Source organism: Schistocerca americana, chromosome 3 (assembly GCF_021461395.2).
Source record: "Schistocerca americana isolate TAMUIC-IGC-003095 chromosome 3, iqSchAmer2.1, whole genome shotgun sequence".
NCBI classification, from domain to species: Eukaryota; Metazoa; Arthropoda; class Insecta; order Orthoptera; family Acrididae; genus Schistocerca; species Schistocerca americana.
In genome coordinates this window covers 793,140,323-793,212,411 of record NC_060121.1, presented here as the reverse complement: position 1 = coordinate 793,212,411, position 72,089 = coordinate 793,140,323, and the positions used below count along the sequence as shown (strand labels likewise).

General features: G+C 38.0%; 1 protein-coding gene across 1 annotated transcript; it reads right to left on the bottom strand.

Moving 5' to 3' along the window:
- Positions 1 to 15,352: 15,352 nt before the first annotated feature.
- LOC124605653 (anamorsin homolog) lies at positions 15,353 to 56,310 on the bottom strand. Its single transcript, XM_047137478.1, has 5 exons — positions 56,077 to 56,310; positions 32,097 to 32,434; positions 20,317 to 20,509; positions 15,868 to 15,989; positions 15,353 to 15,775 (listed from the first exon to the last, which is right to left on the bottom strand). Exons 1-5 carry the CDS (start codon positions 56,228 to 56,230, stop codon positions 15,662 to 15,664), a joined length of 921 nt encoding a protein of 306 aa, XP_046993434.1. The 5' UTR covers positions 56,231 to 56,310; the 3' UTR covers positions 15,353 to 15,661.
- Between the last annotated feature and the right edge of the window lie 15,779 nt (positions 56,311 to 72,089).

Sequence of the window (72,089 nt, the reverse complement as noted above, 5' to 3'; positions counted from 1 at the left end):
CAGTGTTTCCCAAACAAATTACTAAAGCATAGCCTATGTGAGATTGGCAGCATGGGGACTGATGTTATCCTGTAAAAGGATGATTCTGCTCAACAGCTTTCTGACAGCAAACAGCAATGCTAACAATGGAAGAAACATCCCACATACCCTCTACCAAAGAAATCCAGAGCTGGGCGCATGTTCTGGTAAGGTCACAATGGCCTTTTTGTTTGACTGCACAGACCTTCTGCTTGTCAAGTTCCTTGAGCGTGGAACCACAGTCAATGCATAATCAGAAACAGAGTGAATATCAGTCTAATGTGTGAACTGCATACTTCAGAAATCAGGGTATTGATGTTAAATCAGTGATAACGAGATTCAGTAATTCCTGCTGTAGTTCTGCAAGTATGAAGACTCTGAGAACTGTGGCACTGGGGTCACTTCATACTTGTTCTCTCTTACTGAGGCATGCAGCAGTGTAAAGCTAGTTGTGACTTGTTGTTAGTAAAGGAAGCTGAGGACCCGATCTTGCTGCTGTAAAGTAGCACTGATGAGGTAAAATGACTGACTGTTAGGATTAGATGGCCTTTAATGAAGCTGTGTTTTGTGAGACTGTGGAGCTGTAAGATGAAAATTAAATGATGCAAAGTACACAAGTGCAAATGTGTTGCATTAGAGGAGGACTGTCATCTGGAACAAGTGTCATGCTGTATCCATGTTTCAGACAAAAAATGTACAAATTTCATCCAGTTCAAACAAAATGGTTGCATTCTTGTTTATTTCATCTTCATCATTGGAAAACATATGTGCTGCATCAAATGAAAACTGGGCACAGAGCAACATCAGTGCTATATCCCCTGCAACAAAAAAATTGCACTATTTCTGTATTCATTTGGACATGGCAACTTGTGTTTATGGGCTAACAGTGAGTTGTGTAGCTTATCATTCACTGCTGTAATTTATTTTTATAATTAACCACTATTTAGATATTGCAATTCTTCTGCACATCAAGTTTTCCGGTACTGCAGTTACAGACTCGGTAATGTCCTGAAAGTTTGTAATTGTTACACATTCTCTGAACAGATATTAAATATTAAAATTTAAATTAAAGCAGTCTTCAAAAAATTTGTATCTATATAGATGTAAGCAATGTATAAACAGAATAATATTCACTGCTAACCATCAGTCATTATATTGGTACATAATAACCATCATGCTCAAAGGTTTCTCCTTCAGTCATTTAAGAAATGGGACACTTGAACATGAGAATGGCTATGAAACTGAAATCGTGACTGTGTGAACAAAACGAATAGTACTTTACAATTTAGTCACTGAAATGTCTTTCAAAACAATGGCATATGTAGTGGGAATGTCGCAAGTCCACAGTTACAGCTGCGAACTCATGTACTCGCTCTCCTTCCTGAGAGAGTCAAGTCCGCTTGTACTTCACAACAGACTCTAGTTACAAATGGGCTGCAGCAGAGACTATTGAGTCGAGTCTAAGGGCACATGGAGGTGGCGAGTTCAGGACATGCTGGCGAGTTCAGGACATGCTGGCGAGTTTAAATCGAGTACACAGAGCTCATTTCTGATTGGTAATGCGCAGCACTATGACAACACTGCACAAACTGCGATGCACTGTCAATTCAAAATGCCCAGCTATACTGTCAGACAGAATCATCCTGTTATACGATAGTGCCCCATCTCATGTTACCAACTGGACAAAGGCTACATTTCAGTGATTCGGCTGGGAAACACTGTAACATCCTCCGTACAGCCCAGATCTTTCACCATATAATTTTCAAATCTTTGGCGAGCTCAAGAAAGACATGCATAGAGATTGGTTTCAGTCTGACGTGGTAGGGGAAGAATGGATGTCAGGTCCCAGCTGCATTCTTTGCTAAGGCACTGATCATCTTGTCTCCCAGTGGGATAGAAGTCTTAGGCTGTGTGGTGATTACTTTTGAATGGAATCATTCCATGGCCCTGTTGTGGTGGGTGTTCAGTTTTCACTTGACCCTGAAAAATAGAGAAACAAAGCCAATGCTCACAAGGCTATCACTTCTTCGGCCTAAATTCATGTAATTGGAGACTTAAAGTGGGGGTTTACCACCACAAGAATTGAGTGTGTCTTCAAATTATTTTGTCAGCGAATATGTAGGAGCTCTGCTGTCGCTGACAATAGGGCATATTGGCACGTCCTCTTAGTGTACTATAGGGAGTCCACAAAGTCTTTGCAGTACAGATCCTTGTAACAGTTTGTTGATAACGGTAAATCCGTGCCCTTGACAAGTGACATGCTCTTTTTCTCTACCTTTAGTGGGGTCAGCAGTCCTCATTTAGTTGGCCTTGCGTCTTCTCAGTCTATATGTTGCTTAGGAGAACTGTTGCGTTAGCTTTGTCAGCAAACTATAATCTCAGGCACTCGCTCAGGTACCAAAAATCTGCTCTCTTTCCACTGGTGATGTTTGACATTAAAGGTTTAGCTGTTGTCAGAGTGGGACAGTTTTCACAACATACTTCTTCAGCTGCTTCAGGCAGGAGTCAAACCGTCACCTATTCAACTTTGCCTGTAATGTCAGCAATCTGTGGAAGAAAAGTTAGGGTCTCTCTCCAGAAGTGAAACATCACTCAGCTGGGTGTTAGTAAGATGGATGGAAGTCTTGTAGGGGGGCTTGCATGGATAGTTTGTCAGCGAGACACAAATGTTAGTAATTTTCGAGATACAGACCATTCATGCCTGCCCTGTTTCACCATTATCTTTGGCCATGTTTCATCTCTGTCTTGTTCCACCACCATCTATTGTCATGCTGTGTAGTATGTAAAAAGTCCTCCTTGTGTATTATGAATATATGCAGTTACACTTGTAAAAATGTAGGGTGATGACAGCTCATTCTACGAGCCACCAATAATATAGCATCAGATTGAAATGCCAACACCCTTTACATATTTTAGATGTGGAGAAACCATTGTAAAGCTTGACAAGCAACATAGAAAAAATTCTGAAGTTCACATATGTAACTTGAGAGTCCATTGTGTCGTGCACCAAGCATTGGCCTACAAAATGGAATTCATTGCATTCTTCCACTAGCTGGCAGTAATTCAGATTGCCTATTTGTATGCATCTCACCTGCTTAACATAATATTTTAGTCAACACGTTTTCTGCAGCTATAAGCTTGAATAGAATTGGAGAGAAGAGGTCTTTGTGGCACAACCTGACTAAAAGAAGCGATTGGTTGGTGAGACACGTTCTGAGGCATCAAGGGATCACCAATTTAGTATTGGAGGGAAGCGTGGAGGGTAAAAAGCATAGAGGGAGACCAAGAGGTGAATATACTGAGCAGATTCACAAGGATGTAGGTTGCAGTAGTTACTCGGAGATGAAAAGGGTTACACACTCTATGTACAATGACTGACATTGTGGTTGGCTGTTTTATTTTAATGGCTACTAAAATACTACGCTATGATTGGCTGTTTCATTATACTATTGTGTTCTTATTTGATGGAGAGGGGAGGGGTCAGGGTGCAGCATGTTATGTGGCTACAGTGATATATTGCTTACCATCATCTAGGAACATGATCGTACTGCCTCTGTATGCAGGCAACCCGCACAAACACTTGCCGTCAGTGGTATCGCAAGGGTCAATACCACATTTAAGTGCAATGTGGATTAGAGCCACTACCAATATAATACTCATGTTGTTAGTATAACTGCAATGGCTGTCCAATAACAAAACATTTTTATATTTATTTTGTCATATTGTAAAGCAATAAATAAATAAATAAATAAAGTTGTAATCAAACTGAAGGCTGGTTTGAACACTGCGCGACTAGACACACTCCGAAACATTGTGTAACTTGATTTTGCATTTTTCACATCATTAAAACTGAAAGAAGCAGTAAGTGAAAGGAAAAATTGTAGGAGTTATGGCAGTGGTCGTCAAACGTTTCTACTTAAGAGTCAATACTGACAATGTGGGTCGACACTTCGGCCGCATATGTACCAAACTTATTACACTCCTGGAAATGGAAAAAAGAACACATTGACACCGGTGTGTCAGACCCACCATACTTGCTCCGGACACTGCGAGAGGGCTGTACAAGCACTGATCACACGCACGGCACAGCGGACACACCAGGAACCGCGGTGTTGGCCGTCGAATGGCGCTAGCTGCACAGCATTTGTGCACCGCCGCCGTCAGTGTCAGCCAGTTTGCCGTGGCATACGGAGCTCCATCGCAGTCTTTAACACTGGTAGCATGCCGCGACAGCATGGACGTGAACCGTATGTGCAGTTGACGGACTTTGAGCGAGGGCGTATAGTGGGCATGCGGGAGGCCGGGTGGACGTACCGCCGAATTGCTCAACACGTGGGGCGTGAGGTCTCCACAGTACATCGATGTTGTCGCCAGTGGTCGGCGGAAGGTGCACGTGCCCGTCGACCTGGGACCGGACCACAGCGACGCACGGATGCACGCCAAGACCGTAGGATCCTACGCAGTGCCGTAGGGGACCGCACCGCCACTTCCCAGCAAATTAGGGACACTGTTGCTCCTGGGGTATCGGCGAGGACCATTCGCAACCGTCTCCATGAAGCTGGGCTACGGTCCCGCACACCGTTAGGCCGTCTTCTGCTCACGCCCCAACATCGTGCAGCCCGCCTCCAGTGGTGTCGCGACAGGCGTGAATGGAGGGACGAATGGAGACGTGTCGTCTTCAGCGATGAGAGTCGCTTCTGCCTTGGTGCCAATGATGGTCGTATGCGTGTTTGGCGCCGTGCAGGTGAGCGCCACAATCAGGACTGCATACGACCGAGGCACACAGGGCCAACACGGTGTGGGGAGCGATCTCCTACACTGGCCGTACACCACTGGTGAGCGTCGAGGGGACACTGAATAGTGCACGGTACATCCAAACCGTCATCGAATCCATCGTTCTACCATTCCTAGACCCGCAAGGGAACTTGCTGTTCCAACAGGACAATGCACGTCTGCATGTATCCCGTGCCACCCAACGTGCTCTAGAAGGTGTAAGTCAACTACCCTGGCCAGCAAGATCTCCGGATCTGTCCCCCATTGAGCATGTTTGGGACTGGATGAAGCGTCGTCTCACGCGGTCTGCACGTCCAGCACGAACGCTGGTCCAACTGAGGCGCCAGGTGGAAATGGCATGGCAAGCCGTTCCACAGGACTACATCCAGCATCTCTACGATCGTCTCCATGGGAGAATAGCAGCCTGCATTGCTGCGAAAGGTGGATATACACTGTACTAGTGCCGACATTGTGCATGCTCTGTTGCCTGTGTCTATGTGCCTGTGGTTTTGTCAGTGTGATCATGTGATGTATCTGACCCCAGGAATGTGTCAATAAAGTTTCCCCTTCCTGGGACAATGAATTCACGGTGTTCTTATTTCAATTTCCAGGAGTGTATTAACTGGTGACCTATATAAATTAGTATATTAAGAGCTCCCAATTGACTAGTTATAGTACAGATGAGATAAGTTGTCTGCTGGCCCCCAAGTACTGATCAGTAAAAGCTGACAGCATGTGGAACACTTTGTGTCAAGTGTTCTATTTCAGATTGTTGCCACTCTCAGTGATCATGAAACTGACTCTGTAACGGCCTAACAGAGTGTTGTGTCCTCTGTGTGAGCAAAAACTGGCTCTGAGCACTATGTGACTTAACATCTGAGGTCATCAGTCCCCTAGAACTTAGAACTACTTAAACCTAACTAACCTAAGGACATCACACACATCCATGCCTGAGGCAGGATTCAAACCTGCGACCGTAGCGGTCGTGCAGCTCCAGACCGAAGCGCCTAGAACCGCTTGGACACTCCGGCCGGCTCTGCGTGAGCAGATGATTACTTCATTAATAACAGCTATTGCATTTAAATGCATTTTTATACTAATGAGAGTGATGTATTAAAATGGTCTTAATTTCATTTGATATTCTTTGACACAAATATGTACCACATTTGAAGATTACTACGACTGTAATGCCCAACCACAAACCCATGTTAAAATTTATATCATAGCAGCTGATCGACACAAGTTGCGCTCATCCACGAGTTGTTAATACCGGAAGACAAACAATAAAACATTACCTCTCTCACATCCTCTAATCCCGCAGCAGTCACATTGCTTATCTCTCTGTCCTTGACTTATGTGTTTGACTTTACCTGTCTCAGGGCTCACCAGCATAAATTAAAATAAGAACTTCTTAAAATATGGCTGTCACAGTAAGTATTTTTTGTTTGTAAGTGTGAATGAATAGGAAATATGGTCTTAGGAAGTTACATGCAGTATCCGAGTTTGGATTCAGTTGTTAGTTGCCAGAGGCATGTTACATCCAAGACATAAAAAGTGCTCTCTTGAGTAAATCATACAATTTTTCTTCAATTGTAACCATTTGTTTGTCTGTACATGTACATCACATCTATCCATTTCTGTTCCATTCATATAATTCCTTCATGGTGTGCCTTTTTTTCTGTCTTAGCGTGTACCTATATCATAAAATACAACTGAGAACTGTGAGCCACATGAATACTTGATTCAGGGCCTACCACTGACCTACGGGGATCAAACAAAGACATTTATCTTTGTAGTCTGGAATGTAACATACCTTCAGCTTTTCCTTTGGCATTGTTTGGATTAAAAGCCATATATGTTCTTGAATGTAATTTCTATTTTAAAACCAGTCTCTTTGACACCAGATTTTACACAGTTGTTTTATTTAAAAAAGTTGGCATAGCTTTCCTCGTAATTTTTTGTCTGGCATAACTTGTGGTAATGTGGTGTGAGAAGTCTTCTCTACTTTTACTTTCTACTGTAGAATATAAGGTATAGTATACCTTTCAGCCCAATCAAGGATTTCTTTTCACATTAGGATAATTTTTGGCACATTAGAAAGTCTGCCAGGTTATTGCAGATGGTTCAGTTCTGTTAATGTCTGTTAACATTTATCTTGCAGTCGCTCATATTTCTTTGACATTTTTACAAATGAACTTGTTTCATAAGTATCTATCAGCATGCACTTCATACACAGTAAAGATTTTTTCGTGCAATGTTGAGTCTGTTGGTAATTTGTGTTTGACTGCAAAATACTGTAACACTTTCACCTGTGATGGCATATCTTCGCACTGAATGTTTTCCCATATCATCTGCCAATAGTTATTTTTGTGTTTTAGTTCAGTAATTTTTGTCTCATTAATTTTTGGTATCTCTCTCAATTTTGTCATTTCCTTTGCAGATGTATTTATTTTTAAATAATTATATTCTATTGAGAAATGTTTTATTTAGTAAAGGTAATTGGGGAAACAAACTCACCGGGGTTATTTCATTTAATAGGTGTTATGTTAAATTATTAGGGTGTTCCGCAGTCTCTCACTCTGCAGCAGTGTGTCCACTAATTTGAAACTTCCTAACAGATTAAAACTGTGTACCAGACGAAGATTCGAACCTGGGACATTTATCTTTTGCAGCGAATTGATCTACCGAGTTATTTGCAGCTACCCAAGCACAACTCACGATCCATAGCTTTCCTTCTGCCAGTAGCTCATCCCCTATCTTCCTAACTTAGAAGAAGTTGGAAACAACCCCACAGTTAAGTGCCTATGCAATGTCTCTGCAATATCCTTCTTCCACAAGGTATGCAAAACTTCTGTGAAGTTGGAAAGGTAGATGAGGTACTGACGGAAGGTGAAGCAGTGAGGGCGAGTCATGCTTGTGTAGCTAAATTGGTAAAGCACTTGATCGCAAAAGGCAAAGGTTTCTGATTGAGTCTTGCTCCAGCACACAGTATTAATCTGCCAGGAAGTTTCAAATCACACACACTCCGTTGCAGAGGGAAAATTCATTCTGGAAACATATCCTCCAGGCTGAGACTATGCCATGTCTCCAAGATATCCTTTTCTCTGGGAGTTGTAGTCATGTAAGCTATGCAGCAGAACTTCTGTGAAGTTCGGAAGGTAGATGAAGTACTGGTGTAAGCTGCTCACATATAAAGATTTTGATCTATTAATGATGTCCACGAGACCAGGCCCGCCATTTTCTGCAGCAAGTGTCAGTGTGCCATATTTGACTTTAAATATATTACTACGACTTACGAAAGAGCCTAGTGCCAACACTATTCTTTTGGCTAGGTCTTGAGGTTTTGGAAGAATTTGTGTTAAATAATTCAAATTGGAAATGATAAATAGTTTAAAAAGTTTTAGTTTTGGAAGTTTGTCTAATTGTCTTTTGCTATGCCCCTGCACACATTCACATGTCCTCGTTAATACATTTTTTAAGTTCGTAGTGATAGTTTGCTGTATATTCAGTCGGTAATCGATGCCTAGCCATTCCATCCTTGAGCTCATATTTAGTTGTCCTTTTTTCTGAATGCTTATTTCTTGACTCATATTCATGATTCCTGGAGAACTTTTCTTGATTATGCTTTAGATGCGAGCCTACATTGGTGTTTGATTTGTAGAGCTTCTTCTATTTTGCATTCACTCTTACAATGAAGCTTACATCACCTGCCTAAGCACTACATTTTATTTTCTAGCCATTTATGTTTAATCCTTATAGCTGCTGGGTCATGGTAGCAAGTAATGGCTCAATAGTAATAGCTCAGTCAACCAAGACCAACCAAGGCTGGATAGGGGGGTAAGACTGTAGTCACAAACTTAGTACTGCAGTAAGAGTGCCATTAACATACTAAAAATGCTGAGCAGTGGGGTGTGAGTGTGGAGGTGCATTTAAAGTTCAGTGTGTTAAGTTTTCTTAAATAACTGAAAAACTACAGTTTCTAGCAAAAATGTTGCCCCATAACAAAATAAAACTACATTAAATATCCTACAATAAAAGTCCCATTGATTTTTTTTTCTCCAAGACAAGTAGTTTTTGGATTGCAGGGGGTGGAAAAATGACAGGTTATTAAAAATAGTGTTTTAAAGGTATAAAATTACTGTTTGCTGTTGACCTTTTTACTGGATTTTCCTACAGTACTATGGATGTCCGAGTGCATCCTGACCAGCCAACCTCTTGCTGCTGCAAAAGAACTACCATGAATAAAAAAGTTTCGAGTATTTCTCATAGAACATATGTGCCTCATGCATGCTATCAGTTGCAAAAAAAGACACGTTTTGATATCTTGGATCATTTATGATATATGATGATTGTGACCACATGATTTGCAATTTTGAAAGGACATGAATGGGCACATCATGCACACTTGTCCTTTGAATATAAAACTCAGTAACTTGAATGTATGAGCTAAATCAACCGCACACCACATTTCAGAAATGCTTTGTATGTGTGCAAAATCTTTATAATTTTGTGCAATGTTTTACTTAATTTTTTGCAGTCCAGTCAGTATGACAGATAATGGTGAAGATATCAGACTGTAAGATGCGCAGAAACCATTTTTTTTTCCCCCACCTAATAGTTTTCAAAAAATCAGATGATAAGTATAACTGCTGAAAAATTACACCTATTTTGAGGTTTCCAATTCACTCAAGGTTAACTGTTGCAGCAGTGCATATGGAGTACATGAAATGATCATATTTGCCGATCAATAGCACGAGTAGTGGTTTTGAGGTACCAGGTACTGAGCAATGATGAAACACCCATTTTAGTATGTGGTGAAGTCTCCGTGGGCAGTAATGCAGGCACTGTCTCCGGCATCCAGTTGATTGTACAGATGACAAATACTGTCCTGGGATACATTATGCCAGGCCTGCACAGCCTGTGCATGTGATTCTGTAAGATCTATTTGTCAACGAATTGCATGAGTCACTTGTCGTCCCATCATATCCCACACGTGCTCGACTGGAGACAAGTACCACTTCATTCAGAAAAGTTGACCGTGTGGTGCAGGTTGATGGCTCTTTTATTGTAGGGCTATAGTTTTTCAAGATGAGCACTGCTGGTCCTCTTACCCGTACTGTCACTGGTAAATGTCACAGGAGTCATTCTAACTCTTCAAGTTTGTGTGGCTTTTGACCTCAGAATAATTTAAAACCAATACTTCTCATCCAGTGTGGTACAACCTTGCCATGGTGGATGGGCTTACCTACCTAACAGTGCCACAGCTGTTGACTGCTGAAATTTTGAAGAGTACAGATGGTGTAAAGTGCAAACACAGGATACAGAAAATATTAATAAATTACTCAAAAGATGAAAATAGTGGTACAAGAAAATATCTGAATTTTATTTTTGTTGCCCATGAGAATTAAACGGCTTTGATACCTTTGTAATACAAAATCATGAACATATCAAAATAATAAAATCCCAGATTTTAAGCTTGAAAATGAATCTCACAGAAGGCCATAAAATTAGATAAAGAGTACAGAATACAATAAGCAATAAATAAACTTTTATTTATCTCATTATATTCAAAAGAGAAAGCAAACAGAGAAAAAAAGTAGAAAGTATCCTGGTTGAGTGACTATTAAAAGACAAGAGTCATGTCAAAGAAGCCATAAATCACCAGGGCGAGATGGCAGTCCAGTGGAATATTACCAGATATGTAACACATTGATTGCTACATGCATAGTGCGACATCCACGTGGTATCAGGTTTATGGCTCTGCTGTGACTGCCAGTGGCCACATGGCACTCAATTTTTCAAACAGGTGATAAGTAAGCTACAGTACATGTTCAAAACTAATGGAGCCAAATGTATACAGTTAAACTGCAACGGGAATTCCACTGTTAATTGCAGAGAAGAGAACAAGTAGGAGGAAAGAGAATATTGAAGGTCTCTACAAGGGAGAAGACTTGTCTGATGCCTTGATAGATGAAGAAACAGGAGGCGATGGGGAAGAGGTAGAGGATCCAGTATTAGAGTCTGACTTTAAAAGAGCTTTGGATGATTTAAGATCAAATAAGGCAGAAGGGATAGATACCATTCCATTGGAATTTCTAAAATCATTGGGTAAGTGTCAACAAAACTTCATGTTGATGTGTAGAATGTATGAGACTGGTGGAAGAGCATCTGACATTGGGAAAACACCATCCAAACAATTCTGAAGGAAGCAAGAGCCGACATTTGCGAGAATGATCGCATAATCAGCTTAACAGCGCATGCATCCAAGTTGCTGCCAAGAATAAAATACAGAAGGATAGAAAACTGTGGATCTGACAGGGAACAGAAAGACTAGAAGACCAAGAATGAAGTGCTCGGATTAGAAAGGGTGTAAGGCATGGGTGTTTTCTTTTACCCCTGCTGTTCATCTATAAATTGAAGAAGCTGTGATGGAAAGAAACTAAAAGTTCAAGAGTGGGATTAAAATTCAGAGTGAAAGAATATCAGTGATAAGATTTGCTGAGGACACCACTGTCAGTGAAAGTGAAGAAGAATCACAAGATGTTTTGAATGGAATGAACAGAATAATTAATATAGACTATGGATTGAGAGAAAATTGAGGAAAACAAAAGTAACGGAAAGTCACAGAAATGATAATACTGAGAAACTTAATATCAGAATTCGGGATCATGGATTAGACGAAGTTAAGGAATTCTGCTGTCTAGGCAGCAAAATAACCCATTACAGATGGAGCAAGGACATAGAAAGCCGACTAGCTCCGGCAAAAGGGCATTCCTGAGCAAGAGAAGTCTGCTGATATCAAACATAGGTCTTAATTTGAAGAGGAAAGTTCTGAGAATGTACGTTTGGAGCACAGCATTGTATGTTAGTGAGATGTGGACTGTGGGAAAACTGGAACAGAAGAAAATTGAAGCCTTTGAGATGTGATACTACAGAAGATTGTTGAAAATTAGGTGGACTGATAAGATAAGGAATGAGTAGGTTCTCAACAGAATCAGTGAGGAAAGGAACATATGGTAACACTGCTGACAAGAAGAAGGGTCAGGGCACGAGGACATCTGTTAAGACATCAGGTAGTAACTTTCCTGGTTCTAGTGGGAGCTTTAGAGGGCGCAAACTGTAGAGGAAGACGGACACTGGAATATATCCAGCAAATGATTGAGGTTACTACTCTGAGAAGATGAGGTTGGTACAGCAGAGGAATTCGTGGTGGGTTGCATCAAACCAGTCACAATACTGATCTCTCTCTCTCTCTCTCTCTCTCTCTCTCTCTCTCTCTCTCTCTCACACACACACACACACACACACACACACACACACACACACACACACACACAAAACTTGTTTCCTGCCCAGATTTAGAGATACCCAAAGAACTTCTAGAACAAATTATGGTTTTAAAATCCCAAATACGAAATCGGTCGAAAATCCAAGTCCAGTAACATTTCTCAATAGTAACTACAAGATATTTGTGTGCATTGTAGCAAACAGGTTGAAATGATCATGAGAATGGTAATAGGTCATCACCTAACAAACATCGGCAAAGGTAGGTCACTTTTCCAGACTGTGTGAGTACAGACATTATATCAACAGAAAAAGCATGCAAAATAAAATGTCCAGTAGTCCCACATGTCTTCGAAAATGCTTTTGACAGTTATTCATCAGTTCTTACTTCACAGAGTGCAAAAAATGGATTTCCCAGAGTGGTTTACTGGTACTGTCCGCAAAACATTAAGGAATAATAACTAGTTCTGTAAGGCAAGGATGTCATATGTCAACTGCCCTTTTTGTCACAATAGCTCAGTCAACAAATGAAAATTAGGGAGAAAAATCATGTAATCACAAAATTTTCTACAGTGGGAGAAGGGAGTGTCATGAACAACATACTAAAAATCACTGCCATTAGAGAGTGATCATTGGGGTTGGGAAGGGGGCATTTATAGATCCTCTTTTTATGTTTTCTTGAATAACTCAAGAACTGCTGCTTCTAGTGATTATGTTTCCCAGTACAAAATTAAACTGACTTAAATTTCCTACACTACAGGTCCCATTCATTTCTCTCCGACACAGGTAGTTTCCACACTGCAGGGGATTGAAAAACCACAGGTTATTAAAAATAGTGTTTTAATGGTACAAGTTACTGCTTGCTGTTAAATGAATACCACATCTAAGTGCAGTAAAGCTGTATTAAGGGATAAATTGTGTTCTGGGAGTGCAACAGGGTAAAGGGGTGGGTGTGGAGGGTATAAGGTGAGGGAATGTTGGTTGCCAGATTGTAGTTATGTACGTCTCTTCTTCATAGCTCTGCAAAGTGAACAGCGAGCAGGAGGTTCCCCACTATCTACCCCATTATGTCACAAGAAGCGACAACAAGATGTTTCACAAAGTTATACCGATCTTCTGCAGCACGCCTTTGAATCACTGGTGATGCAGTGCATTAGCACACCTGAGGGAGGTGTTTGTTTTCCAAAAAGTTGATTAATACTGGTACTACATGGAAAACAGATACGACTTACTAACAATACTAACGCAAGAAATATATGACTAGAATCTACGTAAATTTCTTCACACTCTTCTACGCTTCTAGAGGGGAAATTGATTCTTAATCATCCCGTACAACAGCTGTAGCATGTTACTGGGAAAGGCAGCTTCCCCCATCATGAGCACTCCTTGCTTTTCAGTTTACAGGCAGACTACACCTCCCCAGCATTTCCTGTCCAGTTTTGTTGTGTGAACAAGTTGTGTTATTGTTTCCTGAGTCAGTACAAATTTTCAGATGTTAAGTGAGCCTTTATGGAAGATATGTTCCTGTAAACAATGGTTGAGAAATGTTTAATTTGTAAGCATTATGTTGTCAATGTCCTATCATAGTGTTGGTGGGAAAGGTATTGGGCTGGTAAATGAGGCACCTTGATGCTGTTGGTCGTCGAGAGCGTATTGTACAGTTGTATAACTGTGTTGTAGTTTCTTGGTGATGAATTAACAAATAACCAGAAAGTTACAGCACTTCAGTCACCATTAAATGTATGGCACACAGTTTTAATCTGCCAGGAAGTTTCACATCAGCGAACACACAGCTATAGAGTGAAAAATATCTTTCTGGTAATAACATTATGAAAAGGAAAGTTCCTACTCCCCACACAGCAGAGATGCTGAGCCGCAGATAGGCACTTTCGGTCAACAAGGCCTTCGTCGGAAATAGACAAAAACACACACACACACACACACACACACACACACACACACGAATGGAACTCTAACAACCACAGTGACGTGTGTGTGTGTGTGTGTGTGTGTGTGTGTGTGTGTGTGTGTGTGTGTGTGGGGTCTATTTCTGACGAAGGTCTTGTTGGCAGAAAGCTCACTTTCTGACAGTCTTTTCGTTGTGCCTATTTGCAACGCAGTTTCTCTGCTGTAAGATGAGTAGCAGCTATCCTTTCCACATAATATTGTCACATTCCATCCTGGACTTCCCATTATTTCATTCTGGTAACAATTATTTGTATTTGCAGGGAGAAAGAATCCCCTTATTCATGAATAATTTATTCACAAATAAATGTGTTTCAATGATCTATTTATTCAAATAATTATCTAGACAGAAATTTATTAGAATAATGCCCATCCTGGTTCCTGGGTGGTGGTCTGCAGATGAGTAGTTACCTTTACACCTTTAATTAAGAAAATCCATTATTTCAGTAAGATCACCTTCAAGACAAATCAAACAAAAAAATTCAACATTGAATGTTGTTGTCACTGGAGCAGGCAGTTATCTACTAAGTGGAGGGACACAAATTTCTTGCAATGACTTTACCTAATGGCCACAAGTACTTAATATAATGTTCTTTTCTGGAAAAATAAATCCTGTTACTGCATCTACTACATCTCGCTCAAAATACTGTGTGTATCATACCTGTTAGTTGGACCTTCATAATGCTGAGGGACTCGATAATGATGTTAAAATTAGATGAGAATAAAACTGTGTTGTACAATTTTATTACAAATGACATGTCCAACCTATACTGTAGAACATATACATAACTTAAATGTTGTAAAACTACTTACTCTACTAAATTGTTCATATCACTCTGCTTGTCCCAAACAAATAAAAATTTAAAAACTATCTAGAGACATGTAACATTTATTTTCTATTCAAAAAAGTAGCTGCACACACATGTAGAGAAGCAATATATGCCCACTATGAACACTGTATTCACAACATGAACGAAAACCGAGTTCAAAGTCTCAGTGTTTGTGCTTCTCTTTGTTTTTGGAAAATGGAGTTACCTCAAACAAATCTGAGTGATGCTGCAAATATTACAAAGAAACTGAATCTTATTACAGACACCATGACATAACTATATCAATTAAGTAAAAAAATGGATAAAGTATTATATGCAGGTGATTATACTCTTATGTATTTTGTGCTATGGCCATCTCTCTCTTTGCACAGAGTAATGGTAGAAGAAAAGCAATAGTAAATAAATGACTGTGTAAGGAAACACAACTTGTAATTTTTTTTTAAAATTGAAATTTCTTATACCAAATGAGGAGGTACAAAACAATCTTGACACAGTTGGCTTTATTGTAGCAATACTTCATTAGATGACAGGAAGTACAGATATCAGTTAAGTTCTATGTAAATCATAATTTGCTGTTCTGTTCCAAATACTCTTCATATTTACTGTGCAACTTCATTCAATGAACAAGAGTTGTTTTCTAATATCTTAACTGCATTTCTACCCTATTACCTATAGCAATAGACAATTAATACAATTCAATGTAAAATTATACGCAATATACTGCTATATTACCCAAATAAATATTATCACAAATTTTGTTTGTCGTGACCTTCACATAATTCATAATAATTTCATACATCAGCCTTTAATTGAAAATCAGATAGTTGAATCTTCTCTCCAGGTTTGAAAGCAGGCATCCCAAGGTAAGGACACGAGGCACAGCGAAAAGCATCTCCAAGATAACACTGACAATAAAAAGAAATATATCAGAAAGTTCACAAACACAACTGTATAAGGTTCGTATATTAGAATAATTTGTGATTACTGTATTGTTTACATTTCCACAGGACGACGTTTTTGGAGCAGTAGCAGCTTTTGTTGCACTTTCAGCAGCAAGTTCTTCTGCTAGACCACATGAACAATTCTTACAAGCTTTCCTTTTGCCAGTAGTCCCACATACTGCAATAATGAGCATATTGGCATATTAATTATTGAATAAATTTAAGAAAGGAAGACAGAAAATATTATGGTCAAGCAAATGAATACCACTCAAATTTTAAGACATGAGAAAGAGATGACTTAATACATGCTAAGAGCAAATTGAATAACAAAAATTAAAACTACTATCACAACTGAATTTTTCCATTTTTTCCAAAAATGGTTCCATGGTAAGACGAGAGTTACAAGTTAGTGCCATGGCATGAGACATACATGAATTTCAGAAATACTAAATCCCAACAGTTCTTTTCCAATGTGACATTATGTGCCGATATTTCTTCCGGTGATCAGCACATCCGGACTCATGCACTACGATACATGGCAAAAGACATTAGCATTACGAAACTGTCTGTACTCCTGTGTTGGTTTACTTGTGTTCTACCTGTTTCATGTCACAAGGAGGCAGACTCAAGGGTGATGGTGCTGCAAGCTGAGAAGCTGGTCATCACTGTCACCGAACCAACAACCGTGCACCAGGAAAAGACGCTGTCTGCATTGTGGCCATCTCTTGCAATGATTAGTCAAATACAAATTGATCTTCTTTTTATTTAATTAGAAAATTTTATGTAGGTTTTATTGAAGCCCGTTCATATCCGTACTTTGACTTGGATACAGCAATTATTTCACAGGCAATAACACATGACTGATATGCAATAAAGTGTTGGAGAGTTGTTATTGAGAAATTGGGAATTATTTTCAAGCTCGTGTATAACTAAATTACTGAATTCTTCTATGGAAGCAGTTTGCCTGAAATGAAAGCTTGAATGATAATTTGACAGAAGTAAACTATAATTAAATATGTCATATTTTGAAAATGATAGCTACATGAACTGAAAGTTTATGTGCAATATTGTGCTGCTTGTGAAGATTTTTGACACACAATCTTTGAATACTTAATGAAAAATTTTAGTGGCAAATACTCTCCTCATTCAGACAAAATGTGTTTGAAAGTATTCTCAAGTTACGTATTAACCAAGAGTTTACAATAACAGTTGCGTTCTCAATCAAGTTTGCCATTTGGTGTAGTCTATGGACAGCCTAACAAACAATAACACTGAAGTGATATTACGTAAAATTCACATGAGGCACTAACAGAATATTTCTCATTTAACAGAATATTTCTCATTAATGGTATTAGATCGGTTTGCGCCCTTGATCCATGTAGTACTTACAGAGTTAAAATTTCTTGAGGAAAGATAGAAGCTGTTATGCTCAAGGATTGAAGGGTTACATGCTATAACGCAAGTTGATGTGTTCAAATTACACATAGAAAATATTACTGATACAGAGCAATCTCGATATACATTTGGACTGACTGAATGAAACTTTGTGGAATTATCTGGTCCAGGTAACTACTACGAATCATAAACAAGTAGTTACACAAATACAAAGAATGTAACCAGAGGAATTGTGAACGGTTGTCACACACGGTCCGATAGATGCTCTACTATGTGCAATTGTCTCACAATATTCCCAATAATAAACTATAATCAATATCAAAATTTTTCTGATGTAAACTTTGTTTTCTGTTACGACTTATTTTAGAAAAACACTTTTAAAAACTGAGTAATGCTGCTTCAAGATCTGTAGTTCATATACTACAAGACCCTCTTAACATACAGTCTGCTTCAGATTATACATTTCAGTACAACATCATTTGAGCTGAATGTTCCATTTTTAAAACCTTACATTTCCAATGGACACTGTTATAGTTGGTGGAGTGCATCCACTTGTAAGAAGAAAACTGTGGTCCACTTTTGTTGGTACACTCTTTCAAAACTTATTCCATTTTTATTACTAATACTCCCATTATTTTCAGAGATCTTACAGATTTTATACTTCTGGATGACTTAATTTATGCAGTTTGGCATCCATGGGTCAGTTGGGCACTTGCTTCAAGTATTGCACTACAGACAGTCTTTCAACATCTATAACACTGCATTTAATTGTCAACAAAGAGAGCAATCAGCCAGATGACTTCACAAAAACCACAATAATACAAAGACTATTGTGGGACTGAAGATGTAATATAGCACACAAACAATCCAGGAAGAAACTACCAGCAGACTGCCTATAGTAGTCAGTAAAATAAATTGGCAATTGCGAATATCGAGAATGGACACAAAACTTGAGAAACATTCACCAGTGTAGTGAACTAAAATATCCCTATATGGATTTCTTACAATTCCACCCCTTCCCCCTGTGTAGAGAGGCTTTCCATTAGCATTAGTTTGATTGATAACACTGGTCAACAATGGATTTTGCTCCTAAATGGAAGTAATGGCTATTAACTAAATTCGGCCCGCTGATTTTAAAACTACCAATAAAAATCACCAATTGGTTCTAGTTTCTGAGATATCGTGTTAGGTTAGGTCACTTACTCTCATAATGAGACCTCAATTTTCTTTTATATTATTTAAATAGAACTTTTTTCCAGGTTTGTGTCATTCACTGTGAGCCAGTGATTAGGTCTACAATAAAATGCTAAGCTCGTGTGTGAGCAATAGTGACAATTTCTGTTACACTTGTGACGAGTTCACATTTACAACACAGAAGAGGAAGCTCAAGCCTGTTGTTTGCAAAGCTTATGAATTGTACTCTGGATGCAAGGTGAGTGGCCAGGAGAAAGGGGGGCTTCTCATTTCTGCTGTAATGCCTGTGCTGTGCATCACAGGGAGTGGCTGAATGGGAAGTTAACATCCATGCGATTTGCGTTTCTCATGATTTGGTTATGCCTTGAAGGTGAGTCTGAAATGTGTGCTTCTCCAATACAGGCATGAGAAAAGCTCCATTCCTGCCATGCATGCTGCACAACATATAATCAATATCAATTTTTTTTCTGATTGTAACCCACGTTATACTGTTAAATGAATTATTTTAGAAAAGTGCTCTTCAAATTTGAGTAATGCTGCTTCAAGATTTGTAGTTCATAAACTACAAGATCCTCTTAACACATGGTACAATTTGCTGAAGCATATTTTACAATGTATACAATACCCTATCTATAAGTAGAACATCTGTGCTGATCTGAAGGTTAAAGCGCTCCTCCTAGGTATGTAGTTACAATACCTCAAGTTCTCTAGTTTCATTTGTGTTTTGGACAGCCGTGAAACTGACATACATTACACTGTGAAAGAGTGAGCAAAGTGAAGCAGAATGTTCAGTGTAATCATCTTGTTGATAGGGAACAGATTATGCTGCCTCCACTCCACATTAAGCGATGTCTTATGAAGACTTTCGTAAAGGACCCGAATAGGGAGGATGCAAACTTTGGGTGCCTTCAGATATGTTTCCTCACATGACAGATGCTAAACTCCACGAAGGTGTATTTATTGGCCCATAAATTAGGTTATGAAGAGCGGTAATTTCACTGAACTACTGGACAAAAAGGAAAAAAACAGCATGATGCTTTTTTTAATATGTAACCATTAATTTCCTAGGAAACAAGAAAGCAGAAAATTATGTGGAACTGGTAGAGAATATTGTGACATCTTTCCGAAACATGGGGTGTCACGTCTCTTAAGTTCACTACTCACACTCCTACTTAAACTTCTTTCCAGAGTCTCTCGGTGTTGTTAGTGATGAACATAAGGAGAGTTTCCATCAATAGATGGCTACTATGGAGAAGAGTTAACAAGGAAAAATGGAATCTCAGTATGTTACCAGACTACTGCTGAACAATCAACAGGAAGATTTCAGAAACTATCTACATTCTTAAACGTGCATGGATATATATGGCATTGTTGTTTGTAATAATTGATATACAAATATACTGAAATTACTTGTATATGTATGGAAATGCCTTAAACGAAAACAAAGAGAATAGTTAGTATTACGTATATACAGTACGTGTATACAGCTACAAGAAAAAGTCTATATCACAAAAATAAAAACCAACTAAATAGTTTTAGTATTGTTTTCATATTCACTGAAAAACAACACATCAAATAAGTTTGTTTTATTCAGTAACCTGACAAAAAGTTTTTGTTTGTCAATCAGTGAATTCAAAAATATATAGCAGAACAAAAATAAAATGCACTTTCTATTAGTGCTAACTAAGAGTCATGCAGTAAGCTTTCTATCTGTCTGAAAATTGCCTAAATAAATAAGTTGGCTTTAAACAAATAATTGAGAGCATAAATAACAGAAAGATTAATTTTGCATTTGCTATTTAGGAGAAACTGTATGGTAATTCGTAACTTCATAATTATTACCATACATCTGTACCTTTATTATGTCACAGTTTCACATAATGGTCAGGGATATTATTGCAATATATGCTACCTACCTCGTAATTTGCTAGGATCAGGTTTCTGGAGATCCTCTTCAGCTAGCAACTGGTCAGCATCAATTGTCTCTACACTGTCATCAACTGTATCATCAAGTTTCCAGACTGCAGCTACATCCACTGGTGGCTTGATATCATTCTCAGCAGATATTTTCAAACTGCCACCAAATGATAATTTTACAGAAGATCCTACCTGTAAAGTAAGAAATATGCATATCTGTAAGAATCAAAGTTAGTTACATTCTACACTGACAAAGAAACAAATGACTACACAAATAACTACATAAAAAAAGTACAATTGCGTAACAATTGCTGTTTTGTGGTGACTGATTGATTAAAGAGGAAAAGACAAAATGACTACGATAACACAGTCAGGAATCAGGAGCTGGTTAATGGAATAAATTTAGACAGGTGTACAGATCAGAATAATCTTTTACATATATTAAGCTTTCTACATTCATCACCTGCTTCTTCTGGAAGTTCCCCAGTCCCCTATTACTACAAATGTGTGTCCTGTCTTTTCTGCCTTATCCTCTCTTTCATGCTACCATTTATCTCTCTTATTACAACCTTATCCATCAGTATACTATTTGCGTCCAAATTTACCTAAAACGTGCACCAGCCCCTTCTCTACTACATGATATTAACCATTTACCTCATTCTCCTTCTCGTGCACTGCTGCAGCTTTCCAACATTTTGCAGTAATTTGTTGACCAAGACAAGTCTGTGACCATATAATGACAATGAGGCACCAATTTCTGGTATGTTGGTTGAAGTAATGAAAGAGACCTGATAGAGCTGCAGCTTACACACATACAAAGCACATCTCTTCTACAGGTGCATTGAAATGGCTACATAATACATCATTTTATCAATGTCTATAGGACTGTGGACTTGTGGAAAGGTGAAAATTTATGATGCTTGGACTTTGACATCTCTGCTTTCCAGAAGCTAACTTAATATATGTTTAAAATAATAAATTATTGTAAAAAGGAAGCAATTTAAATACCTGTTAAGCTAACAGTCAGCTATAAATTTGTATAGGAAAATTGACAGATATATGATAAAACCATTGCAAGATATACAAGAGAGGTAAAATATCCTTAGACTTCAAGAACAATGTAATAATTTTCAGTTCTAAAAGAGGCAGGTATTAACAGGTTTGAATATATTACCAAATTGTTGATGTAATAAGCCTGTCAAAGTCAAAGCTGTTTAATGCACACTTGTGAGGAGGCATTCAATTCGGGATAAGCTGATTTGAATCCTGATGGTGGATGACATTTTCATTGCCAATATATGGCCAGCAAGGAGAAGAGAGGCTGTGGCGTAAGGTTCCTGATCACCAGTCTTTGTGCCAATGTTCTGGATTAAATTCCAAACCTCTCTGCAGTGCCTCATGAACTGAGGACATGTGACACAGTTGATGGTGATCCATCAGTCCGATAGGGACACTAACATCGGCAACTCCCATGGTGTTACTTGAGAGGACTAGGTCATGTGCCGGCACCAGGTTTCACTCCATTCCCTTCTCTCATCATCATCATCATCATCATCATCATCATCCAACACAAATACAACACTAAACTATACATCCTTCTATAATAATCACCTCCACTCAACAAATACACATATGACAACTCCAATGTTTCTACAAGGAAAGGGGCAAATGTGCACCTGGCAAGCAGTTGAACACAGGCTGTGGGATATCCCAGTCAACAATGCCATATGAAATTTACATTTTTGAGTTAATAAGTTACGCTTGCAAAATACTGACATGACTTATTTTAACAAAAAATGGAAAAACAGGCAGTAACCATCTCGGGGAAGATCTGTTTGGGTTCCAGAGAAATTTAGGAACATGTGAAGCAATACTTTCACTATGATCATACAATGTAAACTTTCATGGCCAGTATTGTCTTCACTTAAAACTTCCGGGCTGATAGGCCGTGGTCGAAGTATAAAACTCTCTCCTGATGTTTCGTCTCCGACTGTGGGAGCCATCCACGGAGGTAAAGTGGCGAACTGCGCTGCTTTACCTCCAAGGATGGCTCCCGCAGTCGGAGATGAAACATCAGGAGAGAGTTTTATACTTCAACCATGGCTTATCAGCCCGGAAGTTTTAAGGGAAGACTTCCACTATGATCTATCTTGGAACAAATGCCAAAATAAGCAAATCTATTGTTCATAGCACTTGCAGATTTACAGAAATATGCAGACAATATTGACTGGAATATATTCTTGACAATTATGAAAATACTATGGATAAAATACAGGGAGTCAAAGATTATTTACAACGTCTACAGAAAGCAGACTGCTATTATGAGTCACAAGATGTGAAAAGAAGCACTAGATGAGATGGCAGTGATACACGATTGTATATTTCTCTGCCTGATTTTACTCAATCTGTACATTGAGCAAGGAGTACAGAAATGAAAGAACTTTGTGAAAGAAAAAATTTGGAGAAGGAATTCAAGTTTAGGGAGAAAAACAAAAACCCCTTAGCTTTCCTGATGAAATCATAATGCTATTAGAGAGTGCAAAAACCATGGAAGCGCAGTTCAACAGATTGATTGGTTGGTTTGTTTAAAAGAGGAGGGGGGATAGTGGGGAGGGGGGGGGGGGGGGGGGAGACACACAAACCGCGAGGTCACCAGTCTCTTGTTCCTGGTAAAATAATTACACAAAGGAAAGAAGAAAAAAAGGAGACATACAGCACAATAACAGGAGAAAGGAAGAACCAGAAGAACGTCAGAAGAACAACCAATACTACTATGGACAAAACAGGAAAAGAAAACCACAGAGAGAAGCAAGAAACTGGTAGAATGGATAAAAAAAAATGAGAGCAGATGACAATGGCTGGCCGACCACAAGAATAAAAAGGAAAAGCCAACCACTCTGCGACACATTAAAACATCCACCCTAAAAGCATTAGAGTGGAGAACACAAAGGGACAAAGGACATGTGCTAAAACTTATATAGAATGATAAAACCCATCGTCACGTATAAAACGTAAAACTAAATTAGCCGATGAGGCGTTATCAGCTAAAATTAATGGTAATAAGTCCAGTAACTCAGGAGTCCATCGCAAGGCAGCCAAAGAAGGGCAGCTCACCAAGATATGGGTCACTGTCAGCCGGGCGCTGCACCGACACTGAGGTGGGTCATCACGGCACAGGAGATAGTCGTGTGTCACTCAAACGTGGCCAATGCGGAGCCGACAGAACCACAGAGTCCCTGCGAGAGGCTCACATGGAGGACTGCCACACATTTGTAGTCTCCTTAATGGTACACAGTTTGTTGTGCATGCTGAGGTTATGCCATTTCGTCTCCCAAAGCCGCAAAACCTTGAGGTGTAGTACTGAACGCAGGTGAGTTGCAGAGAAGCTGACCACCATAAGCGGTTTCCGCATAGCCTGTTTGGCCAACCCGTTGGCAAGTTCGTTGCCTGGGATTCCAACACAACCTGCGGTCCAGATAAACACCACTGAACGACTGGTCTGTTCCAGGGCATAGATGGACTCCTTGATGGTCACTACCAAAGGATGATGAGGGTAGCACTGGTCGATAGCTTGTCGGCTGCTCAAGGAGTCAGTACACAGAAGAAACGACTCCCCATGGCATGAACAGATATGCTCAAGAGCACGAGATATAGACACCAGCTCGGCAGTGAAAACACTGCAACCATCTGGCAAGGAATGCTGTTCGATATGTCCTCCATGGACATACGCGAAGCCGATGTGAGCATCAGCCATCAACCCGTCGGTGTAAACCACTTCGTGTCCTCAGTACATGTCAAGAATCGAGAGGAAGGGGCAGCGGAGAGCCGCAGGGTTAACTGAGTCCTTAGGGCCATGTGAAAGGTCCAGGCGAAGCTGCAGACGAGGTGTACACCAAGGAGGTGTACATGAATGGACCTCAAGTATATATGGTAAAGGCAAGGACTCCAGTTCAGAAAGAAGGGATCAGACACGAACTGCAATTGGCAGCCTTGACCTGGGCCGCCGATGCAAGAGTTGAACCGCCGTGGGTGGGAAAAGGAGACAGTGATTCGGATGCACAGAAGAACTATGAATGTGTGGAACGAAACTAGCCAGCAGTTGTGCACGCCTAACCTGCAATGGAGGGACTCCAGCCTCCACAAGGATACTGGTCACCGAACTTGTCCTAAAAGCTCCTGTCACTAGGCGAACGCCACAGTGGTGCACTGGGTTGAGTAAATGCAATGCTGAGGGAACTGCCTGACCTTAAACCACACTCTCATAGTCAAGGCAGGTTGAACAAGGGCTCTGTAGAGCTGCAGCAGCGAAGAGAGATCTGCACCCCAGTTGGTGTTGCTCAGGCAGCAGAGAGCATTGAGGCGCTGCCAGCACTTCCACTTCGGCCTACAAAGGTGAGGAAGCCAAGTCAATCGGGTGTCAAAAACCAGTCCTACGAATCAATATGTCTCCACTACAGTCAGTGGATCATCATTAAGGTAAAGTTCTGGTTATGGATGAATGGTAGGATGCCGACAGAAGCGCATAACACACGACTTTGCAACCAAAAACTGCACCTTGTGGATGGCTCCCTGTAGGCGTTGCTCAGCAATACCTGAACTGGTGGAGCAGTACGAAATGCAGAAGTCTGTCTGCATACAGAGAAGGTGAGACAGAGGGCCTCAACAGCTGCTGCTAGACTGTTAATGGCCACTAAAAATAGAGACACTCAATACATAGCCGGGACCCCATTCTCCTGGACATGGGGGTAACTATGGGAAGCACCGACTTGGATGTGGAAAGTATGAAGCGACAGGAAATTTCGGAAAAAAAACGTGAGCGGGCTTCAGAGACCCCACTCATATAATGTGACAAGAATATCATGTCATCAGGTGGTGTCATACGTTTTTCGTAAATCAAGAAAGAAGGCAACCAGGTGTTGGCGTCTGGAAAAGGCTGTTTGGATAGCAAATTCAAGCGACAGAAGATTGCCAGCGGTAGAGCGACCCTGGCGGAAGCCACCCTGACATAGAGCCAGTAGGCCATGTGACTCCAGGACCCAACCCAACCACAATAAGTTCCAGCAGCTTACAAAGAACGTTGGCGGGATTTTACCAGCTGCTTTTCGGCTCTTCAGCCACTGGCGGGTGTCATCTTTCCCACTAGAAGAAACCTGGGAAGGGAGTGACCCAAGAGACCCCTTCCTAACTAGAGGAGCCAAAGACGACTTACACTTCTCCAGTTCAGAAGTGGGGACTGATATCACTGATGGTTGGGGAGGGGGGTGGGGAGTGTTGCTCCAGAAGTAGATGGTGCGGGAGCAACAGGGAGAGAAGTGTCCCCCACCATCAAAGGGGCAGGTGGAATCTTCTGGTTCTGAGAGGCGATAGGAATGCGAGGAAGTGATGGGGCAACAACTGTTCTCGTAGCACCGGCGTAGGAGGTGGTCATAGCCACAGGATGTAGGTGCTCAAATTTCCTCTTAGCCTCAGTGTAGGTCAGTCAGTCCAGGGTCTTATATTCTACGATTTTCCTCTCTTTCTGTAAAATCCTGCAGTCTGGCGAGCAAGGTGAATGATGCTCTCCGCAGTTGATACAGATGAGAGGTGGGGCACATGGAGTATTGGGATGTGATGGACGTCCACAATATCGACATGTGATGGAAGTACAGCGGGAAGACATATGGCCGAACTTCCAGCATTTAAAGCACAGCATCGGGTGAGGGATATATGTTTTAAAATCACAGTGGTAGACCATCACCTTGACCTTCTCAGGCAATGTGTCACCCTCGAAGGCCAAGATGAAGGACTGGTGGCAACCTGATTATCCCTCAGACCCCGATGGACGCGCCGGACGAAAGGAACACCTCACCGCTCTAAATTGGTGCGCATCTCATTGTCAGACTGCAAAAGAAGGTCCTGGTGGAATATAATACCCTGGACCATGTTTAAGCTCTTATGGGGTGTGATGGTAACAGAAGCATCCCCCAACTTGTCACAAGCGAGTGGGCAGAGGATGTTGTTTTTATCAAGACTGACCCAGAGCGTATTTTGGACAAGCCCTCCACCTCCCCAAACTTGTCATCCAAATGCTCCACAAAAACTGAGGCTTCATGGACATGAAGGATTCCCCTCAACTGTCGTACATACAAGGTACCGAGGCGAATAAGCTTCTCTGCCATCCTTAGCCTGGTGTTGCTCCCATGGTGTGGCCAGGGAGGGGAATGATTTTGGGTCATTTTCTTAGCATTGAAGTTAGACTGTGCCCACTTAGAGACTGCTGGCAGTGGACCACCAGCAAGAGATGACGTACTACGCTTCATGGCGTGTCATCTGCCATGATGCCACCCACTCCCACCAGGGGCCCTCCAGACAGGCGCCACCCAGCATCAGCAAGGGCCATCAGGCAGGATGGCCATTGCCGGGAGTCCCGATGCCCCAGGGAGATTGGTATCTACTTCATGGCATACATGGGGAGTTAACGGCACAGGCATGAGCAGAGGGATCCCTCTGTTGTCAGGGGGCTACAACCTAAAGGGTACATGGCGGCCCCACCACAATGGACTGGCTACCGTGCTGGATATAAGATGCTAAGCAGCCCATGGTCATCGTCAGCGCAGAAAGCGACACTGCATAGTGCATGGTGGAAAATGCACCCAGGAATGTGTCCTCACCCAAGAGAAGAAGAATGAGCGGGACTGCATTGTGACGACAAGAAAGTGGGCTAAAGATCTCAATGCACAATGGACATGATGCACCATGTAAGGCCTCCTTCCCCAATTGGCTTGCTCTTCGGGAAAATTTAGAAAGATGGAGGTCAAATCCGACAGGGGATCATCACAAAGACCAAAACGTGTGACTCCTTTTAGTCGCCTCTTACGACAGGCAGGAATACATCAGGCCTATTCTAATCCCAGGGCCCGCAGGGGGTTGTTGACCAGAATAGACAGTGTTCTTGAAAGGAAGATGGATATAAACAAAAGCAAAACAAGGATAAAGGAATATTGTCAAATTAAATCAGGCAATATTGAGGGAATCAAATTAGGAAATGAGACACTAAAAGTAGCATATAAGTTTCATTATTTGGGCAGTAAAATAACTAAGGATGGCTGAAATGGTGAGGTTATAAAATACAGACTGGCCATAGCACAAAAAGCATTTCTAAAAAACATAGAATCTAAATTAAAGTTCAGGAAGTCTTTTCTGAAGCTATTTCTTTAAAAATATAGCCTCATACAGAAGTGAAACATGGCCTATAAGCAGTTCAGAAAGATAAAAACATAAGCTTTTGAAACATGGTGCTACTGAAGAATACTGAAGATTGGATGGGCAGAATGAGTACATAATGAGGTGGTACTGAATCGAACTGGGGAGAAAAGAAATTTATGTCACAACTTGACAAAAAGGACTCGATTTGAAACTCCCATCCAGTGCAAACTCCACTGCAGTGTGAAACTTCAATGTGGAAGAGGTCAGTTGACAGGTATGAAGGAATCATCAGTTTGGAAAAGGAGGGAAGTGTGGGAGGTAAACATTGTGAAGTAACATGTTCTAAAACTGATACAACTAAAATTTTTGTAAAAGTGATACATCTAGTCTATTTATAAAAGAAAGACACCCATCACAAATTTTCCTACCATTTTTTAACCTGGACTGTTTAGGATTAATGATAATATTATGAAATGGAAAGACTGTTACTCACCATACAGCAGAGAGGTTGATCTGGCCCCAGCAGCCGGAGACAGTAGTCGTGTGTGTGTGTGTGTGTGTGTGTGTGTGTGTGTGTGTGTGTGTGTTTTTTGGCTGTTTCGGAAGACGGCCTTCTGGCCGAAAGCTTACATGTTTAGTAGCTTTTTGTTGTGCCTATCTGTGACTCAGCATGTCTGCATAAGATGAGAAGCAATCTTTCCCTTTCATAATATTGTCATTATTCCATCTCGGATTTTGCACTATTTAGGATTGGTCAGTTATAATTTGTTATTTTATTAAAGACTTCACATTTCAGGTAAAAAATACTTTTGACAAACGCCACTTTGGGATTGAAAATAAATATACACAAATATAGAACATTTATCAGAATACAGACTCTCTATCTAACAACTTTGTGTTGCATGCACACAAAACTGTGCTTTGTCTGCTGGATTATTCAGTAGTGTCACAGTGGTTACCTGGAGATATTTACAGTGAAACCACCATTTTAAGTTTTCATGTGGTCCAGACTTAAAAAAACACAAAACTGAGGAAAATGTTAAACCCCTCCCCAAAAAAAATATTAGCAAAAACACATGTAACTGGCATACATGATTAAAAATTGCAATCCTTTCGAATACTCTATAGGAAATCTGTCTATGTGAAGGAAATTAAATGTACAGCACAATGTTTGTACAATAATTTGTGGTAAAGAATTTCATCAGTTCTTAAAAAACCACATGTGTAACAGCAAGTAAAAACTCATCAAAAAATTAAATTTGGTATCTGGGTACAAGAGAATCAAGCTATTTCCTGATGTGCTACGACCCCAAATTATATGTTCAAAACACAAGTTTTTGAGAGATCATCCTTTGTGCTAACCCAGAAAAAAAGCAAAATCTGATGAACATGTTGAATTAAACAAGAAACATTACAGCAGCTATGTGGTTAAACCAAAAGCATAAATTCAGATATCTGCTTAATGACAAATTTTACCACCATTGCCGTTATTGTTTAAGGCTTTCCTTATGAGCCACACTTCATATGCTCACCACCATTAAAGTGTTATTTTAGTCTTGACGAAAAAAACAGACAACTGAAAAAATGAGTTTACTTCCTCATCTGATGTTACAAACTTATTAGAAATTGGTTCAGTGAATTTTTGTAAACTGTGAAAAACATTAATTTGAAAGAAAGCTCAGGTGCTACAGTTTCATGTACTGGCCTGGTCTGGAACATTTCATGTCGATTGTCTTGTTCTTCCATTACTACTGCAATCTAGCAGTAGCTGTATCATAACTGCACAGTGAAGCTAAATGTTGCAAGTTATGCTAGCAGCACCGATCGTGGATTACATAAGCATTTCCTCTCTCACGTCTCCCCTCTCCACAACAACCCAAAATATTCCCTTAACTCCTCCTCCTCCACCACCACCACCACCACCACCACCTGGGGCGTGAACCATCTGTCTTTCGTGCCACTTATAACTTGTTGAGGCACATCAAATGTTAACAGGAGGAAAATGGAATGAAGCCAAGCGAGACATCGAGTAAGAACTCAGAATCGAGGTAAACCTTACTAGAAACAAATGTAAAATCAGGTAATTTTTTGCATTGATCTTACGGGTTTTTCAGAGGAACTATGAATTTATGGTGTAGAATCGCAAGAAACTTAAAATTGGAGAACTCAAAGTTCCACTGTATTAAGCAGTAAGTAAAATGCTTGAATATGATCCATTCTGTTCCAAAATATTATGCAGTTGATTCCTGAAAGTGATACACAAATTTATCATCATTCAGTTCTATAGACCGAAATATGTGCATCTAGCTTCTGTTCGTAATAATGCAGCAGTTTTTGTACTGTATTTCTTGCTATCACTGACACTAGAGCACCAGATAATATAGACTCTACTAGGTTTTCATCTTATTAGTTGTGCACTAGATTCTGAGGTGGATGCACATGGTCTTATTCAAGCATTAGACGGAGGAAGAAAATTTTAAAGTGTTATTCATCTTGAGTCTCAGCTATAGGTAAGTAGTGGTTACACTCTAAATGCCTGGATGATACTGATCCCTATGAAGAGTTCATGCCAGATGCTATTGTAATGGCTGGGTGGAGGAGATAATATCTTTGTTAAATTTCTAGGAGAAAAGATGAATTCATACAGCTGCAAATTGTCTGCCCAATACATAAAGTACTGAAAAATACCTAGCACGTTCTGTCTCTACAGTCTGTGCATAAGGGCAAATTAGTTTTTAAATTAAACAAAAAAGATATTTATCTTGCCAGTAAGAGGGATGTATAGGGAAACTGCCAATTCCTAGGAGGGGAAAAAAATACAGCGATTCTCTTTTTGTGTATATCTTATTTCTGTATTACTCTAAATATATTAAGTATAATTGTAAACTGTCCATACCTGTTGTTGGTTGAATGTTATATTATTGAAACAGAAAAAACAAATTTTTGTAGTTCACTCTGTTGTTCGTTTCATGCTGTAATTATGCTAGAAATATTCTCCAAAGAAATATCCCAATTATAGACGCGCATTAGTTTTTGAGTTTTCCATCTCATTTCAGTGTATATTAGAATAACAAATGTGTATTGTATTTTGGACCAGCCATATAATATTTAAAATTTTTAGTACTTAAAAATGTTTATTTTTTTCAGCCCACCATTTTAATTAAAGAAAATTAAATACACGGTAATTTTAAAACATCTTGCTCTCCCTAACCTATACAAATGCTTAACATATGCTACTTTTTTAAAAAATATATTCAGATGAATTTTATGATTTTGTGTAATTTTTCAGTAACCTTACAGGTAGTGTTGTAAAATTTCCAGGAATTTAAAATCAAAGAGATATTCCCAAAATCCATAAATTCCTGGGAATTTATGATTAATTAGCAAGATAGCTCAAAAAACTGTTAATAGGTAAAAGCAGTAATTATATGGTTAAATCTTGTATGGGTCTGGACTTAACCTCCTTGTTAGAAACACACACATTTTTTGGTTTTCAATGTTTTAAATATCAAAGAATTAGCCCTCGAACTGCCAAGCATCGACATTTATGACTCATACTTTTCCTAGAACTGCCAATGTCAAAATAATCAACCTTTAGAAAAACTGAGTTTGTAATATTGATATGCCAGCTAGTAACTAAAGTTACTAAAATACACAGGGAAGTTTGTTTATTCAATCTGTCAAGTTTTCCGTTGGCATTGGAGGTATTTTAGGCTATAAAGTTTATTTTAAACTCGTGGAAATTCCGTAAACATTAGTCATTGAAAATGATATTTCGGGGAAATATTATACGAATAAACTGCCCGAGATTTACGATTTACTTGAAAATACAAATGACTTTATTCAGATAGAACATGGTAAAATATTAATTAACAAGTCTAAAGTGAAAATGATCACGATATTTCGGAAAATAAATTTATAAATCATAATTCATCACATGAAATGAGGAGTCTTTGAATTCTGACAGTGAAACACGTATAGTCATTTGTTTGGGAAAATTAAAGAATACTACAGATAACGGCTGGTTGAGAATTACACCTTCAGAGAAATATTTTGTAAGTTTAGGATTCATTCAGAGAAATGTGGAGTTTCAACTTGCCTAAAAATAGTAGGCCTAGCGAATGTTTTAAATTATTTTTTCCATCAGACTTACGATAAATGTGTCTTTCACGGGATTTGCAAGGAAATTAATGAATGGAATGATAAATCTTCGATTAAAATGTATGAATTTACTTAGTTAACCTAGTTTTAAGGTTCTTAACCGTTAATACGTGTTAAAACATTCAAAATCTAAAAATTTTCATAAATTCCTAATTTCTGGGATTCTTCCTGGGCCAAAGAAATATTTCCAGCAATATTCCCATTTTATAAGCTCCCTCCCACTGGGAATATACCCGGCCCACATCACTACCTACAGGGAGACAACTGTATGAATATGGTAAGCAGTTTCAAATGGATGTACACTGCAAGAGTTTCTTAGAGAATAACAGGCTTGCACAGAATAAAACAATGTAGAAGGCTGAATTAAACCACTCACTAGAAGACAACAACAACAACAACAACAACAACAACAACAACAACAAGGCACAATTACCTCAAAATCCGGTTTATAACACTGAACTTCTACAACACAGAAATCATCAGTCTCATGTAAAAGATCCTTGATTAATTGCTTTTCATCATTGGTGAGTTCAATAGTCCTGAAATCTGACAAGTTTTTTAAGCCAGCAATTTTCAGTTCACTGCGCAGTTTCTCTTTGCTTATTAGTGTTTCTGACTGCATGCCAATGTTTACAGGTTCTTGTAAGATTAGGATGCCCTGTGGTTTCAGAATGCGGATAATCTCTTCTAAGATTTGAAGCCTGTGCCTCACTGTCTGAGGAAATGTAACTCCCGATAACACTGCATCAAACGATGATGTTGGATAAGCAGCTGAAATGAAACAACATATTCATCAGCCAGAAATAAAAATGGGAAAGAACAGGATTTAAATAATTAACTATGACTTTAAAAAATATTATGTATTTTTCACGAGTAAGGAGTGAGTTAGTTTCATATTCCATGGATCATTTTACATTCACATCACAAATTAATTCATAAATATGCCTACATGCTAAACATTTTTAAGTTTTCTTTTTTATTTATCTATTTTTTTTTTAACTACACAGATGTGAGTTAGTAATTCCTACTCACCACTTTTTACAATTATTAGAAATTATTCTACTGATTAGGAGTTGTCACAGAGAAATTTTCTGTTTGTTTCCAAATTTTACCTTGCTGTCTGTCAGGCATTTTATGTTACTGTATAAGTGATCAAAAATTTTTGTAGCACCATTGTGCATCCATTTTTGTGCTAAAACAGTCTGGAAACAGTCATCACATTGCATGTGGTGGGAAGCACTGTTAATCATTAATTATTTGGTTTCATACAGTGGTAAGTCATGAAGGGCATGAAGAGAATTGGAACAGTTGTGGAGTATTAAGTGTGAATCTATTTTTCGAACTACTAGTTCTTTAGTACCGATGTCAGCAAGGGCCGTTCTTCATGAAGGAGGAAAAAAATGTAAAGGTTAATTTTGGGAGGTTATACAAAAATTGTCTGTTTAGAATCTAGATTGTAGGTTGTACTGGGGCCAATCCAGTGATGGTTGCTTGACCATTTTTAAATATTTTAATTTTTTTATATGTAATTGCCCTATATTTGAGAAGGTCAAAACAGTTTTTAAAATAATTTATCTTGCACCTTTACTGGATGGCGGCCATTTTTATTTGTAGGTGCATGATGATTTTTCAGTCTGGAGACATGAGCGAACATTTTAATCTCTCTGCACTGGGTTAAGTTACAACATTGCAATTGACATGATTGTTTTTAGAAAAGTGTCCTATACAACACTGTCTATAACACAAAATACCCTAAATTCAAAAACAGCCAGTCAATATGACCTCCAAAGTTTGCTATCCAAATTTTCAAAAATCCACTTTTTAGGCCTCACCAAAAAACAAGGAGTGTTTTATTTACGAGATTCCTTTTTTTCCCTATTGTTAGACATCATACACTACTAGCCTCATACAGAGCAAGAACACTTACAAATGTTTCCTTAATTTTTTATTAATTTTTGAAATTTGAAAATTTGAGTCATTCCATGTCAAATCAACACACTTTAAATAAAAATTTTACCTCACCCTCTTAGATTTTGCTGAAAGTTGGTATACTTATAGTGGGTGCTGAAACTAAGAAAAATACCGAATTTCAATTTTTTACCTCAAACCATTCCTGAAATATGGTCATGTAAACTTTTCAAAAATTGGCCAAAAATGTGTGAACGGACTTTTTTTAAATTGTCCTAGGAGCTGTCCTAATTGAGCTAGAGAACTGGGAAAGGTGTCATTTTGCAGCATTTTTCATGCTCTTTCCAGTGATAGACCAAAAAACATAGCTTCTAATTAATAACCTTTTTCAAAATGGTAATTAATATTTTGATTTAATTTTTTTACAAATGTACATAATTGGAAATTTTCAAAATATTTCAATAACTACTTCATACTGTTGTAAATCACATGGCAAAATATAAATGTGGGATGATGATGGGTTCATTGTTAAAAAAATTTATTCCGAACTCTTGTTTTTCACTAACGGCTCTAGTTTGACCAACCTGACCTTTAAGGTAGTATGTCAGTAGAGGACCGTATACATGGGGCTTGATGTCTGTACAATAATTCACAGACTAGAGCCATTGTTGAGATGATGTAGTCTGCATTGTTACTTTCTAAGCCTACAGCATTATTGTGCACTGTGGTTCTAGTGCAAATCAACTGTTACCTCTGTGTTGACCAGTCTGTATCTATTATATTTAATAGTTCATTTTCAAGTAAATCTATACATTGAAGGACAGTTTATAAGTGGTTTTTGTATAAATATGGAACCAAGTAAAAAGTGCAGTGCTGTAAGAGTGCAGTGTTGTAATCCATTGAAGAAGTCAAATCATTTTATTAGAGACAGAAAAAAACTGAGAAATGTCACAACATGGATGCCCAAATTATTTCCTCAAATACCAAGTGGTGCCAAGATTTGTGATAAATGTAGGAAAGATGTAACCAAATTGAAAAATACACCAGAGCCCATCAGTGATGAAAGTGTTGAAGAAGAATCTTCCGGATCAGCGATAATCATCCGACACCAAGACCCTGACTTCACTACAACTTCAGTAGCTGTTAAAACATTTAACACAACACTTCAAGAACTAGGCGAGTCCCCAATTGACAAGAGGAAACTAACATCTAGACATTACGCCAAAGAAAGAAAATCTCATCAATGACACGTAAACTTTTTGTTGCTCCTGAAACGTCTTCGTTAGATACTGATACTGATGAATCCGTTCTTGAAAATCTTAAAAGAAACTTTAAAAATTCTATAAGTAGAGCAAAAAAACTAATGATTCTTACAAGTTTACGTGAAAAGTAGAGTGTCAGGAAAATAATGAGGGAATTTAATGCTCCTGATTACATTGTGCGGCGGTCCAAAAAAATTTTGAAAGAGAAAGGATTCATGGAAGGTCCAAACCCAAAACCAGGGAAGTGTTTGCCAACAGAAACTGTCAAAACTCTACATTCATTTTATGAAAATGATGAAGTTAGCAGAGCAGGTATTAAAGATTGTGTGACAATTACAGAAACAAGTGGAAATAAAACAAAAATATCAAAAAGACTTATTTTGTGTAACCTTAAAGAAGCTTACAAGCATTTTAAAGACAAGTTTCCTAACATAAAAATAGGTTTCTCTAAATTTGCTGAGTTGAGACCAAAACATTGTGTATTAGCTGGCCGGAGTGACACACACACTGTCTGCGTGTGCACAACTCACCAAAACATAAACTTAATGACAGAAAATGCCAAACGAAATACAGTAACAAACAGCAGCTTAAACAATTATAAGCAGTGCATTGCAAAAATGTTTTGCAACCCATCATCAGTTGATTGCAACATGGGAAACTGTGAATACTGCCCAGGAGAAACTGTCATACGTAAAATTTTAAAAGACTCTTTTCATGAAAACGTAATTGAACAAGTTCAGTTCCGACAGTGGATGTCAGTTGACCGATGTAATCTGGAAATTGTTCAGAAAACTTCTGAAGAATTCATAGATTTATTTTGTAGTAAGATGTTGACTTTGATTCGGCTTGACTTCAAGCAACAATGAACATTCCTTAACTCCACAAGAGAAAACCTTATGGAATCTGAATTTGCTGTCATATGTGATTTTTCAGAAAATTATAGTATAGTTCTACAGGATGAAGCTCAGAGTTTCCACTGGACAAGACAACAGATTACCATTCATCCTTTTGTTATATATTACAAACAGGAAGACAAAATTGAGAATATGAGCTTTGTCATTGTTTCTGATTGCCTGGAGCACAATACAACTGTGGTTTACACCTTTCAAAAGAAACTAATTTCATATCTAACAAATAAATTTCAAAAGATTCCAAAAAAGATATACTATTATTCTGACGGTTCTGCCGCTCAGTATAAAAATAAGAAAAACTTCCTGAACCTTTGCCTTCATGAGGAAGACTTCAACATAAAAGCTGAGTGGCACTTCTCAGCCACAGCACATGGGAAAGGGCCTTGTGATGGGAGTAGGAGGTTCAGTAAAGAGACTGACAGCTCGTGCAAGTTTGCAAAGGCCATACCAAAATCAGATCCAAACCGCACAAGATCTATTTGAGTGGGCAGTAGATAATTTCACAAATGTTGATTATGCATATTCCACTCAAGAAGACTACGCTGCTTCAGAAATATTCTTAAAAAGCCGACTTGAAGAGGCATTGACAATCAAAGGAACACAGCAATTTCACACTTTCATTCCCAACACTACATCAAAATTAATAGTCAAATACTTCTCAGGTGATATGCAGAGTTGGGAGAGGGAAGTAACTACATCACCAGACAAACTGAAGTTACAAGATGTATCAGGCTATGTCACCTCTGTATATGGCAGAAACTGGTGGCTAGGGTACATTTTAGAAAAAAAAAGAAGAACTTGATCAAGTGAAAATAACGTGGACCAGCTAAGTCATTCTCTTATCCTGCACATGCAGATGTCCTGTGGGTGTCAGTTGTGGATGTTGTCACAAAAGTGAATCCATTTACTCCGACAGGGAGAACATACATTCTTAATGAAAGTGATGTAAACCAAACCCAGTCAGCTTTATTAAAATGTAATACGTGAAGTTCCAAGACAATTTATTGGGAAACTGCTTTCAACTCAAAACTTAATTTTTGTCTCAGGTTAGTGTTAATGTATATTTTATAGAAAGTTGTTTCAAATTATTGTTAGTACCTATTGTGTTAAATTTAGCTATTTACAGATACCTGTTACTCAAAAACAAGCATTACATATTTAATTTGTTTAATAGTTCCATTTCAAACATCATGGACCAGAACTATTATGTAAATACTTGTACTTATTCATACTTTATTTCAGTTTGTAGTTAAATGCTCAATTTCTTGTTTTTGTTATATCGGTTAATATACTGTTAGTGAAGTTATATGAAATTAAAATAAGCAATCAACTTAATAATAAAATATGCTGATTAGTTTTGGTTTAATAAGGTGATGTTTTGATATTTCTAATACTTTTTTTACTTACCTTTCAGTATATTTTAAAGATATTCCTGTTTGTTAAAGGTCAATTTGGTCAAACTAGGGCCGTTAGTGAAAAACAGGAGTCCGGGATAATTTTTTTCAACGATGAACCCATCATCATCCCAGATTTATATTTTGCCTTGTGATTTACAACAGTGTGAAGTAGTTATGGAAATATTTTGAAAATTTTCAATTATGTACTTTTTGTAAAAAAAAATTAAAATTAAATCAAAATATTAATCAGTATTTTGAAAAAGGTTATTAATTAGAAGCTATGTTTTGTTGTGTATCCCTGGAAAGAGCATGCACAATGCTGCAAAATGACACCTTTCCCAGTTCTCTAGCTCAATTAGGGCAGCTCCTAGGACAATTTAAAAAAAGTCCATTCACACATTTTTGGTTGGTTTTTGAAAAGTTTACATAGCCATATTTCAGGAATGGTTTGAGATAAAAAATTGAAATTTGGTATTTTTCTTAGTCTCAGTGCCCACTATAAGTATACCAACTTTCAGCAAAATCTAAGAGGATGAGGTAAAAAAGGTGTGTTGATTTGACATGGAATTACTCATTTTTGTAAAGTTTGGGGTTATTTATCTCAAGTGGGACTGAATATAAAAATATGATTTTTGCACAGTTTGTACACCTATATGATAGCAACATACTGTAAAAATTTCTGACTGTGAACAAAGATATGAATTTTTGAAAATGAGGAAATAATTCACATTACTCTACAAATGATCTTACGGTTGTTGCCTATTTAAATGGTTTATTGTTTCACTGTAATAAACTTTAATTGTGACATATATTTAGTTAACACTATCACCCAATATTCATTTGATTTATTTATTTTCAATAACACAATATTAAACAATAGGAGCTTTCGCTTTTGTTCTATGGGAATAAAAATGCCTATTTACATTTAAGTTTATTGTCAATTAAGAAGTACATTATTGCTGGGTGTGGCATTGTTGTACTCAGTCTGTCCTAAAACCTCTGTTAGAGTGGATGTACATACTTCATCGAGAGTGTAGAACATGTTATGTGCTTTGTTCTGTGTGTAATTTGTAATTAATTTTGAGAAATTAACTGGAATGCAATAACATGGATGAACAGTGCTCTGTTGAACAGATTGCAAGTGAAGTGTGTCACAAAACAGTTTACAGTTCAGTTTCAAAAAACTTGAAAAATGTCAATGACTTTGTTGAAGTTAGACAAACTTTGTTTAAATTTTGAGTAAGTTCTTCTGTAGCATCAGTGTGTGAGTATCATGAGGAGGAATATATTCTGAAGTACAACCACATTTTTGGAAGAAAGTTCTGTGATCCACTTAAAGTTCATAAAAACCCTATTACTAAAGGTTTGAGGGAAATAAAACTTGAACTTTTGTCCTTGTTATGTGAGAGTGAAACAGCTTCCCAAGTGCAACGTAATGCGATTGTTGGAAATTCCCTGTGCCCAAATTGTTACTCAAAAATGTTTGTTGTGAATCCAGAACCAGAATCGTATAACCTTGTTAATGACATTTATATTCCTAATGAGGTAGCTGTTAGCATATTGGATTTTGCTTGCTCTAAGTTAAACGTATCTCCTGCTTTGAAAATAATAAAATTAAGAATCAGAAAAAGAAAAGCACCTGATGAAAATAAGGTAAAACAATTTTCAGACAAAATTAGAAAAGACTTGGAATCATGCTTTAATAATACAGATACCAACATTATTTCTGTCTTCAACATACCACCAGCATCATGTGACACTGAATATGAGCTTAATAGAGAAATTAAAAATTAAATGTTCAGTGACATCTAAGGAGGAAAAAGTCAAAATTTTAAGTTTGTTCCCTGACTCATGATCAAGAGAAAAAATAGTTCATGAATTCAACATTTCTCATCATTTGGTTAAACTAACCCGAAAATTAGTGAAAGAGCAAGCCATTCTTCCAGTTTTAGGAAAGAAGAAAGGAGTAGGTATAAGTGAAGAAACAATTAAAAAGATCCAGCAGTTTTTTGAAGATGATGAAAACAGTAGAATCTGTCCAGGTTGCAAAGATAGCAAAAGAGTTGTTATAAATGGAGTTAAAGTAACAAAGCAGAAATGACTAGTGCTGTCAAATTTAAATGAACTTTATGCAGCTTTCAAAAATTGTCATCCTGAATGCAAAATTAGAAGGTCAAAATTTTGTGACATCTGCTCTAAGTGGTGCATTTTGGTTGGAGCCTCAGGAACACACTCAGTATGTGTCGTTTATATTATCAAACTGATGATTGCAGGTGCAAAACTCAGTGATCTTAACTACAAAGAGTTACAATATTTAATGGTCTGTGATACTAACAGTTATGACTGCATGATGAGTTTGTGCCCTGGTAAGGAAACCGTTATTGAACTGTTTCACGAATATGATTAGGAAATGCCAGACAGTATTACCTTCAAACAGTGGGTCACAAATGACAGGACAGAAATGGTAAGTGGCTAAATCTCAGGAAGAGTACTTGGAATCATTAACTGATAACTTACAAAAACTCAAAAGTCACCACTATGTTTCTAAAATCAAAAGTAAGTTTTTGAAGGACAAGAAAGCACAACTTTATGAGCCTGAACGCATAGTGCTAGCTGATTTTGCAGAATACTTTACATTTGTGATTCAGGATGCAATACAAGGGTACCACTGGGTCAATGATCAGGCAACAGTGCATCCATTTATTCTCTACTTTAAAAATGAGAAAGATGTAATTTGCAATTCTTCAATTTGCATTCTAAGAGACTACTTGGAGCACAACACTTTGGCTGTACACGTGTTTCAAAAGTATGTAATAAATTACACAAAAGGTTGACAAGCTGATATACTTTTTAGATGGAAGTGGTAGTCAGTATAATAACAAAAAGAATTTTTCAAATCTGTGCAACTACAAAACAGACTTTGGGTTGGAGGCTGAACGGCACTTTTTTGCATCTTGCCCTGGTAAAAATGAATGTGATGGTGTAGGAGGTACAACAAAATGTGAAGTACAAAAGCCAGCCTACAAAGACCAACCACAGACCAAATGCTCACAGTACAGGACATGTATGTCTTTTGCAAGGATAATATTAAAGGCATTGCCTATTTTCTGATCAAGAAACAAGTGGTTCTGCATATGAAAACAACACTTCAAACCAGATTTGAAAACAGTATAGCATTAAAAGGAACAAGCCATTTCTACAAATTCCTTGGCATTGCAGAAAGCTTAGTTCAATGCTACTTACACCAGAAAACGAAATTTATGAGGATCATTGTGTCAGTAAAATTATATCTCTTCTATATCACTGAATGACATAGTGGCACTTGTGTATGATGGACAGTGGTAGCTTGCAGAAGTTGAAAGAATAAGTTTGGAAAACGATGTTTTTGTGCATTTTTACCGCCCTGCTGGCCCAAGAACATCATTCAAGAAATCTACTAGTGACAAAGTTAGGATACCAATGAAAAATGTTTTAAGGAAACTTTCAGTGCTTGAACTTACCACAGCAACTGGGAGGCCTTATTATATATCACAGAAGCTGTCAGAAGAAATAAGTGTTCTTAACATTCACCTCCAGTTTTAGGAACAGTCGCATCTCGAAGGATGTTAATTGAAAATATATATTTTAAGTATGTCAAAATAATATAAATGTTAATTTCAGTGATGTTTCCACTTTCTGTACATAATTCAGTACCTTACTTCAATAACAATTGATTATATCCCCCCTGTGCAAAAATCATATTTTTATTTTCATACCCACCTGAGATAACTAACCCCAAACTTAACAAAAAATGAAAATTTTCAAATTTAAAAAAATTCATAAAAAATTAAGGAAATATTTGTAAGTGTTCTTGCTCTGTATGACGCTGGTAGTGTATGATGTCTAACTATAGGAAAAAACAGACTCTCATAAATCACTCCTCCTTTGTTATTTTTTGGGCCTAAAAAGTGGATTTTTGAAAATTTGGATACCAAACTTTAGAGGTCATTTTGACTGGTTATTTTTTAATTTGGGGTATTTTGTGTAATAGACACTGTCTCCAGACTAAAAATTGTCACATGCCTACAAATAAAAATGGCCGCCATCCAGTAAGGGTGCAAGATAAATTATTTTAAAAAACTGTTTTGAACTTCTCAATTATAGGGTAATCACATATAAAAAATTAAAGTATTTAAAAATTGACAAGAAACCAACTTAATTTTTATTGGCCTACTTTATTTGAATTGACCCACTTCCTCTAACAGTTGATTGCCATTACTGCCGCTGAAGAGCGACTTTTCGTAATTCAGAAATATGGATTGTGTTATGTGAGCTGCTGGGTGTGCATAATTGATATTGGCAAATTTGTAGGAAATGCGAACATCAAACACCATCTTGCCAAGAGACAGTAACACCTCACAGTGGGCTGGACCAGAAACTTTGTTACATCAACAGCTTGCAATGTCATCTGACCATGGCAGTTTGTCATAATGCATAATCCATTTGGAGAAATAAAAAGCGATGCAGACGGAGACTTTTTGTGTACGGACATCATGGCTGTTGACCTCTAAGAAGACTTTCAGTCTTCGATTATTAATTCTGGGAGTGCCATTAGGGAGTGTTATGGGGCCATTACTATTTACCATTTATATAAATGATCAAGGTGATAATGTTCAAAGCTCCATGAGGCTGTTTGCAGACTATGCAGTTGTCTGTAGGAGGGTAGCAATGCCAAAAGACTGTAACAAAACGGGGGAGACGTGTGGAGCATCAACGACTAAATGGAAGTGTTGATCCTGAGCAGAAACTAAATGTAACGTATCACTCATACATAAATAACAAGATCAATTCTTGTTTAATTACACTACTGGTGAAAAGTCACTGGTAACAGTAACAATCATAACAGACATATGAGTAACCATATGGAGCAATCTAAAAGTGGAATTTACCCACATGAAATTAACTAGGGTCATTCCATGTCAACGAGTCCTAAAGCATGTTCCCCTTGGCCATCTTCAATTTTGATGAAACTGTCTCTATCTGAGGGACCTGCATAAACTTCTGCAAAGTTTCAGGTTCACATGTAACTTGGGTTGAGGTACTACAGCTAATTTTGTGAAGGCCACTTTTTTGGAGGCTGAAAAGTCACAAAGAAATCTTCAAGGTTGGCATGCCACTGTTCCTAATCTAAAAGAGCTATCCCCTTGTTTCAGGGCATAGTGGTACTACTTTTTGTGCTCAACACATAAATGGTGCAAGTAAAGTTCAAAAAGCAATGCCTTTGGCATAATCTCAGTTCAATGTGGGCAACAAATCTTGTGACAAATTTGCCCCATAGTTTCACAAGGCATAAGTAGTGAGGAATGGGCACTATGGACTTGCTCTTTTGCCAAACTATTGTATGTCTGGCTATTAGACGTGTCACGCATTAGGGCATAGCTTGTGTTTTTAACTACTGTGCTACCATCCAGTAAATTTGATAAAAAATGTGAATGTACCAAATTATAACCATGTTCAAAATCATGTGTCTCAAAATGGACACCTGCCATGTTACATTAATTAAGACAGTCACTGGAGCACATTTCATTCATTAGAAATACTTATCTCCAATTTGGTGTCTCTTTGAGTAAAGTGCGAAAATACCACCTACAATATGAAATTTTGTTAATTAAGTATACATTGTTTAAATATTCATTGTGCTGTTTATTTGGTGATTAATACAAAATTTAAACCTGCTTGTAATAGGTTCATTACTACATTTAACTGTACTAAAAACTGCTACGTAACTCTTTTTTAAATACAAATTGCATGCTTATTAATTATTTCGTTTCTTTGTTAATAACTCTACAATTTGATGCTAGTGGCTGAACTTATCAAGTTTTTGCGATTCTTCAGTTTCTCCTGGCGTATTTCTTGCACGAACAGTCCACGGGTGTACCGCCGGTCCATAGTGTCCAACAGGCACAATATTTCAGCGATCAGACATGTCTCCATTGTCAGGTGCGCTAACGAATTGAGCTCCTGAGGGCGGGTGGCCATCTCAAATCCCCTCTCCCTGCAAGGTGCTCTCTCCGCAGCCGCGCGTCGGTAGTCGCTGAGATATTGGCGTCAGCGTCTGTAGTGGTGTCGGTGTAACTGCCTCGTCCACCCTGGTCGCCCGTTCATTTTTTTTTGTGTCTTTTTAATTAGACTCAATGCTGGTACCCATTCCTTGCTGAGGTTATATAGGTGCAATCTCAGTTGATGAGTCCGTCCCTGGTACGAATTTCAATAGCAAACCGAGATCATCTTTGACACTTCCCAATAATGCTCATGTTTTATTGGGTGGGCAAAAGACAGTTTCTACTCTGTGTTTCCTCAATATTCGTTCTATTTTCCCTGATAGTGTACCAGTATATGTTATACAGGCAGTGGCTCTCTCTTCCTCCGTGACTTCTTCCTTCTCCAAAAGCTGTAATGTAGAGGTGGGGCAGAGAGTACGTCTGATCTGTCATTCTGAGTACCCATTTTTCTGGAATACAGTTTTGAGGTGTTGCCGCTCATGGGGCATAGTCTCTGCATCAGAGATGGTGCGCGCCCTGTGCACCATTGTTTTTAGCACCCTATTCCTCTGCGAAGGGTGGTGGCAGCTATCTGCATGCAAATACAGGTCGTCGTGAGTTTTCTTCCTGTACACCCCGTGGTCCAGGGTGCCACCCACTCTTCTTTTGACCATGACATCCATGAATGGTTATCTTCCTTCTGCTTTGGTCTCCATAGTGAATTTGATGTTTGGATGTATGGAGTTCAGGTGTGTAAGGAAGTCTAGGAGAGCTTGTCCCTTCCATGGGGCCAGATCACAAATGTGTCATCCACATAACAGAGAAAACAAGTAGGTTTCCATTTGGATGACGCCAAAGCTTCCTCCTCGAAGTACTCTATATAGAAATTCGTGACCACAGGCAAGAGTGGGCTCCCATTACAACTCCTCCTGTTTGCTCATAGTATTCTAGATTAATGAGAAAATACGTGGATGTCAGAACATGCCTTAAAATTTCAGTCGTCTTCTCGTCAAATTTCTGTGCAATAAGCTCAACTGACTCTCAATGAGGCACCCTGGTGAATAATGAAACAACGTCAAAACTCACCCAGGATATCTGAGCCTTTCAGCTCGAAGTTGTCGAGACGTTTTACAAAATCGACAGAATTACGAAGGTGATGAGGGCATTTATCTAAATAAGGGCTTAGTAATTCTGCCAGATATTTGACCAGCAAATATGTAGGTGCCCTAATGTTGCTGACAATTGGGCGTAACGGCACCTTTTCTTTGTGGACTTTAAGGAGTCCATAAAGTCTTGGCAGTAGAGGTCCTTGAGGTGTCAATTTCTTGGTGAAACCCTCTGGTAAATCTACGTCCTTGAGAAGAACCCTAGTCTTGTTCTCCACCTTCTTCAGGGGTCAGCATTGATCTTCCTGCAAGATTCGTCATTTAGCAAGCTCTGCATCTTCTCAATGTAGTCCTTATGGGAAAGAACAACCGTAGCACTGCCTTTGTCAGCCAGAAAGACAACAATCTCAGGACTCGAATGACTGGCCCCTCCCTGCTGGTAAAATTCGACTTGATCGGTTTAGCTATCGTCAGACCACGGCAGGTTTACCAGCATACTACTTCAGCTGCTTCAGGTGGTAGTCGCGCAGCAATCTGTTCAACTGCGCTGACAATGCCTGCTTCTCCGGAACAGAAACTGCATCCCCAGTCAGCTCAATGTCCGTGAGATTGATGACAGTCTTGCGTGGGGCTCCCAGTGACGGTTTGTCAGAGAAATGAGAGAATTTATATATCTGCCGTCCCGAGGCCTTCTTATGTGCAGAATCGGTGGTCACCCACGTAACCCCACCAATCCAGTCCCAGGTCTCAGAATTAAAATGATTGGCTAGTTGTTGATGTAGTTTAAGTAGTTCCTGGGAGTTGTACTCAAGGCTGCATCTGATAAAGTGCACCCTCTCACAAACCAAGGCGAGGCTAGTATGCTTCTTAATTCTCATAGCTGCTGCAGAATCAATGTGATGTGTGATCTTAGCAAAGTTTGGCACAACCTGATCAGCACGACATCTCTTCAGAAAAGCAAGAGCACTCAGCAAACGGCTCCTTCGGTGGCACAGCTTGTCACATTTCTTCATGCTGCTATACAACTCCTCCCTGTAGAGGTATGTGATGTGATTCTTCAGTTTCTCCCAGCATATTTCTTGCTCGAACAGTCCATAGTGTCCAACCGGCACAATATTTCGGCGATCAGACATGTCGCCATTGGCAGATGCACTGACGAACTGAGCTCCTGAGGGTGGGTGGTCATCTTAAATCCCCTCCCCCTGCGAGGTGTTGTTCTGCAGTCCGCGCCCGCTGCCTTGCGCCGGCAGTCGCTGAGACGTTGGCTTTGGCGCATGTGGAGGCATCAGTGTAATTGCGTCATCCATCCTAGTCGCCCGTTCGTTTCCTTCACTAAGGGTCTTTCTAATTAGACCCAATGCTGGTTCCCATGCCCTGCTGAGGTTGTAGCTGCAATCTCGGTTGATGAGTCCGTCCCTGGTATGAATTTCAATAGCCTCTCTAAAGATGCTGTCCCAGTATTTAGATGTCTATGCCAATACCCTGGTACGTTAGTAGTCCATTCCGTGATTTTTGGAGAAATAGTGCACTGTGACTGCTGACTTGTTACAGTACCTAAGTCGAGTGTGCCTCTGATTTTCTCGGCAACGATCTTCGATGGTCCGCACTGTCTGTTCCCACACTGACACGGAATCTGGTATATGCTGGCCTTCCACAAACCGAGATCGTCTTTGACACTTCCCAATAACGCTCATGTTTTATTGGGTGGACAAGTTGTGGTTAAAATGGAGAAACAAGATCGAGACAATATGTGCAGTTACAGAAATGCAGGTTCCCCATGGCATTTAATGACATACAACACCTTAACAGGACTGAAAGCTGTAAAGGAACTTTCATTAGAACAACAAGAATTGCTTATTCGACAGAGTGGTTTATGCACTACTGAAAATGCTGAACTATGCTTCCATCATGACCTTTACTACTACAAAGGTTTGAATTTTTGCAAAGATCATGCTGCAACACTTTTAGTCAGAAAAACCATACAGCATGAAAAAAATTTGCACTCAATCAACATGGAAACAGCTGACCAGCTAAAAAGGATAACCACATCTGACATTAAACGAGGCCAAACAATGTGCCCATCCTGTAGAAAAAAAATTTTATATAATGAAAAATCATAAATGAAAGTTACGCCTCAATCAGATGAAGATGATGCGACTAATGTTTCTCACAATTTGAATGCAAGCTTAACAGCTGTTGGAATACCACCTTTAAAATTTCAACGAATTAGTGCAAGGGATGCAACAGACTATGCATAGAGAAAAAGATATAAAGTTGAAGGTGCTATTATTAAGAAAATTGTAGAAGTTGGAGGATTTGATCCCACTGAACTGGAGTAACAATGCACAAGCAAGCCATGTTTGACTTTTTAGATTACAGCCAGCTGATCTAAGAATTGAGAAGAAGGCTACATATATCATAACAAGAAAATTCAAATTTTAACCTTAGTTCCCTGGTCTATCATAAAGACTATGGAAGAATTTTGTGTTCCAGAAAGAATGGTAAGAAAGGCTGGAAAGTTAAAAGCTGAACAGAGAATACTGAAACAGCCCAAAGGTAAATGCAAGAAAAAGCTTTCTGATGCTGTGAAGGCAAGAGTCACAGGGTATTTTTATGATGAAGAATTTAGCCACATTTGTCCACATAAAAATGACTATTACGGTTTGAATAGATGGAGAAGAGGTTCAAAAACAAGTACCTGTTACTGAGCAATATAAAATAAGTGTTTGTTGCTTACCACAATAAAAACAAAATGGAAATCGGATTTTCCAAATTTTGTGAATTAAGGCCAAAGTGCTGTGTGACTGTAGGTGCAGCTGGTACACATTCAGTTTGTGTCTGCACACTACACCAGAATGTGAAATTAATGATAGCACACAGCCAATAAAAGAAGATTATAAAATTATATTGAGCAAAATTGTCTGTAATTTGGAAAAAGGAGGATTCCATGCTTCATTGCTGTGAAGTATGTCCAGGAACAGAAGCTCTAAAGGAGTACTAGGAAAGTGTTTTAGCAGATATTGATTGTCAGGCTCCAATTCAGTTTAAACATGAAGATGGTATCCGTTTTTCCAAAAGAACAGATACCACTGGTGATCTTGCAACTCTCAAAGAATGAAATTACAATGAAATCCAGACCATTGGCTGCTTACAGACATTGATAAATATCAACAGGGACAGTTGAAAATGTGTGCCCGACTGGGACTCGAACCCAGGATCTCCTGCTCTATCCGACTGAGCAATCGAGGACAGAGAGGATAGTGCGACTGCAGGGACTTATCTTTGGCACGCTCCCCGTGAGACCCACATATCCCACTTAACTGTCCACTGCACTCATTACTCGTGGCAGTCAATCTACCGATTCCCATAAGAGTTCGAGCAATGCGACTGCATCCGCACTGAAGATCATTGGCCAGTAAGCCTACAATACAAATGTAGTGTGTGGACAGTAAGTTGGAAATGTGGGTCTCATGGGGAGCATGCCTGAGAAAAGTTCCTGCAGTCGCCCTATCCTGTGTGTCCTCGATGGCTCAGTCGGATAGAGCATCTGCCATGTAAGCGGGAGATCCCGGGTTCAAATCCCTATTGGGGCACACGTTTCCAACTGTCCCCATGGATATTTATCCACGTCTGTAAGCAGCTAATGTTTTGGATTTCATTGTAATTGCAGTTCAAACAATTGATTCAAACTCACAGACATACAACTGAAACCAAAGAAATGACAGTTGAAGAATTCATTGAAGAAAAAAACAAAACTTTCAGCCCTTTCTGCTAACCACTACATTGTAAAGAACCAGAGCAGGCATTTGCAACTGGCTAAAGAAGGTCTCAAACCAGGAGAATTGATTACATTAGCATTCCTTTATTCCTTTATTGTCCAAGATGCAGTTCAAGAATTTCATTGCGAAAATACCCAGCTACATCATATCCATTTGACATTTACTACAATGATAATGAAGAACTAAAAGTCATCTGCTACTGCATAATGAGTGATTGCCACTGATATGATACAGTTGCAGTGCATGTTTTTTTAACTTACTCGATCAAATCTCTGAAGTGCACTTTCACAGAAATTAAGCATATTAATTATTTTAGCGACAGTTCTCCTGCCCAGTACAAAAATTTTAAGAACTTCCTAAATCTTTACCACCATCAAAAGATTTTGGCATTAATCCAGAATGTAATTTTTTTCGGAACAAACCATGGGAATTCACCATGTGATGGAATTGGGTGTCCAATTTAAAACCAAATCTTAACACCAACTGATCTGTTTGAATATTACAAAACAAATGAGCATTGAATTTATTTACACAAAAAAGAAATTACTGAAGAAGCAAAAATTGATCAAAAAAGCATTTTGAAGATGGATGTACAGTTTCCGGTACAAGAGAGCATCACCATTTTGTGCCGATTGATGAAAAGTGACTTCAGATTCATAGAGTGTCAAATGATACATTGTCCTTCATAGAAAATGGTAAATTTACTTCTAAACATGTTGCCATTACTGAACTACAACCTGGTCAGTATTTTGCTTGTATTTATGGTGGAAAATGATGGATAGGAAATATCTGTGAAGTTTCATATGAAGAAAAAGATGCCCTGATTAATTTCATGCATCCTCATGGAGCTGCTCAAACAGTTCACTGGCCTGCTAGAAGAGAGATATGCTGGGTTCCAGAACAACAGATAATTGCAGCCATTCCAGTTCCAGATATATCACTGATGGTACAGCAATACAGTTTGCCAGAAGCAATAGTTTTGGACATCAGCAACAAATTTAAGGCATTCCATAACTTAAGAAGTCTGCATTATGCCTTGGGAACCAGAAAGAGACATACACAAGGCTTGAGAATCTGTCCGACACCCACATTCAGGCCTGGGAATCTGCTAGACAACCACATTCAGATTTGAGAAGGAACCCACACGTGGTTGACCTTGCCTGGCTATCAGCCATGGGCCATTAGTGATGGAGTTCAGTCACTGAGATTGGTAGTGGCATAGCCACCATGGACCAACACAAGTGTTTTTCTTGAATGGATACAAATGTAGATGAAAGCAAGAAGGCCCATAAGACACATTCTGGCATTGGATTTTACCCACTAATAATGAAGATAGACTCTGGTACTTAAAAGCTTGGCTTTCAATATTATTTTGAAGCAGCAGTAAAACTGAGTATACATGCTAAGAAGCCTTTCTGTTCACAGCAAGCGTTAAGCACACAATCATCTACGACATGTTTGCCTAATATGAATCATTTCTGTCACTAGACTAATCTTGGTATTGTAAATCACATTGAAGTTTCCTTGCAAACTATACAAACGTGACATTCCACTGGTGTAGTAAGGAAGAATCACCTAGCTACAGCTTACTGAAACTTAAGAGTAAGGTTGCAGTCTCAAATACAGTTTCAGTATGTGAATTACATCAATTTCTCAGTATATTCCACTGCAAAGTACAATATGCCACTCACAGCTAAATTCTTCTGCAGCAGCAACACATTTGCCTGGACATATTTAGTCTTGGGAGGATGAGGAGGTTTGGGGAGGGAGGGGGCATTCTAACTAGTTTTCTGGAGCACTTATGTGGTGCCAAAAGAAAAGATGAAGTACAGCAGCCTGCTGATTTGCGTTTGGTTCACAAGTCTTAACATGGTCAGTCAGATAAAAGAATATTATAAACAAATGTCAAAGACTCTTATCCAACTCTTGGTGCACATTATTAAATTTTCCATCCTCTCAACATGGTAAAAAAACTACCAATAACATGCACTGACTACATAAGTATTTGATAAAGGAAACATCTTGCCACTGAACTGTTATCAACCTTTCTGAGGCAGTGTCATAAGAGACACACTATTATTTTGTTGTAGAGTGACCTGAACCTTCAATGGGTAATTTAATGTGAAATCACCCGGTGGCTGTTGCCCTTATGTCACAGATTTTTCTGAAAATTTGGTGTAAGAATGTACATAATGAGTTAGGGTTAAAATATTTTTCTGGAATTTTTTGAGCAAAATTGTAATTAGGAGACCATTTTGAAATGTGGGCTCCTTCTACCAACTGTCACTGAGAAGTAAAGTGCCTTCTAAGTTTGTAACCACTATAACTTTTTTATTTATGAATCAAATTTATTCAATTTGGTGTCATTGGAAAGTAAAAGAATAGAGCTATAATATAAAAATTATTAAAGAGCTGTGTCTAAGCAACAAATGTTTGAAAATTTTTAATTAATGAAATTTCTCACCTATTTTTTTGTGCAAATTTCAGGATTTTTTTTCAGCAGAATCACAAATTGCCCTACTGTCATACTTTTCAACATAAAAAAAAAAAAAAAATCAGAAGGATGTTTGTTCTCTATAGTTAGATCTTATACTTTTTCAATAATGCTGTAATAATTAATTGCTTCAAATAGCTAATCAACAATACATGAAATAACAATAAAAAATTCAGTCTAGCAGCAACACTCACATGCAACACAGGCTGTGTGTCAAGTTTTTGTGTGTCTGTACACTGTATATATCTGAAGGACTTTTTTGTCTTGATTTTGTGCTCCTTACATAAGCAGCCATTGTCTGGTAGGTTATTTGAAAGTACAGTCAAACCCCTTAATATGATAACGTTCGGGAAAAAGAGGCCCCTCAATACGAGACAGTGAAAAGGAACAACTGAAATTGAAAAGAGAAAGAATTCATCCAATTCATGGATAGTTGTGTTGTAATGTATAACCAGGGAGACTTAATTTGACTTCCATAAGTGCAATGGGTTGCATTTTTTCAACGCATTACAGTGCCCTCTGGTGTTGTATAATTTTTATGAAACAACGCTAGACCACCCAATCATATCATAACCTACAAATGTTTGTTGCAGTATATGCTTTGTTTAATTTTATTCATCAAATATTATAATGAGTGTAAAAAGATCATGTATTTTATTTAATGTTTTTTTCACATGTTTTTATATCAATTATCATTAGAAATAATGATATATTCATATAAATATTATTATTATTTATTAATAATAAATAATGTTGTTTCATACAAAATTATATTATGATCAATGGTTATTCATTTAAAAATACATTAAATTAAAATTTAGTCATATCTATAATTCCATTTTGAAGAGTTTTTATAATTAGTTATTACTCTTTAAATTATTATTTAGTCACTGTATGATATCATCAATTTAATTATAAATTAATAAATAGAGATTTGTATATTAATTTATTTACTAAACGTAATTTATATACTTGAAATATATATTACCTTCAAACCAGCCATTAAACCACTCCATTTTAACAATATATAACCAAGTAATAAATATATAATTATTTTGTCATTGATTTTGTTACCGATAGTTGAAAGTTTATTTTTAGGTATTTCATTTTAAAGGTTGTTAAGACATTATGTAAAATTTATTACTTATATATGATACTTCAAATAAAATAAATAAAACAAATTATAATAAACATAATTCAATTCCACAATCAGAGGTTTTATGTATTATGAATCTTACTCTGCTCCTATAGCAGCATCTGATTGACTATCAGAAAATACGTCACATTATCAACGTGAGGGTTTTAGAATATCACATTGAGGAGTTTTACACATTGAGGGATCTGACTGTAATACAAAGTTGTTCCATAATGTGAATATTAGAGATCAGTTAATAAAGTGGTCATTAACTCTTTCTCATTTTCCCCTTACAGATTCTTCATAGTACATTCTTGACTAATAGAGAACAAGAAAAAGTTTCAAACCATCCAGTTCTTTGTTGATTTAATAGATATGTCAAACCTGAATCAAGCTGATATTGAATTATTGAAGCTAACACGCACCTGTGAAAACATTGAGAGTGTTTGTACTTCTCACAAAAGGCTCTATTTGGGAGCATTTGAAGACAGACAAAGAATTTACTGTGACCCTTTTAAGAAGCATGGTAAAAAGACTGCTAAGAAATCTTTGAAACCTATTTCTCTAACCATGGCAAGGCAATATAAAACCGTTGGACTTATCCTAGATACCAAGTTGTGCATAACATGCCGTAAGGACATGGGGGATAACCTTCCAGGGATGGATGAATGAAGTTCAAAATCAAGAATATACACCAGATCCATCTACAGCTCTTCAAAAACTCAATGAAAGTTCTGAATTACTTGAAATTTCACCATTTAAGGTTACCAAGAGAGCACAAGACAGGCGTCCAGAATACATTCGATCCAAGTCTCGTCGCTTAGCTTTAAAATACCAGCAAACAGCATCAGAAGTGCTACATGTTCCAGTGAAAAATGTGTCTGAAGAAACTGGCAGTGTTTAATGTACAGACTGTAATACTTTACTGCAAAAACTTGCAGAAAAATTCAGCAGAAGTTCTGTTAAAGAAAAACTACAAATACTTACCTTAGCACCAGCTTCATGGAGTATAGAAAAAATCCAAATGTTTTTTGACACTACCGAATACATGGTAAAGAAATCAAGGGTATTGCTAAAAGATGATGGTATTTTGTCAAAAGGGAGTTATAAAGTGGGAAACAGAATAGGTAAGGATGTGTTAAACGTATCCAGAATTTTTACTGTGAAGATGATATAAGTCACATTTCTGCTTTTTTTTAAAAAAAGACTGTCTGTCCCTTCAGAAAATGGCAAAAGATTCAATAACACGAAAAGACTAATTTTACATAGGCCTAATCGGAAAGATGTATACTTAGCTTTCAGAGAAAAATACCCTTAAGATAAAACTAGTTTTACTAATTTTGTGAACTTAGGCCAAAAGAATGTGTTACTGTAAACAGTCGTGGAATGCGTAACGATGTGTATGCATGTATCACCAAAACGTAAAACTGTTAATGCATGCTGCACATGTGAAAGAACCGTACACTGAACTTCTACAGAAACTTGTGTGCCATCTGGAAAATGAGGAGTGCATGTTGCATCGCTTTTCTCAGTGTCCTGACGAATATGAACTGCACAATTTTTTAATGGAGCTGGAGTCCTTACAAGATTGTTAAAATGTTGTTTCAAAAAATGGACGCAAACTGATCGACCTACACTGGAGACATTAATGAAGACGACCAACAAATTTGTTGAGTATCTCATGCAAAAACTTCAAAATTTAACATAATATCACTATGTATCAAAATCTCAGAGTCACTATTTCAAATCAGGAAAATACCCTCCCTGATGCTACATGCAGCATCATGGTGGATTTTGCAGAGAACTAGACCAGTTTGTTTCAAGATGCTGCACAAGCATTTCACTAGCAGAACATTCAAGTCACCCTTCATCCTTTTGTGGTGTACTTTAAAACAGATGATTGCAGTAATTCAATGTAATTGTGTTGTATAAGTAACTGTTTGCAACATGATATAAACACATTCTATGTTTTCCAGAAAACTGCTCTCACTTATATACTGGAACAGTTACCGCACATCCATCATGTTATGTACTTTGTAGATGGCAGTTCTGCACAATATAAAAACTTTAAGAACTTTTTAAATGTGTGCCATCACAAGCAAGATCATGGAGAAACTGCAAATGGAATTTTTTTCCCACTAGTCATGGCAGAAATGCATGTAATGGAGTTGGTGGTACTATTAAACGTTTAGCAACAAGAGCAAGTTTACAGCGTCCATATGACAGTCACATTTTAAGTCCAAAAAATCTGTTTACATTTGCCAAAACTCATGTTCCAGGAATAGAAACCTTTTATGTTACAACAGAGGAGATAACAAAGTTCACAAACTTGTTACAAAAACAATATGAGACTGGTTCTGCCATTCTTGGGACAAGAGTGAATCATTTTTTCAAACCACTGAATGAAAACAAGTTGCTGATAAAGAGAGTTTCATCATCTACATTCAAGTTCCTCTTTGAATTCAAAACACTGCCTCTAACACAATTAAAGAAGAAACATTTGTCACAGCTATCTACAATAACCAGTGGTGGAGATGAGTGCAGAATACAGAGATGCAAAAGTCAAGTTCATGTGTCTAAGTGGCCCTTCCTCAAGTTATTCATGGCTACTTCACACTGATGTTTGCTGGATACCTTATGAAAACATTTTAATGACTTTGCATGCTCTTAGTGCAAGCACAAGTACTGGTCGTTTATATACTTTTGAATCAGACATAATATTGTGCATTGAAAATTTGTGTGAAAGAATGAATGCTTTTTAGAATTTTATGAATGTGTTTTATGAGAACTGATCATCATTTGTGACCACTAGGTAAGAGTCACAAAATGAAACTTGTATATTATTCTGATCATCATTTGTGACCACTAGGTAAGAGTCACAAAAAGAAACGTGTATATCATTATTATTTATGTTCTTTCTGTTTTAAATGAACAAAGACACTCCTAATTTTTTTATGTTGAAATGAATGACAATAGCAATTCTTTGAGACAAAATTTAAAATGGTGAAACTTGTGATTTTGACGAAAAAAATTCATGAAGTTTGTAAAAAAAAAGTGTTGAAAAATGACTTTAATTACAGATTAGCACATATTTATTTGCATAGTTATAGTATTTTTATAGTTTAGTGATATAATTGGTCCTTTTATCTTTCTAATAACACCAAATTGAATAAAACTGATTTATAAATAAGGGAGTTATAGTAGTTAAATACTTTCATCCTACCTTTTGTACTGATGCCAGATGGAGAAAATGCTAGACATTTCAAAACGGCCCCCTGACTAGTTATGATCTAAAAAAACTGAAAAAAATATTTTATCACTTTCTATTTATCTACTTTCTTACACAAAATTTTCAAAAATATCTGTGACATGATGGCAATGAGATTTCTTTATTTTGGGTGATTTTAAATGAAATGAGCCCAAGCCTCTTCTCATTATTTATACAAAGCAATCACCCTTACGTTACAGGTCAAAGCCAACGGATGGAATCGGATGCCTCCATTGACTCAAGGTAAGCACTAGCCACCATACAGGTTTCTCCGTAAATTTCACTTGAAAATCATAACAATATGTACACTGACCCCATTAGCACTTGAATCAGACATTTCTACTGCCACAGTGAATGGAATAATTTGGCATGTAATATGGCAGAGTACGAGTGCTTTTACTGCTACTGACAAGAATGAATGCAGGATAGGAATATATCACGCATATAAGTTCACTTCATTGAACCAGATTGTCACTGCCAGGAACATGGGTCACACCATCAATTTAAGTCGTGTAGGTACTGGGTTTTTCGCACCCCATTATGTCGAGAGTGTACAAGATGTACAGTGAATCAAAGAAAATGGTAATTACCACGAGAATCAATGCCTTCAAGCTAATTATTATGTGCTATAATGACCCAACAAATGGGAGAAATACACACTACCCCACCTCCCTTAACCAGAGTTTGGGGACGCTCCACAGTGATGAGAGTCCCAATAATACTGAAACACTTGCCATTAATTATTTTGAGAGCAACTGCGTAATACTGTTTATAAATAATGGCCTTCACTTTTCTGAAGCACACATGAGGAATCAACCAACGTCCAGATGAATACTGTAATATTCCATTCATTCAACATGACAAACCTTGAATACATTATATTGCGAATAATAACTCCCTGAAATGTTAAAGGTTTGCCTGATGAACCACGTAACAACCGCACTAATACAAAATAGTTTATGAACAATTGTGAACGAGGTATCGTTCGGTGACTTGCATTTTTGACATACTGTACAATGCTATTCATACACTGGAAACAACACTTGCATCATCCCATGAATATTAAATATTACCGTTAGAAGTGCTACAAACAGAGAAGATAATCACGCAAGTACGGATGAAAATATACACACCCATTGTTAAACGTTCAGCATTTTCCACCGCTACGTTCCCGTTCGCTCCCGTAACATTCCTCACTTCTTTCACTACATCTTCCAAAGTTCCTCCCGTCGACGACTTTCCCCACAACACTAACACATTCTGTCCTGCTCTTATGTCCTTCCACATTTTCTCGGTACGCTTATCGCTAACAACTAATTTCGGAACACACTCACCACAATCATAACAAACAGCAAAAATTTAATAATATCTCTGACTTGATATTTATTTGCATCCATAGTCCACAGAGTAGAAACATCTCTGGCGTGAGCATTGTGTTCTGCGCATGTCGTGAACACTAACCTGGAATTATCACCTTATCTCGTGGTAACTGTCACGTTTTTATAATTTCTTCAGACTTCGAAACTAATAATATTACTCATATTTATTGTGTTTTCACCATTTGTCCATTCGTAATAGCAATTTGAATTACTGTTGATGCTACAGGTTCAAAGAGAAATACATGGAAGGAGACAGTTCGTGTTACATGCAAACGAAACGCACTGTGTCGCTGTGGTTAGATTTTGAAGAAATGTTTTAAATCCGTGCAAAATGTGCGTCATTTATTGTTAGTGATAAACATAAAAGGCTGTTTAAATCCAGAGCTCGAAAAATGGTCATTTCTTTTGATAGTTGTAAACCTTAGAAAAGATGTAGAAGCTAGGCGTTTTTCCGCTTTAAACATTTCTGATAGCTCAGGCGAACGTAATTCGTGGCCACTTTGTTTCAAACTGAAATATACTTCACATGTGGTAATATGTAACATCAAGAAACAGTTTTGTGTTTTATTCAAATCAAAACATACATGAAATATTCCACTCTTGCTAGGGTAGGATGCTTTGCAACACAGAGAAGAAAAACTGTGTGTGTGTGTGTGTGTGTGGGAGAGAGCACGAACATTTTAGACTATAGAAAATTGAAAGTAAACAGGAAGTTTGTATGAAATGAAGACATGCGAATTACATGAAAACTGGAAAATACGACATGCACAGAAGGAAATTTCAGCATTTATCTTAAATACATTTTCTGCACAAGTCTGGTACACAACAACTGCTTACTTTATTCTTATCACAACTCTGGCATCTGTTGTATTTATGCAGGTTAACGCAGCTAAATGACAGGTAACAAATATTTAAGGGACAAAATAAACATATGCTTTATTCGCACAACACATATTAATACATTTGACGACCAAATCATATTACGTTGCCCCATCAACAAAAACGGAACATGTATATTCCATAGAGTCTAATGCACACTGCACATCATATCTTGTGCGCCACTATGCACGCTGGAAAATGTTTTATGTAAGTCTGCAGGCTTTTGTGGCCATTGTCACTGAAGTTAAAATCTTCTGGGTTGTTAGGCCGCGTCATGTTTCTTCTAAGTTGTTTGACGTTTCGACCCCTCTGCTGCGATCTTCCTCTGGAACTTTTGGTGTCCACTACCGCTAGAACACTGCAGTAGTGGACACAAAAAGATCCTGAGGAAGATATCAACAGAGGGGTCGAAACGTCGAACATTTTAGAAGAAACATGATGCAGACTACCAACCCAGAAGATTTTAACTTCAGTGGAAAATGTTTGTTCACATATCCCCAACACTCCCCCTTGAAGAAACATTTTTCAGATACTCAACACTATACATCCCAGGTTAAACCATAATGTTTCACCAGCTTCTGAAATGTGTCCTTATGGAGAGGCTTGGTTAGGAGATCAGATAATATTTCTTCCGTGCATAGATAACTGAGTATATTCCCTTGTTCCACATGATGTCTTATAAAGTGATGCCTTATGTCAATATGTTTGGATCTTACACTGGTGACGTTATTTTTTGCAAGTTTAATAGCTCCCATATTGTCACAAAATATCACACTTGGCTTTCATGTTGGAGGAGATTCTATTTCATTCATCAGTGTACGGATCCAAAGAGGTTGTTGGATAGTGGAGGACAAGGCCACATATTCAGCTTCTACAGTACTCAAAGCAACAGTTCTTTGTCTCCTACAAGACCATTATATCAATCCTCCCATTAGCCTAAAACAACTTCCAGTGATGGAGTATCTGCTTTCCAACTCATTTCCCCAGTCTGCATCATAGTATCCTTCCAAATTTATATTTCCAGTTCTAGAATATTTTAACTTATAAGCAGCAGTTACATTTAAATATCTGAATATTCTCTTGACTGCCATCCAGTGCTTTTCTCTCGGATCACTGCAAAACTTGCTTCTTGCATTTGTGACAAATGCAATGTCTGGTCTGGAAGTCTGTGCTAAGTACAGTAGACTTCCTACAGCTTCCAGATAGGGTACACTTTCCTTACATTTCTTGTCATCATCAGTTATTAACAGTTTTGCATTGTTTTCCATAGGAGTAAAAACAGGTTTCCAATTTTCCATATTGAACTTTTCTAAGATCTTCCTGGTGTCCAGAGATTGGTCAATCCATAATTCTTCTCTGTTGGCACTTAATAGAATCTTCGTGCCTAAGTATTGATTAATTTCCCGCAAATTATGCATATTAAATTCTGACCATAACTGTTCTTTTAAAAAGTCCATCTGGCTTTCACTATTGGCTAAAATAAAAAAAAATTATCTACCTATATGGCCATGATTACAGTTTCTTCATTGCTCCTTTTATGATATATTTCGGGATCTGCCTTTGACTGTAACATGCATAGTTTTACCAAACTTTTATGCAAACATTTATTCCAGCAATGGCTACTTTGCTTCAATCCATATATGCCTTTCTTCAAATCCCAAATTCTCCTTTCCCCTTGATAAGGTCGTTTAACTTCATCAGGTGGAATCACATATATTTCCTCTTCCAGTCTTCCATTCATGTAGGCTGTTTTCACATCCATTTGCTGAATTAATAAGTCTTCCTTCACTGCCAGAGCTAAAAGATATCTTAATGATGAATACTTCACCACTGGTGACAAAGTTTCATTGTAATCTATTCCTTCTTTCTGGGAATATCCTTTAACTACCAATATGGCTTTGAATTTTGGTATTGCACTCTCAGGATTTTTAATACTAAACACCCAGCTTCTTCTTAGTGGCTTTTTTTTTCAGGCATGTCAACCCATTCATACGTATCATTATCCACAAAAGATTGCAGCTCCTTTCCAGCAGCCTTTTTCCAATCTTGAGCATTTGAACTTGCTAAAGCTTCATCAACTGTGATTGGCTCATTGTTGATTGTTTGGGCAGCATACATTTCATAATCTGGATATTCTTTTGGTTTTGCTATACGTGAAGATTGCCTTAAACTGACTTCCTCTGTTGAATCTTCTTCCTCAATTTGATTCTCGGGTAGCACATCAGCTTCCTATTTATTGTCGTCTTCCTCTGTTTCAGTTTCCATCTCTGTTTCAGCACTATCACACATTATGCATGGTTGCATTACTGTCTCATTTTGACTACTTTCCTTTATTTTAGGTTTATAATTCTCCAAAAATACTATATCTCTTCTACTTATTATCTTCTTATTCACAGGATTATGAAATCTGTAGCCTTTTGAATCCTCATAGTAGCCAACAAAAATATATTTTTGAGATTTTGCATCCCACTTTCCTCTTAATTGTTTTGGAATCTGAACCATGGCTTCACATCCAAAGACTTTTAAGTGCTTTAGATCCAGTTTCTTCCCAGTCCATACTTCATAAGGTGTCTTGTGTCTCACAGCTTTGGTAGGCGAACTGTTAATTAAATACGCTGCTGTTGACACAGCGTCTGCCCAAAAACACTTAGGTGGCTCAGCATTGCTTAACATACTTCTTGCCTTTTCTACAATGGTTCTGTTGGCTCGTTCTGCAACTCCATTCTGAGAAGGACTGTAATGAATGGTAGTCTGATACCTAATACCCATTCCATAAACCGCCTGTTCACAAATTCTGACCTAATAATTTTAATTTTCTTCCCAGTCTGTCTTTCGACCATTTTGCAATAAACAACAAATATATCACTCACTTGATCCTTGCTACTTATAAAATAAACATGCATGTATCTAGAAAAATCATCTATGAATGTCAGGAAATAGCAGCTACCTCCTAAGGATTCATTCTCCATTGGTCCACAGAGATCTGAATGTATGAGTTGCACAACTTCCGTAGATCTGCTCTGACTCGATTTAAATGGCAATCTAGCCTGATTCCCTTGCAAACACATGTCACATTGAACATCATTCATTCCATAATTTTCCATCCCAGTTGCCATATTATTCAGTAAAGTCATACTTTTCCTATTCAAATGTCCAAGTCTCCTATGCCACAAGAAACCTTTTGCAGCATAAACAGAGTGATTTCCTGTTTCAGCAGTATTTTGAACTATATTCACTTTGTAAATACCTCTTACATTGCTTGCAGTAGCTACAATATCACCACAAGGGTCTATCACTTTGGCTTCCTCTATATCGAAGATAACTTTATTACCCTTCTTTACTATTTCGCTTACTGACAACAAATTAATTGCAATATTGTTTACATAATGTGCATCATGAGCAGTAACAATTTCCTTTTCCCCATTCACAAGCATATTAAGATCCACTTTTCCTGCGAGTTCACACCTTAACTTAGATCCATCAACTCTAGAAATGCCAATGTCTGTCCTTGACTGAACATCATACAAACCTGACGGAGCTTTGTTAATGTGCACAGACGCTCCTGAATCTAGCAACCATTCTGCATGATCGTCACTCGCTTCATTAAAAGAATGAAAAACAGAAAATGCCTTACCTTTATCAGTATCTTTCTCTCAGGACTACTAGAATTAACGTGCTTCTTTTTCTTTATACTAAACTTTTCATTAAACTTTGAAGCAATATGTCCAATTTTCTGGCATCTGAAACATCTTATTCGCTTCTTCTTCTTGTACTTAGAGTATAAAGCCGACACGTTTTCTTTTTCTGGAGCATAAGAAACTGGTTCATTCTTCACGTCCTCTATCCACTGTAATGGATATTCCCGAACTTTCCAAGCCCATAATCATTGGCGAATATTCCTCTGGGAGCCCAGCTAACAATAAAGGTCCAATCCATTCATCCACAATTTCAAAACCAATATTCCTCAGACGATTGGAGATTGAAATTATTTTATTCATCCATGCTTTTACACTTATTCAATATTGTGGTTATCAGCTCAAGAAGTAATCCTACTTTTCTGGTTAAACCACCATCTTCAAATGAGTTTTTCGGTTTGTCCCATACCTCCTTTGCTGATGTAACCTTTTCAGTGTGAACATAATTCACTGGGTCAATCAAAAGGATTAGTTTTGATTTCGCCTTCCGATCCTTAGCAGTAAAACTTGATGCCGTAGGTGCGAATTTACCATTTACGACGTCCCATAAATCATCCAAGTGCAAATACGCCTCAATGGCAAATTTCCGAGTCGCATAATTTTCGCGCCCTACAAGCCGCTCTATTTGCGGTATTTGTGTTGTACCCATTTTACAGTTATTTGTTCTTTGTATAGCGTACACAATCCAAGTTTATACGAACTTCTGTGCACCTTTTGCGCAAATACACGTCACCTTAAAGTTTATTATTTCGCTTTAATGCAGTACCTGGGCCCATAACCTGTTGTAGTTTATGCAGGTTAACGCAGCTAAATGATAGGTAACAACTATTTAAGGGACAAAGTAAACTTATGCTTTATTCGCACAACACATATTAATACATTTGACTACCAAATTATATTACGTTACCCCATCAACAAAAACGGAACATGTATATTCCATAGAGTCTAATGCAATCTGCACATCATATCTTTTGCGCCACTATGCACGCCAGAATATGTTTGTTCACATATTCCCAACAGCATCCTCATGCATAGGCTGTATATTCTGCTTTGGAAGTAAGTCAGTAAGAAATCAACATACTGAATGTGAATCATAATAATGGGGAACAGAACTCAGACAAAACACATACACAATGTAATTAAAGTACAAAATCATCTGCATTGTCGGATTTTACTTTCAATCTATCGTCTTTACCTTTTGACTAACAAGCATAAAATATTGTTACATAAGATGCTATCCATGAGTGACGCCCACTTCCCTTGAGTTGTTAAATGGTCTAACACTGAAGAGCTAAAGTAAATGTCACAAGAGCAATGGAATTATATGTTCATGCAAGATGCTGTGTGCTAAGGGAGGAGGGGTAGTGGCCAGCGGAGAGTGCAACGTCTCATGTACATTTGTAATATGTGGAGTACACTTGGCTTCGTTCTCTATTTAACCAGCGATAACGTTTTTATTCACTTCATAATTAGTATTAATGAAGTGGAAAGCAAATGCACTAAATACATATATCAGAGTGTAACAAGTAAGCAAAAAGTGGCGCTAGCCTACAAGAAGAAGGAATAAAAATCAGCAAAACTGGAAAAAATCCATGAAGCAGGTAATATAGTCGCTAATGCGCGGCAAATTCGGTGGTTTTCAGACACTTTCAAAGGCCCTGGCTTGTTATCAAGTCGTTTTGCGATACTATTGTAGCAGAAATCAAAGTCAGTAATACGATTAAGTGTCATGTAAAACCGAAAAATTGCGGTACCTGCCACACACACCAAAATATGGGTGCATATAAGCTGTGATACTTGTCACAAAGGATATTTCAAAGTTTCAATTTCTTGATTTCCTTATTTCTGTTCGTACCGATACGCTTCAGGTATCAAATATAAATCGCTATGATGTCTATAAAACGTATGTGCCAAATCCAGAGCACCTACGAAGAAAAAAGTCTGTACTAGTGATGTAATAACATTCTAAATGTAGAGCGCGCTTTATGGACAAAACTACAACGACCTGACATCACGTTACGACGTTGGCAATGTGTGTTGGCAACACAAAATCTGTTGTGCGAATCCAAATGCTCAGTCTAGAGATAATTCTACTTAGTGTTTGCAACACGTAGATCACTGTGTGAAAAAATTTCCATGGATGAAATTTTTGGCACATTTTCAAGATGGCACCAACTGAGGTAGTTTGGGTGGGTATAAGTGTAGATGTACAAATGATAACTCCCTAGCCAGAAATATTGGCCACAAGAAATAAATTCCTCATAACAGAAATCCTTTGTGGAACTCAAATGCTAGTAAAAGAATGAATTTTCGGATAAATAAAACTAGTTCTGAATTCCTCCACAAGTGTGTTTCTTTCTCTATTCGAAAGACAGGTAAATGAGTGTGCAGGTATTCTCCACAAGCCTATCTTAAATGTAAAACATATTTGGCAATTCGTAACTCTTACCACCACAGTAGTAAGCTCTGATGCTTTGCTGAAAGCACAATTTCTAAGTTGTTACGTGAAATGCTGCTGTTTTCAGTACATGTCAATTCATCTGTGTTAGTGGCACATTGTCAATGTTATTTTAAGGAAGCAACACTGTTTCTTTTCGTTTGTGTTAACTTACGTTTTCCAGCCCCTTTTTTCTTGTTTATCTTTGTCTGCATTATTGTTGTATGCCATTGAGTGTAAGCTATTACAAATTTAAATAAACCTTGAACAAACAATCTCATTATCAAGCTTCATTTGCTGTGCCTAGTTACAGGTTGTTGACCCAGGAACAAAAGTCTGTTTTTCAGTGTAGTGGGAGAGTTTTTTGGTGGTATCATGAACAACAGAAAATTTGACTTTACCGGCATAGTGTTGGCATGGAGTGATGGAAAAGTTTACTCATTAGTGTTTGAAGTTATCTGGAAGCGACAAGTGGGTAGTTGGAAATTCCAAATGGAAGTGATATTCAGAAGAAAAGGCCTTTGGGATATTGTCATTGGCATAGCTATTCAATGTCCGAAGGGGAAAGAAGCTGAAGAAAAAGATGATTTGAAAAGGGCGCAAAAGCACAAGAACTTATGGTGATGGGGATGGGGGTAGCGCCAGTCAGTCATCTACTTTTGTGTACAACTTCAGCTGGCATATGAACTAAACTGAAGGCAATGTATGAGAAGCATTCAGTAGTGAGCATTCACCTAAATCAGTAAAAGTTTTTCTCACACTGATATGGTCGAAAATAGAAGAAATTGAAGTAAGTGGATGAACCACTTTCAGAGAAAATGAAAATAACCAAGGCGTTGATGTCAGTGCCAGAGAGATATCAACATTTCCGTTCAGCATGGGGTCCATTCCCTTTGAGAAGCAAACACTTAAAGAGTTAACTTCAAGATTACCAATAGAGGAAGAGAGAAACGATCAGTCCAGTCAGCAAAAGTCAGCTTTGGCAAGTGTAAGCAGGCAGCAAAAACATCCCTGTTACTCTTGTGGTTAGAGAGGTCATTTTGCAAAGGACTGTAAAAACAAAGTGAAGAGAGGAACTAGAAGGTGCAGTTATTGCAAGAAATGAGGCCATTTGAAATCAGATTACAGATTGTGGAAGTCTAAGAACGGCAAAAAGGCTCAGGATGTAAATATCCTTATGCGTATTAGGCAAAGAGTTGACCTGGAAGGCTATTGGTTCATGGATACAGGTGCTAGTGACCATAAGAGAGAATTGTTTAAGAAAGTGGGCACTGTGTGAATAACAGCGAAAATTGCTGTGGGTGACAGTAAACTTCTCGACGTGACTTGGCGTGATACTGTGGAATTGTATACATGGAACAAGGTGAAATGTATCAAAATCGTGGTTAGTCGTGTGCTTTTTGTGCCTGAACTGAAATTCAGTGTGATTTAGATAGGAACTGTGTTGGACAAAGGTATATTTTTGGTGTCAAACGTGGAACAATGTGCATTCTTCAACAGCAAAGGTGAAATTCGTGAATTATACAAATATGTCGATAAAATGTGTCATACATTGCTTCCCCTAATCGGAACAAATCAGAAATGTCACTGGTTACTTTGATGTGTGGAGGTCAAATGCACTCTATGGTTGACTGTAATGATACTAGTGACTTTTCATCTGTCAGTACTGATAGTAGTCTGGTAAATTTGTCTAAATGTGTTGATAACTTGAGTGTTTGATATAAAAAATTATGACATCAGAGCATTATGACATGTGAGAGAATTCTAGTTGTGTATAGGAGTAGACTTTGTTGACAGATTGGCACTTGCGAAAAGTGTTTCGCAATTAAACAGTTTCGCTTGTCTTTCCCCATCAGTTCATCAGAGCTAACGCTCCACTTGAATTGGTTCATGCAGAAAATTGCTGACCTATCGAGATGCATTCGCTTGGAGGAGAGAGAAATTTTTGGTTTTGAAGGAAAACTACTAGGTTTATCGCAAAACATTCTTTATGAAACAAAATGGTGAAGTTAAAGTTTTGGTAACGAACTTATTGCAAAATCGGATAGAGAAACTTTAAACATTAAAACTCTAAGGAATGATAATGGAATGGAGTTTATGAATACTGACTTAGGTACGTTTTTGAGTGAAAACTGGATAACCCAGCAAAGAAGCGTTGTGTACACACCACACCAAAATGTAAGTGCTTAAAGAAAATGTGCACCTCAGTTGAAGCTAGTCATTCAACGATTTCAGGAATGCCCAAACATTTCTGATCCAAGCAGTTAACACAGAAGCTTATATACTGAAACGAACTGGTATAAGTCCTGTCAGAAGTGAAACTGCCTTTTATGACAGAGGACTGTTCTTAGAGGTTCTGAAAATGTTTGGGGTTCATATGTCAGTCCTTATACCCATGGAAAAGAGATTGATACTAGACCCCAAAAACAAGATAGGTTTATGTACAGTTTATAATAATGATGTGAAAGGATACAGAACGTTTATACCTTCCACAAAAAAACTGAGGTGCATTGAGATGTAGTTTTCTTGATACCATTTGTTGTGATGAAGAGAACACAGATAAAATTTCAGAATCAGAGGGGCAGAAAGAAGAAATAAGGAATGTGCACATGAAAACTTAAAGAAGACCAAGAAATCAGTGAAGGCAGAGCAAACAGGAAAGATTATTTTGAGGATACAGAGGAAAATGTAGATGATGTTGATGAGAGGACATACAATTTGAGACCCAGGAGGTATATTCAATGGCCAAATTATTTAGAGGACTATGCATTGGGCCTGGTGACAGCAGTGAATGATGATGACCCCAACACCTATGGTGAAGCGATATCTTGTAGCAATGCTGAAAATTAGAAAGATGACATAACAAGAGAGCTGCAAGCCCAGGAAGAAAATAATCCATGGCATTGTGTATTTAAGCCAAATGATTGTAGTGTTATTGACACAAAGTGACTTTTAGGCAAAAAAGAGGTGAGAAAGTTAATATTGTTTTTTATGAAGCTCATCTTTCAGGTTAAGATAGCCAGCAACTATTGACTTATTCAGAAATATACAGTCCAGTAGCAAAATTAACTTCACTGTGTCTTTTTCTGATTTTTTGTAATGAAAATAACTTTCCCATCTATCAAGTGGATGTTTGTAGTACTTTTCTCTATAGAGAAATAGTTGGAGCCTTTATGTTAAAATATCTACTGGCTGTTGCAGTAAAATGAATGGTAAGTGTCGTAAACTTAGAAAATCTCAGTATGGTTTAAAGGACTCATCCAAAAATTGGAATGTTAAATTCCACACAGTAATAATCTTAAGACTTGTAAGAAGTGATTTTGAACATTGTATATAAGGACAGAAAAGAAACCACAATACGTACTTACTTGTTTATGTTGATGATCTGCTGATAATTTCAATTTCTCAGAACAAAACTGACAATTTCAAGCTGTTATTGAACTATAAATTTAAAATGAAGGATTTAGGTCTGATTATTAAATACTTATGTATGAATATTGTTCAAAATTCAAAGGAGCATACTACTATCCATAAAAATACCTATATTGAAAAAGTATTAAAAGTTTTTGATATATCTAAATGCAGTTCTGCTCCCATGGAGGAAAATTTTGACTGCAGTGTGTTAAACAGAGAAAAATCTGGAAATGTAGACAATGAGAAAAGCTGTAGAGAATTAATAGAGTCACTGATGTATGGCATGCTAAATTCCAGTCCAGTAATTTGTCTAGCAACAAGTATTATAAGCATGTGCAAGACCGGGTGTATGAAATGCTTTAAAATGTGTATTATGTTATGCTAAGGGAACCCTAAAACTGAGTCTGTTATATGTTAGGAATAAAAATTGTACTGATACTACAACTGGTTATGTTGAATCTGACTGGCCTGGTGACAAACTAGATAGAAAGTCCACAGCTGCTTACCCTTTCAAAGGCATCTATGAAACAACCCACAGTGTGTCTGTTATCAACAGAAACAGAATTTGTAGCCTTAAGCATGGCAGCTAGCGAAGCCTGTTGGCTCAGTAACTTACATTACAGTCTTTCTGGCAGTCAAATACTTGTTACACTTTATGAAGATAATATGACAGTAATGAGCCTTTGCAAGACCTTATAGTTCCATCATGAACTAAATCTGATAGATGTCAACATTTAATTACCTAGAGAGAAAATTTTTGCCAAGAAAGTTCTGTTAAAGCACATTAATACAAACAAACAACAAGTTAATGTTCTGATGAAGCCTCTATATGCCACAAAAATCTGAAAAAATTAGAACCTTGTTAGGACCTACTTAAAGCTAATAATTTCGTTTTTGTAACACCAATAATTAACACTGAAGGAGTATGTTCATGGTACAATGTTAACGTTATTTTAAGGTGGCAACACAGTTTTTCCTAAAGTTGGTGTTAACTTCCATTTTGCAGACTCTTTAAATTTTTGTTTATGCTCTATGTGCATTATTGTCATCCATAATTGAGTGTAACCTATTAGATATTAAATAAACTGTATGAAAACAGAGTTATTATCGAGCTTCTGTTACTGCATCTGATTACTATCTGAAAGGAAGGCTCTTATCTCAACAGACCTTCTTCTTTTTTGTTCTTAGTAATGTCTGAGAGGTCACTTTTGCTGTAAATGTAACTATTTATGTACATTACTTTGTTAGCAACTTTGCCCACAATCAGTCATCATTCAGTGATTGCACCTATAAGAACACTGTTCTATTTGCATAGGATTTTGTTTCAAGCCAAAAGGCTTTCAGTATAGAAATAAATTTCCTATTTTCACTTTACTATACTAATTATTATCAATCGGGGTAAGATAGATACTGCCTACAGGAAAATTAAAGAGACCTTGGATAAAAGAGAACCACTTGTATGAATATCAAGAGCTCAGATGGAAAACCAGTTCTAAGCAAAAAAGGGAAAGCAGAAAGGTGGAAGGAGCATATAGAGGGTCCACACAAGGGCGATGTACTTAAGGGCAATGTTATGAAAATGGAAGAGAATGTAAGAGAAGATGAAATGGGAGATGTGATACTGCATGAAGAATTTGACAGAGCACTGAAAGACCTAAGTCGAAACAAGGCCCCAGGAGTAGACAACATTCCATTAGAACTACTGATAGCCTGGGGAGAGCCAATTATGACAAAACTCTACCAACTGATGAGCAAGACGTATGAGACAGGCGAAAAACCCTCAGGCTTCAAGAAGAATATAAAACGAGTAATTCCAATCCCAAAGAAAGCAGGTGCGACAGATGTGAAAATTACTGAACTATCAGTTTAATAAGTCACGGCTGCAAAATACTTACACGAATTCTTTACAGACGAATGGAAAAACTGGTAGAGGCCGATCTTGGGGAAAATCAGAAATGTTGGAACACGTGAGGCAATACTGACCCTACGGCTTATCTTACAAGCTAGGTTAAGGAAATGCAAACCTACATTTCTATCATTTGTAGACTTAGAGAAAGCTTTTGACAATGTTGACTGGGATACAGTCTTTCAAATTCTGAAGATGGCAGGGGTCAAATACAGGGAGCGAAAGGCTATTTACAATTTGTACAAGAACCAGACGGCTGTTATAAGAATTGGGGGACATGAAAGGGAAGCAGGGGTTGGGAAGGGAGTGAGACAGGGTTTTAACATATCCCCGATGGTATTCAATCTTTATATTGAGCAAGCAGTAAAGGAAACACAAAAAATCGGAGTAGATATTAAAATCCATGGAGAAGAGATAAAAACTTTGTGGTTTACCGATGACATTGTAATTCTGTCAGAGACGCAACGGACCTGGAAGAGCAGTTGAACGGAATGGACAATGTCTTGAAAGGCAGATATAAGATGAACATCGACAAAAGCAAAACGAGGATAATTTAATTGAGTCTAATTAAATCAGGTGATGCTAAGGGAATTAGATTAGGAAATGATACACTTCAAGTAGTAAAGGAGTTCTACTATTTGGGGAGCAAAATAACTGATGACTGTCGAAGTAGAGAGGATATAAAATGTAGACTAGCAATGACAAGAAAAGCGTTTCTGAAGAAGAGACATTTGTGTTAAGATCGAGTATAGATTTAAGCGTCAGGAAGTCTGTTTTAAAAGTATTTGTATGGAGTGTAGCCATGTATGGAAGTGAAACATGGATGATAAATAGTTTAGATAAGAAAAGAACAGAAGCTTTCGAAATGTGGTGCAACAGAAGAATGCTGAAGATTATGTGGGAAGATCACATAACTAATGAGGAGGTACTGAACAGAATCGGGGAGAAGAGGAATTTGTGGTACAACTTGACTAGAAGAAGGGATCGGTTAATGGGACACGTTCTGTGGCAGCAAGGAATCACCAATTTAGTGATGGAGGGAAGTGCGGAGGGTAATCGCAGAGGCAGACCAGGATATGAATACACTAAGCAGATTAAGAAGGATGTAGGTTGCAGTAGGTACTGGGAGATGAAGAAGCTTGCACAGGATAGAGTAGCATGGAGAGCTGCATCAAACCAGTCTCTGGACTGAAGACCACAACAACAACATACTAATTACAGTCAATAGCCAAAGCAGAAGTCCATTACTGCCATAGTGAAATCAAAATACTTCTAGAATATAACCATTTTTGTAGTACTGTGAACTTCAGTATATATTTGATAGGTTAAGTTACTGAAAATGATACTATGTTACTTCAACAGTATTCATGGGCTGTGGCTAATTCACACGTGAATACGCTTAAGCTATCCTTACATGGAATGAGTTAGGTAGCATCAGCGATATTTCTGCAATGTGCCATGCAAAGCGGAACTAAAGAAAGCGAGAACGCTCTCTACATTGCAAGCAGAATTTACCGAGGTGCCATATTATATCTGTCGTTTTCAGCTGAAGGTCGTATATAGTGGAATTTATGTTCTAACTTACATTTTATTTTGTTTCTAAGCACCAGCACACTGAATCTCTCTAAAACGCGTCGATTTGTTGCAATAATGTGATAAACGAATTTTCGTGCTTAGTTATTTTCGTGTTATAACTTATGGAAGAAAGCCATTTTAAGGAAACAGCGCATGCAGACAGCTGCCACCACACTTCTCAGAGGAATGGAGTACTAAAAACACTAGTACACAGTGCGCGCAGCATCTCAGACGCAGAGAATCTGCCCCAGGAATTGGAACACCTCAAAACCGTGTTCCGAAAAGGCGGGTACTCGGGATGGCAGATTAGACGCGCTCTCCGACCCACCACCACAGCACAACCTGTGGAGACGGATGAAGTCACGGAAGAAGAGGTAGCCACTCCCACTAGTCCGTACAATGGCGCACTATCGGGGAAAATCGGCCGTATATTAAAGAAACACCGAGTTAAAATCGTCTTTTGCCCGCCCAATAAAACACGGGCATTACTGGGAAGTGTGAAAGATGAGCTCGGTTTGAGGAAGGTCGGCATATACCAAATTCACTGTGAGTGTGGGAAGACTTATATCGGACAAACAGTATGCACCATCGAAGATCGTTTCCGAGAACATCAAAGGCACACTCGACTGAAATATCCAAATAAGTCGGCGGTAGCAGAGCACTGTTTGTCCGAGAAACACGAGATGGATTATCAGCGTACTAAGATCCTGGCTCAGCCCTCTAAATACTGGGACAGCGTTATAATATGCGTTGTTGTTGTTGTTGTTGTTGTGGTCTTCAGTCCTGAGACTGGTTTGATGCAGCTCTCCATGCTACTCTATCCTGTGCAAGCTTCTTCATCTCCCAGTACCTACTGCAGCCTACATCCTTCTGAATCTGCCTAGTGTATTCATCACTTGGTCTCCCTCTACGATTTTTACTCTCCACGCTGCCCTCCAGTACTAAATTGGTGATCCCTTGATGCTTCAGAACATGTCCTACCAACCGATCCCTTCTTCTGGTCAAGTTGTGCTACAAACTCCTCTTCTCCCCAATTATATTCAATACCTCCTCATTAGTTATGTGATCTACCCATCTAATCTTCAGCATTCTTCTGTAGCACCACATTTCGAAAGCTTCTATTCTCTTCTTGTCCAAATTACTATCCTCCATGTTTCACTTCCATACATGGCTACACTCCATACAAATATTTTCAGAAACGACTTCCTAACACTTAAATCTATACTAGATGTTAACAAATTTCTCTTATTCAGAAACGCTTTTATTTCATCTCCATGGATTTTAATTCCAACTCCGAATTTTTCTTTTCTTTCTTTTACTGCTTGCTCAATATACAGATTGAATAACATCGGGGATAGGCTACAATCCTGTCTCACTCCCTTCCCAACCACTGCTTCCCTTTCATGCACTCGACTCTTGTAACTGCCAGCTGGTTTCTGTACAAATTGTAAATAGCCTATCGCTCCCTGTATTTTACCCCTGCCACCTTCAGAATTTGAAAGAGAGTATTCCAGTCAACATTGTCAAAAGCTTTCTCTAAGTCTACAAATGCTAGGAACGTAGGTTTGCCTTTCCTTAACCTCTCTTCTAAGATAAGTCGTAGGGTCAGTATTGCCTCGCGTGTTCCAACATATCTACAGAATCCAAACTGATGTTCCCCAAGGTTGGCTTCTACCAGTTTTTCCATTCATCTGTAAAGAATTCGCGTTAGTATTTTGCAGCTGTGACTTATTAAAGTGATAGTTCGGTAATTTTCACATCTGTCAACACCTGCTTTCTTTGGGATTGGAATTATTATATTCTTCTCGAAGTCTGAGGGAATTTCGCCTGTCTCATACATCTTGCTCTCCAGATGTTAGAG

Excerpts from the sequence above, each read along its gene's own strand:
- LOC124605653 (XM_047137478.1), bottom strand. The coding sequence starts at position 56,230 with ATGTGGAAGGACATAAGAGCAGGACAGAATGTGTTAGTGTTGTGGGGA. Across the intron at positions 32,435-56,076 it reads TGCTGAACGTTTAACAATGG|CTGCTTATCCAACATCATCG; the intron begins GTGTGTATATTT and ends GTTTCATTTCAG. Across the intron at positions 15,990-20,316 it reads TGATCCTAGCAAATTACGAG|TATGTGGGACTACTGGCAAA; the intron begins GTAGGTAGCATA and ends TCATTATTGCAG.